General features: G+C 39.1%; 2 protein-coding genes and 1 pseudogene across 2 annotated transcripts; all 3 read right to left on the reverse strand.

The window, feature by feature from the left end:
* Positions 1 to 11,743: 11,743 nt before the first annotated feature.
* LOC107178939 (zinc finger protein 345-like) lies at positions 11,744 to 13,629 on the reverse strand. The gene is given in 3 exon segments (XM_042970016.1): positions 11,744 to 11,943; positions 11,946 to 12,668; positions 12,813 to 13,629. Coding segments are annotated over 3 exon segments (1,740 nt in total).
* Positions 13,630 to 17,914: 4,285 nt separating this feature from the next.
* LOC122234245 lies at positions 17,915 to 18,736 on the reverse strand (annotated as a pseudogene).
* A 17,468-nt stretch (positions 18,737 to 36,204) lies between these two features.
* On the reverse strand, positions 36,205 to 55,929 carry LOC102950616 (zinc finger protein 430-like). The gene is made up of 5 exons (XM_015536390.2): positions 55,820 to 55,929; positions 51,003 to 51,129; positions 50,404 to 50,503; position 50,066; positions 36,205 to 38,327 (listed from the first exon to the last, which is right to left on the reverse strand). Exons 1-5 carry the CDS (start codon positions 55,832 to 55,834, stop codon positions 37,257 to 37,259), a joined length of 1,314 nt encoding a protein of 437 aa, XP_015391876.2. The 5' UTR covers positions 55,835 to 55,929; the 3' UTR covers positions 36,205 to 37,256.
* Between the last annotated feature and the right edge of the window lie 16,160 nt (positions 55,930 to 72,089).

A 72,089-nucleotide genomic window follows, 5' to 3' on the forward strand; every position in this document is an offset into this window, starting at 1 on the left:
AACGGATAAAGGACCTGAATGTGAGACAGGCAACCATCAAAACCCTAGAGGAGAAAGCAGGAAAAGACCTCTATGACCTCAGCCGTAGCAATCTCTTACTCGACACATCCCCAAAGGCAAGGGAATTAAAAGTAAAAGTGAATTACTGGGACCTTATGAAGATAAAAAGCTTCTGCACAGCAAAGGAAACAACCAACAAAACTAAAAGGCAACTGACAGAATGGGAAAAGATATTTGCAAATGACATATCGGACAAAGGGCTAGTATCCAAAATCTATAAAGAGCTCACCAACTCCACACCCGAAAAACAAAGAACCCAGTGAAGAAATGGGCAGAAAACACGAATAGACACTTCTCTAAAGAAGACATCCGGGGGGCGCCTGGGTGGCTCAGTCGGTTAAGCGGCTGACTTCGGCTCAGGTCATGATCTTGCGGTCCGTGAGTTAGAGCCCCGCGTCGGGCTCTGTGCTGACAGCTCAGAGCCTGGAGCCTCTTTCGGATTCTGTGTCTCCCTCTCTCTCTGACCCTCCCCCGTTCATGCTCTGTCTCTCTCTGTCTCCAAAATAAATGTTAAAAAAAATTTAAAAAAAAAAAAAAAAAAAAAAGACATCCGGATGGCCAACAGGCACATGAAAAGATGTTCAACGTCGCTCCTTATCAGGGAAATACAAATCAAAATCACACTCAGATATCACCTCACGCCAGTCAGAGTGGCCAAAATGAACAAATCAGGAGACTATAGATGCTGGAGAGGATGTGGAGAAATGGGAACCCTCTTGCACTGTTGGTGGGAATGCAAACTGGTGCAGCCACTCTGGAAAGCAGTGTGGAGGTTCCTCAGAAAATTAAAAATAGACTTACCCTATGACCCAGCAATAACACTGCTAGGAATTTACCCAAGGGGTACAGGAGTACTGATGCATAGGGGCACTTGTACCCCAATGTTTATAGCAGCACTCTCAACAATAGCCAAATTATGGAAAGAGCCTAAATGTCCATCAACTGATGAATGGATAAAGAAATTGTGGTTTGGGGCACCTGGGTGGCTCAGTCGGTTAAACGGCCGACTTCGGCTTAGGTCATAATCTCACGGTCAGTGAGTTCAAGCCCCACGTCGGGCTCTGTTCTGACAGCTCGGAGCCTGGAGCCTGTTTCAGGCTATTCCCTCTCGCTGACCCTCCCCTGCTCATGTTCTGTCTCTCTCTGTCTCAAAAATAAATACAACGTTAAAAAAAAAATTTAAAAAAAAAAGAAATTGTTGTTTATATACACAATGGAATACTACATGGCAATGAGAAAGAATGAAATATGGCCTTTTGTAGCAACGTGGATGGAACTGGAGAGTGTGATGCTAAGTGAAATAAGCCATACAGAGAAAGACAGATACCATATGGTTTCACTCTTATGTGGATCCTGAGAAACTTAACGGAGACCCATGGGGGAGGGGAAGGAAAAAAAAAAAAAAGAGGTTAGAGTGGGAGAGAGCCAAAGCATAAGAGACTGTTAAAAACTGAGAACAAACTGAGGGTTGATGGGGGGTGGGAGGGAGGGAAGGGTGGGTAATGGGTATTGAGGAGGGCACCTTTTGGGATGAGCACTGGGTGTTGTATGGAAACCAATTTGACAATAAATTTCATATATTAAAAAAAAAAAAGCAGTTTTTAATAAAGCATGTAGTCTCCTGGGCAGGAAGACCTACACAGTCATTTTGAGAGGACATTCATTTTATACTTTTAATCTGGGGAGTAAAGACAAAGTTTCTAAAGGAATTTTCATACATTAAAGAAAATGAATAGGATCTTGCAAGTCTGGCTATTGTCAAGGCAAAGGGTCTCTTTACCTCTAAAAAAGCATTAAATTAAGGCATTTCGGAATTCCTAGAGGAATGTCATTCTCTGCAAGTCTCAAGAATGTATCAATTGTGCTTCAAGTTGAAGGAAAGTTAACTAGAGAAAGCATGAGTGGGGAATAGAAGAGAGAGAGGAGAGAGGAAAAATACCAAGCAAGGTCCACAATGTAAGCCCAGAAGCCCAACGGGGCTGAAACTCATGAACCACAAGGTCATGACCTGAACCAAAGTTGGCAATTAGCCAGTTGAGATACCCAGGTGCCCTGATTTTCACTTAGTTCAGACTCCATGTGATTCCATACAGTATTTTTTTTTTCTGTGCAATTCTTATTTAATTCAACAAAATATCCTCCAGTTTCTATGAGCTACACCCAGGCTTCTCTATGATGGACCACTTTGGCAGGAAGATTAGAGTTAATAAGCAATCAAAATTAAGCGGTTTCATGAAAAATGTTTACTTTTCCCCACTCTCTAAAAATAATATACATAGAAAAGCTGCCCAGGATGAGAACAATCACCATACATGACCACATTAGGATAGAAGCTAGGTATGGTCGACAGGGAGGAACCCACTAAGGACTATGTGAACAAAGGTTTCTGTCCTGTTGTCTCAGAGTGGCCCACAAAATAATTGCTTACCAAATATGTACTTTTTCATCTTCCTGTGAATTACATTCTTTCTCTTGGAGGCCCCAGACTTCTGATTCTTCCCTCCTCCTCCTCCACTGTCTTCTCCTCCTTGTCTCCTCTTCAAAGACATATATACCTTCCTTTTCCTTTCTTTGCAATTTTCTTGTGTTTGTGGAGTCTCCATACATATACTATTAAATTTGATTTTCTCCTGTTTACCTCATGCTACTTGATTCTTGGTCAACAGTGAGAACTTCCCATGAGGTTCCAATTCATGCTTTTGTATATTCTTCCAAACCATATTTAGCTCTTTTATGCAATCCATGTTTTGAAAGAAAAGTAAACAGAAAGGCAGGACACAGCATCTATATTCTGGGGGAAATATGGGACACCTATTTTCAAGTCCTAAAGTATGATGATTAACTCACATACATGTTCCTGAGGTACCCACCACAGCACCATGTGACCTGTGTGTGTGCACAGAGTAAAAGCTCAGCAAACACTGCCTTAATGATGTATCTATGTTACGTTCCAAATACAGGCTTTCTCAGACTAGAACTGTTCCAAATACTGTAATGGGTACATACATCTAACTCACTGATCTCTGTTCTCTAGCTTATGGCTTGACTAATAGTGGCTTCCTTGAGATTTCAACAGACCACTGATGCTGGGGAAAGAAGGAACCTGATGTTACTAGAAGATCAAGCTTGACTGTGGTAGACAGTGGCCTTTTCTGATGCCAGCAAGTCTTAGGATCTTATCGAGAATCATTCAGGACTGTAGCACTGTATCCCCTACCTATCAATGCTGAGTAGTTCTGTGATTCCCCCCTTAAAACTCCCTGCTTGCTATGAGACTTTGTAGATTTTCTACAACTCCTGTTTCCAAGAACTAAAACAATTCAAATATTATGGCTTTCTAATAAATCTCATCAGGTCCCTACCTCTGAACATATTCTCGTGCGTCTAGGCCCTTTGAGGATCATCTCCAATATCTACTGTAACATGTGACATTTTAAAGTTATGCCCACAATGATTACATCATCCAATATGCCTGCCTCCATAACTGTCACTGATCAAGGGGTGGGGAGTCACGGTAATCATTATCATGCTTCTCAGTAACACACGGAAATTCAATTAAGTCATAAAGATTAAATAGCATTTCCTGAATCCTCAGAAACTCACCATATTTGCCAATTCCTTATTTCCATGACATTTATTCATCAGATGATGCCACCAAGAGCTGCCTGTGACTTCGGAGTTTCAAAAGGGAGCCACCTCGAGTTCCCACCTTACACTGGAAAGAGATCTTTACATTTTCTAACTTTCTATCCCTTTCCTACAACATTAAATAATATAAGATAGGTTAACATTGGTATTGGGATAACACTTGGTACACATCATTAAAGACAATTATGTTTTAGTAATGAAAATGTATTAAGTTCACACATAGACTAAGTTATGCATTTCAAATCCACTCTATAAACATTGTTCAAAGTCTAGAATACACGCCTTCAGAAAGTATTTGTTGATAAAATGACTGGGAATAGACACTTCCATAATTTCCCAGCCTGAGGTCATTCTTTAAACATGTGTATGTGTAATTGTATGCATTGTGGTAGAGTTGGTTATGCTCTAATATCTCGGAAGACTTCATCATTTCAACCACACCAACTGACATTCTCTAACTATTGCTGTGATGAAGATATACCAGTGCTTCACTGCACTGCCACCTCTTGTTTCCTTAAAGACCAGTTGGGAAATTATTTTCTCCATAATATTCAAGAAGATTTTTATTTTGGGGCACCGGGGTGCCTCAGTCAGTTGGGCGACTGACTACAGCTCAGGTCATAATCTCGTGGTGCGTTCGAGCCCCATGTCAGGCTCTGTCCTGAGAGCTCAGAGCCTGGAACCTACTTCTGATTCTGTGTCTCCCTATCTCTCTGCCCCTTCCTTGCTTGCTCTCTGTCTCTCTCTCTTTCAAAAAAAAAAAATAAATAAACAATAAAAAATTTCTTTAAAGATTTTAGTTTTAATATGGGGAAAAGAATCATGTTCTCAACACCTGTGTCATGAGGACATCACTGTCTTCTCCAAAAACAGCATCTCCATGGAAATTTTCTTTATATATTGTGTATTGTGTTGCCTTCATCTTCCATGGGAAATGACACACGAGTCACACCAAATGAAGAAGGGCATGTTGTATCTTTGATGCATCAACATCAGCCACATAATTTTCTGAAACCACTCACAATAAATGAATTTTGGAAGTAATTTGAGAGTAGAAATATATTAGTATTTGCTAGTCACAAGGGTCAGATAGGGTTGAGGTGGGAAAAAAAACAAAGCACACACTGAAATTAATGATGCCATGCAAAAATTGATCCATTTAGAGTTAGCTGGAGGAAGATGGCGGCGTAAGAGGACGCTGGGCTCACCGCATCCTGCTGATCACTTAGATTCCACCCACACCTGCCCAAATAACCCAGAAAACCACCAGAAGACTAGCAGAATGGATTCTATGGAGCCAAGCATAGACAAGAGGCCCACAGGAGGGTAGTAAGGGCGGAGAGGCAGTGCGTGCTACACGGACTGGCAGGAGGGAGCCAGGCCGGAGGGGCACCCCACTGGCAAAGCAGAGCCCCAGAGTCTAGCTGGCAAAAGCGGAGGGGCCAGACGGAGTGTGTATCGACAGCAAGCGGGAATTAACATCTGGAAGGTTATAAGTTAACAGCTCTGCTCGGAGAGCAGGAGGGCTGGAGGACAACAGGAAGGAGAGTTGTTGAGCCCCAGATGACAGACAGAGCTCAGCTTGGCGGGGAGGAAAGGTGCTCGCCAGCGCCATCTCCCTCTCCCATCCCCCAGCCAGAATCCCAAAGGGAACCAGTTCCTGTCAGGGAACTTGCTTGCACCGAGCAAACACCCAACGCTGTGCTTCTGCAGATCTATCCCTCTGGCAACAGGTCTGACTCCCTCCCGGTGCTGTAGGGCTCCTCCCAACTCGGGTCACCTAAGGAAAAGCGAGCTGAGCCTACCCCTCCCGCCCCTCTGCAACTTGCTGATCCACCCCAGCTAATACGCCAGATCCCCAGCACCACAAGCCTGGCAGTGTGCAAGTAGCCAAGATGGGCCACACCACCCCACAGTGAATCCCACTTTTAGGAGAGGGGAAGAGAAGGTACACACTAGTCTGACTGTGGCCCCAGCGGTGGGCTGGGGGCAGATATCAGGTCTGACTGCGGCCCCACCCACCAACTCCAGTTATACACCACAGCACAGGGGAAGTGCCCTGCAGGTCCTCACCACTCCAGGGACTATCCAAAATGCCAAACGGAAGAATTCCCCTCAGAAGAATCTCCAGGAAATAACAACAGCTAATGAACTGATCAAAAAGGATTTCAACAATATAAAAGAAAGTGAATTTAGAATAATAGTCATAAAATTAATCGCTGGGCTTGAAAACAGTATAGAGGACAGCAGAGAATGTATTGCTACAGAGATCAAGGGACTAAGGAACAGCCAGAAGTAGCTAAAAAATGCTATTAATGAGCTGCAAAATAAAATGGAGATGACCACAGCTCGGATTGGAGAGGGAGAGGAGAGAATAGGTGAAGTAGAAAATAAAATTATGGAAAAAGAAGTAGCTGAGAAAAAGAGAGATAAAAAATCCAGGAGTATGAGGGGAAAATTAGAGAACTAAGTAATGCACTAAAGAGAAATAATCTATGCATAATTCGTATTCCAGAGGAGGAAGAGAGAGGGAAAGTGCTGAAGGTGTACTTGAAGAAATAATAGCTGAGAACTTCCCTGATCTGGGGAAGGAAAAAGGCATTGAAATCCAAGAGGCACAAAGAACTCCCTTCAGACATAACTTGAATCGATCTTCTGCACGACATATCATAGTGAAACTGGCAAAATACAAGGATAAAGAGAAAATTCTGAAAGCAGCAAGGGATAAACGTGCTCTAACATATAAAGGGAAACCAATAAGACTCGTGATGGATCTCTCTTCTGAAACTTATCAGGCCAGAAAGGAATGGCAGGAAATCTTCAATGTGATGAACAGAAAAAAAAATGCAGCCGAGAATCCTTTATCCAGCAAGTCTGTCATTTAGAATGGAAGGAGAGTTAAAGGTCTTCCCAAATAAACAAAAATTGAATGAATTCATCACCACTAAACCAGCCCTACAAGAGATCCTAAGGGGAATCCTGTGAGACAAAGTACCAGAGACATCACTACAAGCATGAAACCTACAGACATCACAATGACTCTAAACCTGTATCTTTCTATAATAACACTGAACATAAATGGACTAAATGTGCCAACCAAAAGACATAGGGTATCAGAATGGATAAAAAAAAAAAAAAAAAAAGACCCATCTATTTGCTGTCTACAAGAGACTCATTTTAGATCTGAGGACACCTTCAGATTGAAAGTGAGGGGATAGAGAACTATTTATCATGCCACTGGAAGTCAAAAGAAAGCTGGAGTAGCCATACTTATATCAGACAAACTAGACTTTAAATTAAAGGCTGTAACAAGAGATGAAGAAGGGCATTATATAATAATTACAGGGTCTATCCATCAGAAGAGCTAACAGGCATAAATGTCTATGCGCCGAATACGGGAGCCCGCAAATATATAAAAAAATTACTCACAAACATAAGCAACCTTATTGATAAGAATGTGGTAATTGCAGGGGACTTTAATACTCCAGTTACAACAATGGATCTATCAACTAGACACAGGATCAATAAAGAAACAAGGGCCCTGAATGATACATTGGATCAGATGGACTTGACAGATATATTTAGAACTCTGCATCCCAAAGCAACAGAATATACTTTCTTCTCAAGTGCACATGGAACATTCTCCAAGATGGATCACATACTGGGTCACAAAACAGCCCTTCATAAGTATACAAGAAATGAGATCATACCATGCATACTTTCAGACCACAAAGCTATGAAGCTTAAAATCAACCACAGGAAAAAGTCTGGAAAACGTCCAAAAGCATGGAGGTTAAAGAACACCCTACTAAAGAATGAATGGGTCAACCAGGCAATTAGAGAAGAAATTTAAAAATATATGGAAACAAACGAAAATGAAAATACAACAATCCAAACGCTTTGGGATGCAGTGAAGGCAGTCCTGAGAGGAAATACATTGCAATCCAGGTCTATCTCGAGCAACAAGAAAAATCCCAAATACAAAATCTAACAGCACACCTAAAGGAACTAGAAGCAGAACAGCAAATACACCCCTAGCCCAGAAGAAGAAGAGAAATAATAAAGACGAGAGCAGATATAAACAATATAGAATCTAAAAAAACAGTAGAGCAGATCAACGAATCCAAGAGTTGGTGTTTTGAAAAAAATAAACAAAATTGATAAATCTCTAACCAGGTTTCTCAAAAAGAAAAGAGAAAGGACCCAAATGAGTAAAATCACCAATGAAAATGGAATTATTACAACCAATCCCTCAGAGATACAAACAATTATCAGGGAATACTATGAAAAATTATATGCAACAAACTGGACAACCTGGAAGAAATGGACAAATTCCTAAACACCCATACTCTTCCAGAACTCAATCAGGAGGAAACAGAAAGCTTAAACAGACCCATAACCAGCGAAGAAATTGAATCAGTCATCAAAAATCTCCCCACAAATAAGAGTCCAGGACCAGATGGCTTCCCAGGGGAGTTCTACCAGACGTTTAAAGCAGAGATAGTACCTATCCTTCTCAAGCTATTCCAAAATTAGAAAGGGAAGGAAAACTTCCAGACTCATTCTATGAAGCCAGTATTACTTTGATTCCTAAACCAGATAGAGACCCAGTAAAAAAAGACAACTATAGGCCAATATCCTTGATGAATACGGATGCAAAAATTCTCAATAAGATACTAGCAAATCGAATTCAACAGCATATAAAAAGAATTATTCACCATGATCAAGTGGGATTCATTCCTGGGCAGCAGGGCTGGTTCAGCATTTGCAAATCAATCAACGTGATACATCACATTAATAAAAGAAAAGATAAGAACCAAATGATTTTGTCAATCGATGCAGAAAAAGCATTTGACAAAATTCAGCAACTTTCTTAATAAACACCCTCGAGAAAGTCGGGATAGAAGGAACATACTTAAAGATCATAAAAGCCATTTATGAAAAGCCCACAGCTAACATCATCCTCAATGGGGAAAAACTGAGAGCTTTTTCCCTGAGATCAGGAACACAACAGGGATGTCCACTCTCACCGCTGTTGTTTAACATAGGGTTGGAAGTTCTAGCATCAGCAATCAGACAACAAAAGGAAATCAAAGCCATCAAAATTGGCAAAGATGAAGTTAAACTTTCGCTTTTTGCAGACGACATGATATTATACATGGAAAATCTGATAGACTCCACCAAAAGTCTGCTAGAACTGATACATGAATTCAGCAAAGTTGCAGGATCCAAAATCAATGTACAGAAATCAGTTGCATTCTTATACACCAATAATGAAGCAACAGAAAGACAAATAAAGAAACTGATCCCATTCACAATTGCACCAAGAAGCATAAAATACCTAGGAATAAATCTAACCAAAGATGTAAAAGATCTGTATGCTGAAAACTATAGAAACCTTATGAAGGAAATTAAAGAAGATATAAAGAAATGGAAAAACATTCCGTGCTCATGAGTTGGAAGAATAAATATTGTTAAAATGTCAATACTACCCAAAGCTATCTACACATTCAATGCAATCCCAATCAAAATTGCACCAACATTCTTCTCGAAGCTAGAACAAGCAATCCTAAAATTCATATGGAACCACAAAAGGCCCCGAATAGCCAAAGTAATTTGGAAGAAGAAGACCAAAGCAGGAGGCATCACAGTCCCAGACTTTAACCTCTACTACAAAGCTGTATTCATCAAGACAGCATGGTATTGGCACAAAAACAGACACAAAGATCAATGGAATAGAACAGAAACCCCAGAACTAGACCCACAAACGTATGGCCAACTCATCTTTGACAAAGCAGGAAAGAATATCCAATGGAAAAAAGACAGTCTCTTTAACAAATGGTGCTGGGAGAACTGGACAGCAACATGCAGAAGGTTGAAACTAGACCACTTTCTCACACCATTCACAAAAATAAACTCAAAACGGATAAAGGACCTGAATGTGAGACAGGCAACCATCAAAACCCTAGAGGAGAAAGCAGGAAAAGACTTCTCTGACCTCAGCTGTAGCAATTTCTTACTTGACACATCCCCAAAGGCAAGGGAATTAAAAGCAAAAATAAACTATTGGGACCTCATGAAGATAAAAAGCTTCTGCACAGCAAAGGAAACAATCAACAAAAGTAAAAGGCAACCAACGGAATGGGAAAAGATATTTGCAAATGACATATCGGACAAAGGGCTAGTATCCAAAATCTATAAAGAGCTCACCAAACTCCACACCAAAAAACAAATAACCCAGTGAAGAAATGGGCAGAAAACATGAATAGACACTTCTCTAAAGAAGACATATGGATGACCAACAGGCACATGAAAAGACACTCAACGTCGTTTCTCATCAGGGAAATACAAATCAAAACCACACTCAGATATCACCTCACGCCAGTCAGAATGGCCAAAATGAACAAATCAGGAGACTATAGATGCTGGCAAGGATGTGGAGAAACGGGAACCCTCTTGCACTGTTGGTGGGAATGCAAATTGGTGCAGCCACTCTGGAAAACAGTGTGGAGGTTCCTCAAAAAATTAAAAATAGACCTACCCTATGACCCAGTAATAGCACTGCTAGGAATTTACCCAAGGGATACAGGACTACTGATGCATAGGGGCACTTGTACCCTAATGTTTATAGCGGCACTCTCAACAATAGCCAAAGTGTGGAAAGAGCCTCAATGTCCATCAACTGATGAATGGATAAAGAAAGTGTGGTTTATATACACAATGGAGTACTACGTGGCAATGAGAAAGAATAAAATATGGCCCTTTGTAGCAACATGGATGGAACTGGAGAGTGTGATGCTAAGTGAAATAAGCCACACAGAGAAAGACAGATACCATATGTTTTCACTCTTATGTGGATCCTGAGAAACTTAACAGAAACCCATGGGGGAGGGGGAGGAAAAAAAAGAGGTTAGAGTGGGAGAGAGCCAAAGCATAAGAAACTCTTAAAAACTGAGAACAAACTGAGGGTTGATGGGGGGTGGGAGGGAGGGGAGGGTGGGTGATGGGTATTGAAAGAGGGCATCTTTTAGGATGAACACTGGGTGTTGTATGGAAACCAATTTGACAATAAATTTCATATATTGAAAAAAATAATAATTGATCCATTTAATCTTTTGAAGCATAACAGCCTATACATTAAGCTTAACTTTGTATTATTCCTTATTATCAGTATTTTGATGTATGTCTAAATAGAGAGACTGATGTAGTACTTTCTCCTGTGAATTCTGTGACATTTATTGACATTGGATGCTCAATTAAATATTTCTCTAAATATTTATAACTTTCAAGTTACCTTCTTTTATGCACTGTCTGGTGTTGGCTAAAGTGTTCATTTACTATGTAGGCCTTTCCTCATTCATTAGGTCTGTAGGATTTAATCTCATGTGTACTTTGGGATATCAATTAAGGATTCAAGTCCACTTAAAAGCATGGCAACTTTCTCTACATGTTAGTTTCTCTCCTGAAAGATACCTATAATCTTGAGCAAGTTGTGAGTTCCAGCTTTGGTTGGACACATTCTTTAACTCTGTAATGTTTCTTCTCAGTATAAAGTCTGAGATATTGAGAAGGTTTCAGTAGTTACAAAAGTTTTACCACATTCTTCACATTTAAAGTTTTTCTCCAGTATGAATTCTGTGATACAGAATGAAGCTTCACCTCTTATTTGTAAGCTTACCAAATTCTTATATTTGCAAAATCCTCCCCAGTATACCTTCTCTGGTCAGGAGTCAGGGTTTAGCATTGCTTAAACACCTGGCCACATGCTTTAGTGTTCAGTGGTTATATTCCAGTGTAAATTTTCCAATGTAAAGTAAGGGGTGAGCAGTCCACAAAACATTTTTCAAATTCCTTAAATTTGGAAGATGTACTCCAGTATGAATTCTGTGATAATTACTAAAGTTTGAAGAGTGATTAAAGACCTTATTACATTCTTTATATTGTTAAGGTTTCTGTCAAGTATGAATTCTGTGATGTTGAGTAAGTTGTAAGGTTCGGGTAAAGACCTGGTCACATTCTTTACATTTGTAAAGTTTCAATCAGTATGAATTCTGTGATGTTTAATAAGGTGTGACTGTCGGCTAAAAGCCTTGCTACATTCTTTACATTGGTGAAATTTCTCTTCAGTATGGATTCTGTGATGTCGAGTAAGCTGTGGATAGTTCTTAAAGGTCTTGCCACATTCTTTACATTGGTAAGTTTTCTCTCCAGTATGAATTCTGATATGTTGAGTAGGTCTGAGTGCCATTTAAAGGCCTTGCCACATTCTTTACATTGGTAAGGTTTCTCTCCAGTATGAATTCTGTGATGTTGGTTAAGGTGTGAGAGCTGTTTAAAGGCCTTGCCATATTCTTCACATTGGTAAGGTTTCTCTCCAGTATGGATTCTGTGATGTCTAGTAAGGACTGAGGGCTGGTTAAAGGCCTTGCCACATTCTTTACATTGGTAAGGTTTCTCTCCAGTATGGATTCTGTGATGTTCAGTAAGCTTTGAGTGATGGATAAAGGCCTTGACACATTCTTGACATTTGTAAGGCTTCTCTCCAGTATGCATTCTGTGATGTTGAATAAGGGATGATTGCTGGCTAAAGACCTTGCCACATTCTTGACATTTGTAAGGTTTCTTTCCAGTATGGATTCTGTGATGTCCAGTAATATCTGAGGTGCAGGTAAACGCCGTGCCACACTCTTTACATTGGTAAGGTTTTTCTCCAGTATGAATTCTGTGATGTTGATTAAGGTATGAGTGCCACTTAAAGGCCTTGCCACATTCTTTACATTGGTAAGGTTTCTCTCCGGTGTGGATTCTGTGATGTTCCTTAAGGTATGAGTGCCATTTAAAGGCCTTGCCACACTCTTTACATTGGTAAGGTTTCTCTCCGGTATGGATTCTGGAATGTCGATTAAAGCCTGAGGGCCAAAAAAAGGTCTTGCCACAGTCTTTACATTGGTAAGGTCTCCCTCTAGTATGAATTCTGTGATGTTGAATAAGGCTTGAGGGCCAGTTAAAGGATTTGCCACATTGTTGACATTCCAAAGATTTCTCTCCAGCATGAATTCTGTGGTGTTTAGTAAGAGGTGAGTCTTGGGTAAAGGCCATCCCACCTTTTTTAAGTTTGTAATATTTCTCTCCAGTATGGATTTTCCTGTGTCCATTTAGCGATGACCCATACTTAAAAGTTTTACCACAGTCTTCACATTTGTAAGGTCTCTCTCCAGTATGCACTAGGTGATTTTGAATTAGTGTTGAGTGCCAGTTGAAGGCTTTGCCACATTCCTTACAAATGTAACCTTTCTGTCCAGCATGGATTGTCTTATTGATATTAAGTCTTGATGACTCACTAAACACGTTCCCAGGTTCATTGCATGTGTACGGGTTTTTTCCCACATGACTCCTCAGATGATCACCAACATTGGAGGACTGGTTAAGAATTTTCCCACACTCAGTATATTCAGAAGGATTCTCTCCCAAATGTATTCTCTTCTGTCTAATAAGGTTTGAGCTTTGATAAAAGACTTCCCTACATGTAGTACAGTCACAACGGTTCCCTGGCAAAGGAGTCCGTAGATATTTATTAACATTTGACTCCTGGTTCAATATTTTCTCAGATTCACTGCAATGAGCAATTCTGTTTTCATTGAAAATGCTGTGGTTTTGTTGTAAGGTCGACTGCTCAGGGAAGGACCCCTCAAATGGATACCACTTACCATTTTTGTCTTCCTTTTTCAATCTCTGACTTTCAGAAATATTTGACTGAAAGGTTAATGCAATCCTATTGTCAAAATGGTGCAAAGAAGTATTTTCAGCATGGACTAGGTCACTTTCCAGATTCTCCAAATTTTTGTCCTGCAAATATGTCTGTTTGACCACTTGATTTGAGCCTTTGACTGTAGAAACACACTGCCTTGCAGAAGTAGCCATCTTAGAAAGGGTGGTTTTCCAAAACGTTTTATATCCTTCACCGTTTCGGGCAGTGAGACTCGTATAATGGGCAGTTGTCTATGTTTGCATATGTGCTCCATGAGATCTTTGTTGCCTTTGTCTCTCCCCAACACTGTTCCACTCTATCACTAAGCGTCCATTCTCATGGGCACAATGTTTACATCTATCCACTAACACTCTTTGGAAAGAAGTTTCTCTGCACATTTTTGGAAGGGGGCTCTGGGTATCATTTGAAGATACAGCTGATAGGTAATGGATAAAGGTAAAATCATCTCACTTTCTGCTGTCAGATAAATACAATCAATATTTCTTATACACAAAACTGAAATCAGAGAACTTTCACTTCAAGAAAAATGAATCATTAGTCTTTCTACAACACTCAGATTGTATTTGAATTTAATCCCAAATATGTTTTTATAAACTTACTGTTGGCATATTTTACAACATTGATGGTGTTTGTTTATTTAGAAATGAAAAGTTTTGGCATGCCTGGGTGGCTCAGAGTGTTGCACATCTGACTCTTGGTTTCAGCTGAGGTCATTGTCTCACCGTTTATGAGTTCCAGCCCCACATTCCGCTCTGCACTGACAGTGTGGAGCCTGCTTGGAATTCTCTTGTCTATCTTTTCCCTTCCTCCACTCTCTCTCTCTCTGTTTCTCAAAATACATGAAAAAAAAAACTTAAGAAAATGAAAGTTTTCAGCTTGCTTGATTCTAAAGAAATGATTACACCCTTAAATTCTGTGTAATAATGTCTTTTAAGTGCTTAATTCATAAGGGTTTTCATTAGAACTTTCCATGGTTGATATTAATTAATATACTTTACAGTTTTATTATCCATGAAGACATGCCGATAATTCAAAATGTTTGCTTTTTTCATGGGTACACAATCAGAGTTTAGTATTATAGCTACAGGGGCATCTAGGTGGCTCAGTAGGTCCAGTGTCCAACTTCAGCTCAGGCCATGGTTTCATGGTCCATGAGTGGGAGTCCCCTGTCGGGCTCTGTGCTGAGAGCTCACAGCCTGGAGCCTGCTTCAGATTCAGTGTCTCCCTCTCTTTCTGCCCCTCCCATGTTTGCACTCTGTCTCTCTCTCTCTCTCTCTCTCTCTCAAAAATAAATAAATAAACATTAAAATTTTAAAGAAAGGAAACAATTTATAATCATAGTGACAAAGGGGATCCTGGGTGGTGGCTTAATTGGTTAAGAGTCCAACTATTGATTTTGGCTCAGGTCATGATCTCACATTTTAGGAGTCAAATCCTGCATTGGGCTCTGCAGTGACAGGGGAGAGCATGCTTGGGATTCTCTCTCTCTCTCTCTCTCTCTCTCTCTCTCTCTCTCTCTCTCTCTGTTTCTCTGTTCCTCCCCTCCTTGTGCTCTCTCTTCAAATAAAAAATAAAATTATAGATTTCCTTTAAATAATTCACCTTTTTTTATGTAGAAGTTTTTGGCTTATATTTTGTCTTATTCTGGTTTTGCAATTCCATAGTAACGTGCTTCCTTTTGTATGGGACTTCCCACAGCTTTATTTTTCAACCTCAGCTTTAGGTGTGGTTTTGTTTTTTACCTGTGTATTTTGTTATGGGGTGACAATTTTCAACTCATTACATTTTCAGAAAATATCAGTGTAACTCATATATGAATCAGCTTTATGCCCTCTGCCAACAAAATTATCTAAGTATTTGCGTGTAGAAATATTACACATGCTTACTTTGTGAATCATCCTGTGTATTTCTTTCCTGGGTTAGTGGTCAGTGAATGTTGTTTCATGTCTACGTGAGTTGTCATAATAATAGAATTAATTTCATTATCTATTTATTGGTGTACATATTTATTGTGTACATATTTTCATTGTGGTTTCCTTAGAGATTACTTAAAATATCTTAAAGGTATACCAAACCATTATATGTGCTGCTGGCAGAGAGCTTGACACAGGACTTGAACTCACAAACTGTGAGACCATGATGTAAGCCAAAATCAAGGGCCAGACACGTAACCAACTGAGCCACCCTGATGCACCTATGTAGCTATAATATTAAACTGTGACCGTGTACTCATAAAAGAAAAGGAACATTTTGAATTATTGGCATGTCTTCATGGACAGTAAAATTGTAATGTATATTCACTAAAATCAAAAGCTCTAATGAAAATTCTTATGAATGAAGCAGTTAAAAGGCATGAAAAAGTGTATTATGTTAATAGATATCTCCATTTACACAGAATTTAAGGGTATAATCCATCCATAGAATCAAACATACAAAAATCTTTGCCTTCTTTTAAGTTTTATTAAAGTATATTGAGAGAGAGAGAGAGAGAGAGAGTAGGAGGGACAGAGAGAGAGGGAGAAAATCCCAAGCAGGCTCCATGCTGTCAGGGCAGAGCTGGATACAGGGCTAGAACTCACAAACTATGAAGTTGTCATGAACTGAACTGAAATCAAGAGTCAGATGCTCAACCCTCTGAGCCACACAGGTGTCCCAAAAACTTTCATTTCTAAATAAACAAACACCATCAGCATTGTAAATAGGCCAACAAGCACTTTATTTAAAAAACAAACAAACAAAAAACAACCTTTTTATATTGAATTCAGATACATTCTGAGGAAAGTAGAAAAGACTGATTCATGTTTCCTGAAGCAAAATTACATTTATAATCAAAACTTTTTTTCTAAATATAAGAAATTCACTAATCATCTATCTCATTTCTTATGAAGCACACATCCATCCATGTCATATCAGAACTTTTAATCTAGGAGTACCTAGGTGGCTCAGTCAGTTAAGCATAAGACTTCGGCTTAGGTCATGATCTCCCAATTTGTGGGTTCAAGCCCCATGTCAGGCTCTGTGTGGACAGCTCAGAGTCTGGAGCCTGCTTCAGATTCTGTGTCTCCCTCTCTCTCTGCCCTCCCCTACTCAGTCTCTCTTTCAAAAATAAACATTAAAGGGACGCTTGGGTGGCTCAGTCGGTTAAGCGGCCAACTTCAGCTCAGGTCATGATCTCGCAGTCCGAGAGTTCGAGCCCCGCGTAGGGCTCTGTGCTGACTGCTCAGAGCCTGGAGCCTGTTTCAGATTCTGTGTCTCCCTCTCTCTCTCTGACTCTCCCCTATTCATGCTCTGTCTCTCTCTGTCTCAAAAATAAATAAACGTTAAAAAAAAATTTTTTTAAATAAACATTAAAAAAAATTTAAAAAATTTTTGATCCAATAAATCATAAAGTAATCTCAAATATAACTACTCAGAAAGTGAAAACATATATGGCAAAGTCACAGGAACTTCATATTATACAAGACAAAATTATGAAATGATTCAATTATTAAGAAATAATGTAACAATTGAGATTTATTATAGGTTGTGAGTTTTAAATTCTAAATGTCCTATCTCCCCTATGGCATTAATTCATGTAGGAATTCCAGGAAAATAATAGGTGCTTGAAATTATTTCACCATTAAGGAATGGAACACATAGAATAGAAATCTCTTATTTTAGTTAATACCAAACAACTGAACTTTTTTTGTTTTGTTTTTTTTGTTTTGTTTTTTTTTTTTTGAGAGAGAGATAAAGACCAAGTAGGGGAGGAACAGAGAGAGAGAGGGAGACCGAATTCCAAGCTTGCTCTGTGCTGTCATCACAGAGGCCTATGCTGGCCCCAAACTCACTGTCTGTGAGATCATGACTTCAGCTGAAGTCAGATGCTTAACCAATTGATCCAACAATGCGCCCTCAAAACTGAACTTTTGAGTAAAATAAAGGGTTAGATTTTCTCATTTTAGGGAGGTGCTTTATTATCTGATGAAATGAGTGGGTGTCAATTTAGTACGATTAAGATTAAAGCATCCATAATATCGGAAAACAGATAACATGTGATATCTGTCCCCATTGTTTCCAGGATTTCTGCACCAACCGCCAATATGTCCATCAGTACTCCAACACACTTCTCACACAAGGCAAATACTCAGAAATGTATTAACATAGACTTCCTCAGAAATACAGAGATTTCCCGGACCCTCAAAGCAATGGACAACCAATCAATCAGATTACGGAGCCCCTCACTGTGGATGTGAAGGACCTACAGTGGAACTGAAGGACAATCCTTAGAGAATGTAAGAGCATGATGTGTTGGAAAGCAGAAGTCCACTGTGAGAGGAAGAGACATAACACCAGCCTTTTAAAACTAATTTCAATTCAAGGAGGTCTTCTCAAACCACGTTTTAAGGTCAGTCTTCATCCTTCACATTTGGACCTCACCTTTGTCATCTGTTTCATTCATTCCCACCTACCTGGGTGTGTAGCTACTGTCTCCTTTCTCTTCCATTCCCAGAACTCCTTCTTAAGTTCCAAAAAGAGGACCAGGTCCGGCTTTGTCACAAGACCTGGATGCTAGAAAAAAGGAATAGGAGTATTGCTGGAGATTCTACCTTTCAATCCAGTATTGGACTCAGCAGAGAGGACATTGTGCAATTCTGGAAAATGCCCAATAGCCCCTTTAGAACACCCAGGATGGTTTCCAAGGTTCACATCTTGATCTCTACTTCCCAGTATTACACTACCATAATGAGTAGGGATTGGTATTGAAGATGGAAATACCATTTTATGGCACTCAATGTTTAGAATTGTCATTAATCTAAAAAATGATGATGTTAGTCTAAGGAAGGGAAAACTAACTTTGAAAGAAACATCATGAAGATATTTCTTTACATCTACAAACTCATAATTATTTCCCTTATGTAGGGATTTGAATCCCAGTCATGCAAAGAGGAAGATTCCAAGAGACAGTCTTCAAAGGAAGGAACAAAACCTGAGTGTGGTTTGGGAAATCTGGAGGGTGTTATCCTCACCCAAGAAGAGGAGGTGTCCATAGGTCTCTAACATAACATCCTTGTACACTTCTCGCTGACTCTGGTTCAGGCATCCCTACTCCTCCAGAGAGAATACTACAGCCACATCCCTGAAGGTCAGCAGTCCCTGCAATAAATACCACAGTTACCAAGTGGACACATGAGGAGTTCAAATGGTCCCTAAGATGCAAGAGGCAGTTCATGTCACAAGCAGCAACCCACGATCTGACATTCCACTGCTTACCTGCATTTGCTCACTGACCTTATCCCTCAGTTTACTTAACCTCTTCTTTCCACCTTACCTTTTACTTCAGGCAAAACACCCCATTGGCATACTGTCCTGTGGTGGAAACAGAAAGTATCCAACAAAGGTAATGACTGCCCTGAGGAAGAGCTTCCATTGTCTCAATTTGACCTTAACCCCTGGCTCACATCTATGCAGATGAACATTAGAGTAAGCATGAAGTGAGAACAGTTACCTATATCTCATTATATATATTTTTAAGTTTATTCCCTGAGAGAGAGAGAGCACAAGTATGGGTGGGGCAGAGAGAAGAAATCCCACCAGGCTCCATGCTCAGCATGGAGCTTGACTTGGGGCTTGATCTTAAGACTATGAGATCATGACTTGAGCCTAAATCAAAAGTCAGAAGCTCAATGGACTGGGACACCCAGGAGCTCCCTTTTACCTCATTATAATACTAAAATCTCCACCCAAGGAGGAGTATAAACCTCATTTACTATGTAGCATACAGTGAATGTATAGAACTGTTTTCTTAAGGCTCATGTGCAACCTTATCCCCAGCCTCCTTTGATAAATATCCATCCTAACCCTAAATAAAAGGAAAGCATTCCAGGGTGCATGGGTGGCTCTGTTGCTGAAGCATCCAACTATTGGTTTCAGCTCAGGTCATGATCTCACAGTTTCTGAGTTCAAACCCTGCATCAGACTCTGTGTTGACAGCACAGAGCCTGCTTGGAATTCTCTCTCTCCCTCTCTCTCTGCCCCTCCTCCACTCAGTCTGTCTCTGAAAATAAATTTAAACAAAATTTTTTTTAATTTTTTTTAACGTTTATTTATTTTTTTTGAGACAGAGAGAGACAGAGCATGAACAGGGGAGGGTCAGAGAGAGAGGGAGACAGAGAATCTGAAACAGGCTCCAGGCTCTGAGCCATCAGCACAGAGCCCGACACGGGGCTCGAACTCACGGACCTGAGCCGAAGTCAGACACTTAACCAACCAAGCCACCCAGGTGCCCCAACAAAATTTTTTTTTAAAAAAAGGAAATTATTCTCCTTTCCTCTGTGTCTCTGCTTTGGAAATTATTCCCTGTGATCTCCTTATTTCCTGTAAATCAATTTTCCTTTGTCTGACATCCCCACTTGGTATAGTTTTTTTTGTGATTCACCAAGGACTGTATTACTGTTTGTTCAGTTATATTAGGAGAACTGGTTCCTGCTTAGATGAGTTTCTTGCTTTCTGCAGTAAGAGAATTTGTAACACAGTATTATGCTGTAATACATTCTTTAACTTTGAGGTATGAACCATTATAAATATTGTGTTTATTCAAGAGAATTTGTAAAATGAAGGCATCAACACAGGCATACACATTTTGGAATCCTGTATTTCCATCATACAGTACATGTGGTGTCTATTTCTTAATGGGAAGTTTTGGTGAGTTACAAATGTATTCTAATGTATGCTAATTCACATTAGCATCTTCTAATGTGAATTATAATTTCACAACAGTGCATTTGAGATCTTGTTAAAATGAGGGTACTGTTCAGGAGTTCTAGCATGGGGTAGGTGTCTGCATTTCTAACAAGGCATTAGTCTATGGGCCAAGGGATACATATTCCAATAATGAAGTAGAACTCAAATTCAAGAACTCTTGGAGGACTTGGAATTGAGTGGGTTTTACAGCAATTACAAGTTCTACTAGAATAGCAAGAAAGGGGACAAGGCTTTTCAAGCATTTCCTGGTTAGTAGAGAGCATTAAACAGTTTCTCATAAATTCATGGAAAATAAATAATAATAATCTAAGACAAGATGGGGCGCCTGGGTGGCGCAGTCGGTTGAGCGTCCGACTTCAGCCAGGTCACGATCTCGCGGTCCGTGAGTTCGAGCCCCGCGTCAGGCTCTGGGCTGATGGCTCGGAGCCTGGAGCCTGTTTCCGATTCTGTGTCTCCCTCTCTCTCTGCCCCTCCCCCGTTCATGCTCTGTCTCTCTCTCTGTCCCAAAAATAAATAAAAAACGTTGAAAAAAAAATTAAAAAAAAAAAATAATAATAATCTAAGACAAGAAACACATTATTCTTCTATTTTTGGTGAATATTTGTTAAGCACCCAGTACATGGTATGGATCAGATTTTAATCTAGGTTAACTGACCTAGAGTTGATCTAAAATGACACACAGGTCAATATACACAAGGACCCTAAATCAATGTTCATAACAGGTGTTAAACCCTGAGAAAACTGATGGAAAGAAGATATGCACACAAAATTCATCTATATTTATACATTCCATGCACACATCCATACATTTTGAAAGTAGTTATAACATTAAACGTGGTAGAATAGAATATTATCAGGGTGACTGAAAAAGTTTTCAAGAGCAGTACCTGGATGGCTTAGTACCTTAGGTTTCCACCTCTTGATTTCAGTTCATGTCATGATCTCAGGGTTCCTGAGTTCAAGCCTCACCTCAGGCTCTGTGCTGACAGTGTGGCTTGCCTGGAATTCTGTCTCTCCCTTTCTTTCTCTGCCCCTCCTTGTCTCTCTCAAAACTTAAAAAAAAAAAAAAAAAAAAAAAAAAAGCCAAACAAACAAAAAACATTTCAATGACCTGAAACTTCTCAATCTAGTCGTAGGTGATAATGCTTAAGTCTTTTACTCACATTATCAACACAAACACATAGAATGATATGAATATAACAGTTTTTCTTTCTGAGTCTACTATGACGGATACAAACAAACATGTTCACCTTCACCACAGAAGGCTGACCTAGAGCCTGCACAGTTTGGATGATCATCAAATACAGACTGGTTCCTGCATTCAATTTTTCTTTTTCCATGTTTATTTATATTGTGAGAGAGAGCATGGGCAAACATGGTGTAAAAAGGGGAGAGGCAGAGAGAGGGAGAGACTCCAAGCCTGCTCCTGGCTGTGACTGAGCCACGCAGGTGCCTCTGGATGCTGGATTTTTTAAAGGGTCACATGAGTGCTAGTGTGTCTCATCAATTGTTAATATTGAACTGAATAAGCATCAGAGAAATCTTGCAGAAGTAGTTTTACAAGTAGAAATTTAAAGAAAGTTTTGTGATTGAACACTGTGCACTTACCCTCCCCCATGAACATACAAGCTCCACGCAGCCAAAATACATTTCTTTCTGCCCATGGGTCCTGCCCCTGTCCTATTTCAGTAAATCCCGTCTTGTACCATACAGTACCTCAAAAATAGTATCTTGACCGTAGTACTCAATGATCCCGTAATATAATTGTCCTTGGAAACCTTTTTTTATATTTTATTTTGTTTTAGATTTTTAATTTATTTATTCTTTATTGAAAGAGAGAGAGGGCACAAGTAAGGGAGGGTGAAAAGAGAGAGGGGGAGAGAGAAAGAGAGTTGTGGGACTCAAACTCATGAACTGTGAGTTGAATCAGATACTTAATCAAGTGAGCCACCCAGGCACCTCGAAAGGCTTTTTTTCAATATAATGTCTATTTATTTTGAGAAAGAAAGAGTGCAGGTGCAGGGGAGTGACAGACACAGAGAGAGAATCCCAAGAGGGCTCCCGCTGTCAGCATGTGGCCTAACATGGGGTTCTATCTCATGAACCTCGAGATCATGATCTGCACGGAAATCAAGAGTGGAGACTTCATCGACTGAGCCACCCAGGCGCCCCTCATTGAAAGCTTTTGTTTCAATCATCACTTGTGCTCTATGGTATTTCGGGATTTTAAGACACTCAAACATATTAATTATGTCATTCTTTTCTTTCTGAAAACACAAACAAGTAAATAGAAGAGTATGTCTGTGTCATGACTATGCAGTGAAATAAAAACCTACGGGATGAAGGTCTGATTGATTTAGAACCTCTACTCCCATAAGTCCTTACATCTACTACACAAGTCGAGGGACTTCATTGCTCAGTAGAAACTGATGTGAGGTGGGCCAGGAGTAAATAAATGCTCAAGAAACTATTCTTGAGACCTTTTTGGTGAACGAGGCTGATCTTATTAAAGCACAGGGACGGGACATGTGGGAAGAATGAGCTGCAGTGTGATTGTGAGGAGACATTCATTATATACTTTAAGTTGGGGGGGGGTTGGAATAAAGATTCTGAAGGGATTTCATAGGTTAAAGAGGACTCACAGGATCCGGGAAGTCTGGCTATTGTCAAGGGAAGCTTGCTTTTCCCTTCTAGAAAAGCATTAACATTAAAGCAGTTGTAAATTCCTTGAGGAATATTTTCCTCTGCCAATCTTAAGTACTTCTCAGTGGGTTGTAAGTTGTAAGACAATTTAATTTTACCTACATTTCTTTTGCCTTTGTTTTCTTCATCAGAAACTGCAAGGTAGGGGTGCCTGGGTCCTCAGTCGGTTAAGTGTTTGACTCTTGACTTCAGCTCAGGTCAAGGTCTCATGGTTTTGTGAGTTTGAGCCCTGAGTCATGCTCTGCACAGACCCTGTGGAGCCTGCTTGGGATTCATGGTTTCTCCACAACTCCAATCCTCCTGCTCTCTCTGGGTCTCTCAAAATATATAAACTTAAAAAAAAAACAAAAACAAAAACAAAAAAAAACAAAAAAAAACAAGGAAAGAGAAACTAAAAGAAAGTTTCCATTTTAAATGTGATGGTGTCTTGGGGCACCTGGGGGCTCACTCGGTTGAGCCTGACTTCAGCACAGGTCATGATCTCACAACTCTGTGAGTTCGAGCCCCACACTGGGCTCTGTGCTGATGGCTTGGGGCCTGGAGCCTGCTTCAAGTTCTATGTCTCCCTCTCTCTCTGCCCCTCCCCCACTCACATTCTGTCTCTGTCTCTCTCAAAAATATATAAACATTAAAAAAAAATTAAATATGATGGTGTCTCGAAGTCACTCAGGGAATCTGCCTAAAATCATTACAACTGATAAGAAGGAATAATATGAACATTATAGGGAGGAAATCTGTCACAGAGCACAAAGTTAAGTAAAAGAAGGTAATAATGGCTAGAAGGAAACAAATTGTTATCAGTGCCTAAGGCACACCTCAGGACACAGGATCACCATGTGTTCTTGTGACCCCAAACAGTAAATCAGAATATAAACAATTTTGAAGATACAATGGATTTATACAGCCTTCAGTCACATATAGTCTCCATGTCCTGTAATATCTAGACTATTTTACAGTATGTTTTCCACATCCTAATGACCAGGAACATTCCAGATTATTCTGTGCCTCATATCTATCTGATGTATTTTGCATTTTCATAATCGTACTCTACCCGGAGCAGAGAAACCATCCAGATCAGACCTAAATGGGAACGGTTTTCCTTGAGTGCTGTCCCAGGACCAGACCCCATCAGCAACAGGAAACCTGGACTCAACACTCTCCTCTCTGGATATGTCACAAAGGGAATATTTTCATTACTTGCAGGAATTTAATTCAAAGTGACAACTGTTGATGTCCTACTGGAAACCAGGTTGGAGAGAAGGGAGCAAAGTCTCTGGGATATAGGGGAGGAGTGTTCTAAAGACATACCTAGAATATCATTATTTTTTTTTAACGTTTATTTATTTTTGAGACAGAGAGAGACAGAGCATGAACGGGGGGGGGGGGGGGGGGGGGTCAGAGAGAGAGGGAGACACAGAATCTGAAACAGGCTCCAGGCTCTGAGCAGTCAGCACAGAGCCCGACACGGGGCTCGAACTCACGGACTGCGAGATCATGCCCTGAGCCGAAGTAGGACGCTTAACCGACTGAGCCACCCAGGCGCCCCTAGAATATCATTTCTGAGAAGCTTAAAACGTAGGTGAAAACTTAAAGCAGAACCATCAGAACTAAAAAACAAACAAACAAAAAAAAAAACATTGCCTTTTTTTTTTTTTAAACTTCTCTTAGAGAGAGAGGATCAATGTAAATGAATGTAAATGGAAGACAGGGACACAGGGACAGAGAGGAAATCTTAAGTAGGCTCGAAACTCAGAAGGAACCCCGACTCAGGGCTGGATCACAGGTCCCTGGGATCATGAGCCCAAATCAAGAGTCTGATGCTCAAATGGCTGAAACACCCAGGTGCCCTGCAATTTCTACACGCCCGGAATTCAGGAGAAAAAGATCACAGGTCCTCCGGCCTGGGGCGCAAGGCTTACCTGAGAACTGGCCATTTTTTCCTTCACCTCCTCTTCAAGATTTCTTTCTCAGAAGATCTTTGTGGAGAAAACACAGCACAAGTAGGAGAAAATGTCGGTAAAGACACCAACACTGCCTCTTCACCTCCTGTAACCTGATCGCCTGCAGGCAGGGCTTTGAAATGCAAAAAAGGCCCAAGTTCCTAGTCCTTTGTGTCTGGAGCTATTCAGAAACTGTCAGCTCCCACTTGGAGACCAATCACTGAGTTTCCCTTCTCTGCTTTCAGTGGCCCTCCCCTCCCACATGAGCCCACAAATTCTGTTTGAGCATAGAAAAATGTTCCTACGCAGACCTGACACACCCCAACTCCTGTACAGGAGACCCTATTACCTCCCCTTGAGGAAAAGCCTGCACTCAACTATCATAAATTATTGGGAAGCCTTCCTTCTCAACCCTGGGCCTCACTTAGAATTATAATAGGAGGGGCACCTGTGTAGCTCAGTAGGTCCAGGGTCCGACCTCAGCTCAGGTCATGATCTCACGGTCTGTGAGTTTGAACCCCATGTCTGCCGCTGTGCTGACAGCTCAGCGCCTGAAGCCTGCCTCAGATTCTGTGCCTCCCTCTCTCTCTGCCCCAACCCACTCGCATTCTGTCTCTGTCTCTCTCAAAAATAAGTAAACATTAAAAAAAAAAAAGAATTATAATAGGAAAAGATAGAATTCAGAAGGCAGAAAGGGAAAGATTAGGACCTGAGGTCCCTGGGTGGGGAAAAACACTTTTTTTTCCAAAACACTGGAACAATGCTGGGAGTGTCTGACCACAGCAAACCCCCTCAGGTGTAAGGTTCCTCTTAAACATGTAACACATATCACCGACTTCCCTTCAGGTTCCCCTCAGGAATTTGACAGAAGACCCAACTTAGTGGTAGAACATAAAACGTATGACCCACAAGGAACTGTGGGGCCTCACCATCCCGAGTACAATGGGAATGAGACAATCAGGAATGGAAAACCCAACACCTAGAGTTAGCAAGCCAATACGAGTAGGTGGTGAAAAGGAAATAGGGGAAAGGGAAGGTGGGAGAGACCCAATCCTCACAAAACAAAGATCCTTGCCTATTGTCTCGGGTTTTCACCCTCCGACACCCCTCTGTGTACAGCGAGCTTTCCTACCACTCTCCCTTAGACACTAATCACCTCTGCCTGTGGCTCATTTTGTGCCCACCTCTTCTTTCTTTGAAGCAGGAAGACCAGGAATCCCTGGTGTTGAGGTCAAAAATCCTGCACCTGAATCCCCTGGAGCACTTCCCTGAAACCACACTGTGGTTTCCACCCACTCAGTTGAGAGAATGTGAGGGGGAGGGCAGCAGCAATGATCCTTCTTGAAACTCCACAGGTGATCCTACTGGGAAGCATTTGGGGAGGAGATCAGCAAAGCACAGTCACCCAGGCTAGGGATGTTGTCCAGATTAAAATCCATGCCTTCTCCACTGACCAGAGTTTGTGGAGATTTACACATTCTCCCTCTTTCTGCTACACAGAGGGAGACACCCTTCCAAATGGAACTTACCCTGATACATGCAAATGTCTGTTACAAAGGAAACCTGTCCTGGGTTTCAGAGCTTTTCCTTGGTCTGTTTCAAATAATCCTTCTGGCAAAGAGACATAATTAGACTCGATGAGCTGCTGTCCTTCAGGAGGAAAGTTTATTTCCCTAAGTCACTGCCAGGTAGTTTTCCAAATGCAATATATATATTTTAATGTTTATTTATTTCTGAGAGAGAGGCACAGAGCATGAGCAGAGGAGGCACAGAGAGAGAGGGAGACATGGAATCTGAAGCAGGTTCCAGGCTCTGAGCTGTCAGCACCCAGCCCAACACATGGATCCAACCCTCCAAACCATGAAACCATGACCTGAGCCAAAGTCAGACACTTAACTGGGCCACCAAGGCGCCCCAGAAATTCATGTTTATTGAGAGGTATCATGATTCATGCACTGATAATGAATACGCGACAATCTAATTGTTTTATGGTAGCCTAGTACAATCAATACAATGGCTTCAAGGTAGACCAGCCTGTACACAAATGAGTGGCTCCTCATAAAATTGTTACAAATCTGACCTTTCTGTCCAGTGTAGGTTGTCTTATCCATTTTCAGTCTTGATGATTGACTAAGCATGTTCCCAGGTTAATGACATGTGTATGGGGTTTTTTTCCCACATGAATCCTCTGATGATCACCATCATTGGAGGATAGGTTAGGGATTTTCCCACATTCATTATATTTGTAATGATTCTCTCCTAAATATATACTCTTCTGTATACTAAGGTTGGAGCTTTGATAAAACACTTCCCTACATTTATTACAGTCATAATGGTTCTCTGGAAGATGAGTCTTCAGATGTTTATTAACGTTTGAACGCTGCTTAAATATTGCTTAAATGCTGCTTAAATGCAGACTGCATTGAGGAATCCTGTTTTCATTGAAAGTGTTGTGGTTTTGTTTTAAGGTTGACTGCTCAGTGAAGACCTCTCAACGGGATACCACCTACCACTTTTTTTCATTTTTAAATCTCTGATTTTCAGAAATATTTGATTGAAAAGTGAATGCAATCCTATTGTCAAAAGGGTACAAATAAGTATTTTCAGCATAGACTAGGTCACCTTCCAGGTTTTCCAAATTTTTGTTCTGCATATATGTATGTTTGACCATTTGATTTGAGTCTTTGCTTATAGAAACACACCACTTTGCAGTAGTGCAGTTAGAAAGGGGGGTTCTAAAATGTTTATATCCTTCACCATTTTGTGCAGTGAGACTCTTATTATGGGTAATTGTCTCCCTTTGGATATGTCCTTCATGATAGCTTTGATGCCCTTCACCCTCCCCAACACTGTTCCAGTCTCTCATTAAGCATACTTTCTCAAGGTCACTATGTTTATGTCTACCTACTGACAGTCTTTGGAAACAAGTTTCTATGCACATCTTTGGGAGGAGGCTCTGGGTGCCATTTGAAGATACAGCTGAAAGGTAATGAATAAAAGTAAAATCAATCCACTACTGTCAGATGAATACAGTTAAAATTTCTGATACACAAAACTAAAATCAGAGACTTTCAACTTAAGGACAAATGAATCATTAGTTTTTATACTTCACTCAGAATGTATCTGAATTTCATCTCTCAGTTTTTGGTTTTTTTTAATATATAGTGATTGTTGGCACATTTTACAACTTTGATGGTATTTGTTTATTAAGAAATGAAATGCTCAGGGCATTGAGCATCAGACTCTTGATTTCAGCTCAGGTCACCATCTCATGATTTGTGAGTTGAAGCCCCATGCCTGGCTCTGCAGTGACAGAGTGGAGCCTACTTGGGATTCCCTCCCTTTCTCTCTGCCCCTCTGCCTCTCTCTCTCTCTCTCTCTCTCTCTCTCAACATACACTTTTAATACAAACTTAAAAATAATGAAATGAAAACTTTTTGTCTGCTGGATTCTAAAGGATGGGTGATACCCTTAAATTCTGTGGAATAGGACAGAACTATTAACATAGTTCATTTCTTAAGGTCTTTTAAGTGCTTAATTCATAAAAGTTTTCATGAGAGCTTTCCATGGGAGATTTTAATGAATATTCTTTACACCTTTATTGTCCATGAACACATGCCAATAATTCAAAATGTTCCTTTCTTCATGGGTACACAGTCACACTTTAAAATTATAGATACACAGGGTCACTTGGGTGTCTCAGTTGCTTCACCATCCAACTCCTGATTTCAACTCAGGTCATGATCTCATGGTTGGGATTCTCTCTCTCTCCTTCTCTCCCTGATCCTCCCCTCCTTGTGCTCTGTCTCTTTCAAAATCAGTAAACCTTAAAATAAAATTATAGTAGGTATCCTTTAAATAATTCATCTTTCTTATGTAGAATTTTTTGGGTTATATTTTCTCTTATTCTGGTTTGCAATTCCATAATAATATGCTTCCTTTTGTATAGAAATTTCCACAGCATTATTTAGGTGTGGTTTTGTTTTTACCTGTATGTTTTGTTATAGAGTGACAATTTTCAACTCGTTACATTTTTGGACAATGTGAGTGTAACTCAAATATGAATTGGTTTTGTTCCCTTTGTCATTAAAAGTATCTATGTGTTTGTCTGTAGAAATATTACCCATGTGTCCTTTGTGACTCACCTTGTGTATTTCTTCCCTTGGTTAGTGGTCAGTGAATGTTGTATTATGTCTACGGGAATTGTTAGAATAATAGAATCCATGACATCATCTATTTATTGGTGAATGTATTATCAGTAGGTATTTTCATTGTGGTTCCCTTAGAGATTACTTAAAACATCTTAAAGGCATAACAACTATTATATGTGTCACTAGCCCCACGTCAGTCTGAGCCATTGTAGTTGGATGACATTCCACTGAAGCTGATCCACAGCTGGCAGAATACTCAGTCCTGCTTGAGCTCCATGATGTGTTCTACTCTGAGGATTGTGCAAAGTACTGATTAGTTGAGGAGCAGTTCACCAGTCATAGGCAGTGAGTATTTCTGCCTCAAACAGTGCACCTAGTTTTTAGGCTAGATGCCCCTCTCTTCATGCACAGCTCACGTAGCATTTTTTCCCCATCTGGTGGGGAGCAGAAAGAGGATGTCTGTCCATTGTAGAGACTGACACCATGAAGTTGGGAACCAGGCTGTGCTCACATTTAACACTGGCACAAGTGACAATAACGATGCATTTTGGGGTAGCTGTTGTTTTGTGTTCTGCTATACCATGAAAAGGCCAATGTGTACTTTGTAGAAAGGAAGATGCATATTTTCTAGTATGTATACAGTGAGTGTATAGATGCCCATGTCAGATGAAATGGCTCATATACCCTATGGTGCACTCTGGCTTCTCCGTTTCTTCCCTGTGGTATTGTCCACCTGCAGCCATGTGTTCACAGTTGCTCTCTCATGGCCACAGATGTGTGCCCCTCCATCAGCTATCAGACTGTGTTCCATGCAGCAAGGAGGGAGTATAAATCAGATGGGACTTCAGGAATTTATTTTGCAACCACTCCTGTTTCATTCAGGGAAGGCCATCCTTTTCAAGGCCCCTCTCTCTTCATCTCATGGACCTGAACATTGGCAAACCACAACTCTAACTAAGAATGTATCTGTAAGACAGGTGGATACGTGAGATGGTTGGGAATGGGCAGTGTAACCTGAAGTGCTTCAAGGCATCTGACACTAAGGACATCATGCCTTGCACTGGAATCAGATGTTATGAAAAATCCCCTGAAATTTAGAGTATGCCTACCCAGATTCACAAGAATTTATCATGTATGCAAATGGGGTGCTAATTCTCTATACCTGAGTACAAACAACTAATTAAGAGTGTAATTATTTATTGTGTTATAGGAAAAGTCATGAAATGCAGATTCAGAGTAAGAATGTTGCCATATTCAACTCCATTATAAAATATAACATCTATTAACATGTGGCCATATGTGTTTCATATCTTACTTGATGAAATATTTGAATAAATTCAAATTCATGTAAATTTGTATTATTTGATGAAAGAATCTGAGGACAAGTGTATTTTTGGGTGATTCCAGCATACTCAATGAGGAACATGAGACATGGAAGATGTGAAAACTGAACCAGACTATGTTAGAGTCAGACTTATTTATGAATAAAGCAAATGTGTATGTTGTGTGTGTGTGTGTGTGTATCACACCGCTAACATCACCACAAACACAGAAGGTTTCTAAGACTTTAAATTTTTTAACGTTTATTCATTTTTTGATAGAGAGAGACAGAGCATGAGTGGGGGAGGGGCAGAGAGAGAGAGGGAGACACAGAATCCAAAGGAGGCTCCTGGCTCTGAACTGACAGCACAGACCTGATGTGTGCTCAAACGCACGGACTGTCAGATCATGACTGAACCAAAGTCGGATGCCCAACCGACTGAGCCACCCAGGTGCCCCTAAGAGTGACCTTTAATGTGTATAACTCAGGGATGACCTTTGATTTAGTTACTGCAGAGACTGTCAAATTTATTTTGAATCAGATTTACCTGAAGCACTTATAAAATATCAGATTTCTAGGTCTCTTCCCATGTTACCATTTCAATACTTCTGGGCTGTAACTCCCCAATTTTCCTTTCTCACACGTTCTCAGGTGATGCCTAAGGGCCATGTTTTGGAGCCTACTTGGAGAATAAACATCTGGGGGCATATTTATGGTTGTCCTCTTCAATAAAAATATTATTTTATTTTTGGTGGTGCCTGAATGGTTCAGTTGGTTAAGCATTCGACTTCGGCTCAGGTCATGATCTCGTGGTTTGTGAGTATAAGCTCCTCATCAGGCTCTGCACTGAGCATGGAGCCTGCTTCAGATCCTCTGTCTCCTAGTCTTTCCACCCCTCTCCAGCTTCTACTTGCTCTTTCTCTCTCAAAAATAAACAAATATTAAAAAAAAAAAAGATATTAGCCCATGAAGAATGTAGTCAGATACACAGATGACCATGAAATTGTTGTAGGTGGATGTGGTCTTGGTTTCTAGATGGGAAAGTAGGCTCATGTGTAGTCTGGGCTTCTCCTGTGTTTTAACCTGGAAAGGTTGACCAGTGTACCTTGTCCTCAGTAGTCAAATAAATAGTGACTCTGTTACCTCACATCAGTAGAAAAGCAATCAGATTTGTCCAAGTGCATAAAATCGTAAGGGTTAAAATCTTTACAATAAAGCATTAATAACAGTGAACCATGCATTTTAAAGGTTATAGAATGACTTTAGACTTTGGTGAACAGTGTAGTTTGGATTTCATTTTTCATGGAGTACATAGCCCACAACTTATGTTTCCCTGCTGTTTTCACTGTTTTTGAATATAAATATTGAACCATGGAAAATGGCAGCTGTGTATTGAGAGTGGAAATGATCTTCCCTGGTCCAGATTTTCACTGGAAACCTGCAGGATTTCTTTTTTTTTTTTTTTAATGTTTATTTTTGAGACAGAGAGAGACAGAGCATGAATGGGGGAGGGTCAGAGAGAGAGAGGGAGACACAAAATCTGAAACAGGCTCCAGGCTCTGCACTGTCAGCACAGAGTCCGACATGGGGCTGGAACTCACAGACCGTGAGATCATGACCTGAGCCAAAGTCGGACACTCATTCGACTGAGACACCCAGGCGCCCCAGAAACCTGCAGGATTTCTAATGTCGTCATTTTCCTTTACTGTAGTGGAACCAGGCAAGGTTGACAGGTTTTTCTTCTGTGGGACCTGGGACACCAAACGATTTATATGCACATGAAAACTTGGAAGCACAGAAGTGCTTACCAGCCTGGGTTTACAATAAACATCCCTTAGCTAGTTTTAAGAACCAGCATCACCTGTGCCCCCTGCCAAGTCTGTCTATTGGTTAGGGTGAGAGCATCGGTGCTGCTTTAACTACAAGCTCCAGGTGATTCTCAGGTGAGGCCAGGGTGAAGCAGGAGGATTCGCAGCCATATTTGGGAGGGCCGTATCTGCCAGCCTTTCACTAAAAGAGATGTTGATAGTCATTCAACTCTGTAAGCATATAGACAAGAAACTGTTGGAAAAAGGACGTTTTCTTTACAATTACCGTGGTATATGATGCATTTTTGTTTTTGTGAAATCGATTCTACTGGTGTCAAAATACCACCCTCGTGTAGCATTAAGAAAAGCAAGTTGAGAATAAGTTTGATGTGACAATATTTATAGAAACATTGAACCCAGGACAAGGTATTTTAGCACCTGTGTGTTAGTCAATTTCAAGTGCAATTTCACATACACTCTGAATTTGCATAAGAGGGAGGATCCACCTCTACTTGAAAAATAGTTATCTCTGAAGGTCTAGCTATTTTTGACTGACAGGAATTACTGTTACTTTTTAAATATTTTATAAGCATATACTTTATAATTTTCCTATTATAATTCATGATATGCCTGATGTAGTTGTTTTCTATCACTACCATAACCAGTCATCATAATTTTATGGGCAAATATTCACACAATTGTGTTGTTAATAAGTGTGGAATTTCAGTGGACTTGGCTTTACTTTCTGTTCAGGGTCTTGTGAGGTTAAAAATCAAGGTTTCATGAGGCAAATATATTCTAGGTCACCACCCTCATTCCCTTATCCTTATGCATGCACAACCACTAGTCTGCTTAAGTTTTTTTTTCCTACTTTTATTCAGAAAGAAGTTGTACACCTTAGGTTAATATAATGTGTCACTTAAGGATTTGATACATGTATATATTGCAAAGTATTTACCATAAATCTAGTTAACATCCATCACCTCACAGAAATTTCTTGGGTGTGATAAGTTTTAGGAGTTACTCCCTTTAGCATCTTCAAATAGGCAATCAGTATTGTGAAAGCCAGCATATACCTTATATATGCACCCCATTATCTACTTTTCTGATAGGGGCCACAAATGTTTTTCAAGTCTTGGCTTTTATGAATGTTACATTTTGTTGAGTATTTACACACTTGAGATTTTTGTTTTGTACTTCTAATTGGCTTCTGGTTTTATGTCATTGTGTTTGAAAAAGATACTTCATGAATTTTTTTTTTAAATTTTGTTCCTTTGGAGATGAACAGCACAAGAGTGAGCATACAAGCAGGGGAGGGACAGAAAGGAAGGGAGGGAGAGAGAATCCCAAGCAAGCTCCACACTGTGATTGTGGAGTCTGATGGGGGACTTAAACCCAAGAACTGTGAGATTGTGACCGGAGCCAAAGTCAAGACTTGGACACTTTTGAGCCACCCAGGCACCCTGCTTCATAGGATTTCAATCTTAAATTTATTAAGATTGATTTTGTGACCCAGCATATAACATATACTAGAGAATGTTCCATATGTACATGAGAAGAACGTGTTTCTTTTACCTGTTGGATGGAATGTTGTAAGACACCTACTTAATGGCATTGAAGTCTGATATTATTGATTTTCTGTCTGGACAATCTACTCATTATGGAAAGGTTCACTATTGAAATCCCCTGCTAATATATCTTGTCTTTTTCTCTATTCTTGTCTGTTAATAGTTGCTTTATATTTAGGTGCTTTTCTGTGGGGTGGACAAATATTTACCAAAGTTCTATCCTTGTGTTGAATTGACTTTTATTTTCTATTATGTCTTATCTTAAAAAAAATTTTTTTATGTTTATTTTTGAGAACAAGAGAGACAAAGCTTGAGTGGGTAGGGTCTAAGAGACAGGGAGACACAGAATCTGCAGCAGGCTTCAGGCTCTGAGCTGTCAGCACAGAACCCGATGTGGGGCTCGAACTCACAGACCACGAGATCATGACCTGAGCGGAAGTAGGCAGCTTACCTGACTAAGCCACCCAAGTGCCCCTCTATTTATTCTTTTTTTAGGGAAAGCTTGTTATATTGCTTTAAAAAACTATAAAAGATATATATATATATATATATATATATATGTATATATACATATATATTTAACAAACAAAACTAGTTTTTAAAAATAAATAACTCTAATGTATCAAACTTTGACCACATCAACACAACTATCTGATGCACAAAAAGATTATTAAGTAGTTCAGGCAATAAACACAATTAAATGTCTTGTCAATGCAGACACTACATGAATATACAAATCTATTGGTTTAATGTAACACAGACAAATTCTAAATACATGTGAGGATGAAAGGATTCATGAAAGGATTCATGTTTTCTATTTGGTGAATACATATATAATGTATAAAACCTTTAGTAACAAGTACTGCAGTTCTACAAAGTGTAAGCAAAGTAGAATCTCAGGTTTTTATCTATCATTTCAGAAAGAACCCAACATGAAATAAAACCACTATCACAAGTATTGCAAAGGTGATCCATAAAAAGTGATGATTGGCAATTTCATACAAAGAAAAAATCCTCAGAGATGAATGTTAGGAATTTTAGAGTGATATTGTGGTAACCTGCCTGAAAGGACCAATAACTTATTTGAGGGCTTAAAACATCAGATAACAATGTAAATTAATTGACATATGAGAGGGAAAAAATGCAGTGTATTACAGCAAGAAGTTAGCAAATGGAATACTGTGGAAAAGATTTATTAGCCTCTACAAGTTGGTTTTGAGAAACCATTGGCCACTTGTTACAGTAAAATTCCCAGATTTTCATTGCAACAGTTATTTTCCCCACACTCATCAAAACCTGGAAGCAATAGGTGTTTCTCAAAGCGTCATTCAGGGTTCTTTTTTCCCCCCAAACCATCAAATCTCAGGAATAGGATTTTGAATATCAACTAGCCATTTAGGAAACTCCTAAGATACAGATGTTCATAAACATTACACAGGCTACAGTTCAGGTACCTATACAAACACCACCAAGAGTAGTGGAAAAATGTGTGGGTTTTCAAATTGTTAAACACTATATGAGTTACATGAACATACTCTTGTTGGTGTCCCTCCCCCACTCCCCCAAGAAAAATGGGTGAACACCTTATTGCCATTCTGCAAACACCACATAACTAAAAACGCTGCATGAGGTGACCCCTCTATTTTGTAAGGACATGCACCGTGACTTCTTACAGTCTTGGGCTTAAAGTCTGTTTTGTCTGATGTAAGCATGGCTACTCCACATTCTTTTGTTTTCCATTGGCATGGAAGATCTTTTTCCACACCTGCGCTTTCAGCCTGAGTGTGTTCCTACAGCTCCTACAGTTCCTACGAGTCTCTTGAAGGCAGCACGAATCCTTAGTTTGTGTACTTCTTTCCTTTCAGCCAATGTATCTTTTGGTTGGAGAATTTAGTCCCTTTATATTTAAAATAAGTATTGACACAGGTATGGATGGAGTTATTCTTGTCATTGTTTTCCATGTTTTTAGCTGTTGTAGAATTACTTGCCCCTTTCTTATCCGTTTGGTCTTTTTCTTTTTGATTTGTTGATTTTCTAGTGGTGTACTTTGATTCCTTTCTCTTTATGTTTTGTGTATCTACTACAGGTTTTGCTTTGTGGTTACCAGGAGGCTTTAAGGAGACATCTTATAAAAATTTATTTTGTTAACACCTTAATTTTGCATACTAAAACTCTTTGAGACCTGAGGTAATTCTTACAAGATGTCAATGTACAATCCTATGCCATGTTAGGGAAGAGTTAGTTACTCTCTTTCTGATATCTGTGAAGGTTTCTTCCTTTCAACCACATCAACTGGTATTCTCTACTTCTAACTACATCTGTTAAGAACTTGTCTCAGTATGTGCCTGGACTGCACAAAACCAATAACTATAACACTTTTTTTTATAACATTCAGAAACGTTTTTAGTTTTAATAAATGTTCAAGAATGACATTCTGAACACTCATTTTGTAATAACTTACATCAGTGTTAGAAACATAATGACCTCTCCAGTTAGGTTTGTTCATAGATTGTACATCATATTGTCCTTCAGCTTCCATGGAAAATCAGGTATGCAGGAGTCCCACCTAAGAGGGAAGGGCATCTGATATCTTTGATGCAGGAAGAATCAGCCACATACTTTCAACACCCACTGGGAATCAGTGAATTTTCTGAACTGATTTGGGAGCACAAATACATTAATACTTGTAGTCAACATCTTAAAAAGGGCCAAGGTAAAACAAAAGCATATTGAAATTACTTATTCCTATGCAAAACACCGCCCCTTCTCTATTTTCAGGCATACCCGCATATTCGTTATCTAAGTGTTCAACTTTGTTTTATCCCACATGGTTAAGTATTTTCGTGGAGAATAAGGTCTGAATAGAGTGACCAATGTACTCCTTTCTAGTGTGAATTCTGTGACGTTTATTGACAGTTGATGTTCAGGTAATTAGATGACTAAGTATTTATATCTTTCAGGTTACTTTCCTCTCCGTATGGTTTGTTTTCTAAAGTGTATATTCAAAAAGGTCTTTCCTTATACATACATTATCCCCGAGTATGCATTTGGGGATACTGGGTCATGACTGAATTCCAGCTAAAGATCAGCCACTCTCTTTACATTTTACAGTTTCACTCCTGTATAATAACTGTGATGTTGAGGTAGTTGTGAGTTCCAGCTAGAGGTTTCCCACATTCATTACATTTGTAATGTCTCTCCACAACAGGAACTCTGATGATGAGTAAGGCTTGAGCAGTCTGAAACACTTTTTTGCCACATTTGTTATCATTTTTCTCTGGAGTATGAATTCTGTGATGTTGAATGAGGTTTGAGTACTGATTAAAAGGCTTGCCAAATTCTTTGTATTGGTAAAATCATCTCCAGTATATATTCTCTGATGAAGAATCCAGGTTTAAGCATTGCTTTAATATCTTGCCACATTCCCAATGGGTATCATTACTCTTCAGTATGAATTATCTGATATGGAATAAGAGTTGAGGAGTCCTTAAAATTCTGTCACAATCTTAACATTTAGAAGCTTTGCTCTAGTCTGAATTCTATGTTAATAAGTCAAGGTTGAACAGTGGTAAAACATTTTCCCACATTGTTCATATTGGTAAGGTTTCTCTCCAGTATGAGTTTTGTAATGTCTACTACGGGATGAGTGGTGGTTAAAGGTCTTGCCACATTCTTTACATTGGTAAGGTTTCTCTCCTCTATGAATTCTGTGATGTCTCTTAAGGGCTGATGGCCAGTTAAAGGCTTTGCCACATTCTGTACATGGGTAAGGTTTCTGTCCAGTATGAATTCCTTGATGTTCTCTAAGGGATGAGTGCTGGCTAAAGGTCTTGCCACATTCTTTACATTGGTAAGGTTTCTCTCCACTATGAATTCTGTGATGTCTTTTAAGGGCCGATTGCCAGTTAAAGGCTTTGCCGCATTCTTTACATTGGTAAGGTTTCTGTCCAGTATGAATTCCTTGATGTTCTCTAAGGGTTGAATGCTGGTTAAAGGTCTTGCCACATTCTTGACATTTGTGAGGTTTCTCTCCACTATGCATTCTGTGATGTACATTAAGATATGCCTGGCGGTAAAAGGCCTTGCCACATTCTTGACATTTGTAAGGTTTCACTCCAATATGAATTCTGTGATGTTGTGTATAGTTTGAGATGTAGCTAAAAGCCTTGCCACATTCTTTACATTCATAAGGTTTCTGTCCACTATGAATTCTGTGATGTACATTAAGATGTGCCTGGCGGGAAAAGGCCTTGCCACATTCTTTACATTGGTAAGGTTTCTCTCCACTATGAATTCTTTGATGTGTCTTAAGGGCTGAGTGCCAGTTAAAGGCTTTACCACATTCTTTACATTTGTAAGGTTTCACTCCAGTATGAATTCCGCGATGTTGTGTAAAGGTTGAGAAGTACCTAAAGGCCTTGCCACATTCATTACATTGGTAAAGTTTCTCTCCAGTATGAATTCTGTGATGGTTGGTAAGGCTTGAGAGGTGGGTAAAGGCCTTGCCACACTCTTTACATTGGTAATGTTTCTCTCCAGTATGAATTCTGTGATGTACCCTAAGGGATGCGGGCCAGTTAAAGGTCTTGCCACATTCTTTGCATTGGTAAGGTTTCTCTCCAGTATGAATTCTGTGATGTGGAATAAAGTCTGAGGACCTGTTAAAGGACTTGCCACATTGTTGGCATTTGTAAGGTTTCTCCTCAGTACGAATTTTTTGATGTTCAGACGGCTGTGAATGAATAAAAGCCTTACCACATTCCTTACGCTTGTAAGGTGTCTCTCGAGTATGAATTCTTTGATGTCTTGTAAGGGATGAGTGCCGGTTAAAGGCTTTGCCACATTCATTACATTGGTAAGGTTTCACTCCACTATGAATTCTGTGATGTTCTGTAAAGGTTGAGAGCTGTTTAAAGACATGGCCACATTCCTTACATTGGAAAGGTTTCTCTCCAATATGAGTTAACTTATGTTGAGTAAGGGTTGAGCAGAATTTAAAGGTCTTGCCACATTCTTCACATTTGTAAGTTTTCTGTCCAGTATGTATTTGTTGGTGGTCAAAGGCTTTTCCACATTCGTTACCTATATAACTTTCCTCTCCAGTACCAGTTGTCTTATGTGTGCTTAGTCTTGATGAATGAGTAAACATGTTCCCAGGATTATTACATCTGTAATGGTTTCTTCCCACATGAACCCTCTGATCAACAACATTGGAAGACTGGTTAAGAATTTTCTCACATTCAATGTATTTATAAAGATTCTCTCCCTTAGGGATACTCCTGTGTATAATAAGGTTGGTGCTTTGATAAAAGGCTTCCCCATATTTATTACATTCATCATCGTTCTCTGGAAAAGGAGTCCCCAGATATCTTTGGTGCCCTTCACTCTCCCTACCCTTGTTCCAGTCTGTCAGTAAGTGTACATTCTCAGGTGAACTATGTTTATATCTACTCATTGACACTTTCTGGGAAAAAGCTTCAATGCATGACTTTGGCAGGAATGTCTGGGTGCCAGGTGAAAATACAGCTGAAAGAGATCAAATAACAAAAGTAAAATCATTCCAGATACTACTCTCAGATAAATGTACTCACAACTTCTAATATAGAACCTTAAAATCAATCAGAGAACATCAGGAATATAGCTGAAAGAAATCACCAGGACTTCATTCTTCCATGGACACATAAACTTGCACACAAGGAACTGACCACATAGCTTAATAGAGAATTGTGTAGCACATCTTGATGTAGCAGAAATCATTCTCTTACATCTCAGAAATTCAGGAAATGTACAATATGTGCTCAAAATTAGCAGAAGAAAGGATAACTAAAACAAAAATGAAAAATATGTAGCAAAAATAGGAAAAATCAACAATAGGAAAAGGTGGTGTTCAGAAAGCCCCCCAAAATCAACAGAGCTATATCTAATCATCAAAATGACAGAGAAAGCTGACTAAAATCAGAAGTAATGAAGTGAAGGCAGATACAGTACAACTGATCCCATAGAAATAAAAATAAATAGGCCCACAATAGATAATTATATGGCAAGAAGTCAATACCAAAGAATGGTTATGAATTTCAAAAAGATAAAACTTACCTGGACTCCACCATGAAGAAATCTATCATCTATGTACCTATACATCCATCCATCTATGTATCTATGTATGAATCTCCCTATCAATCAATCTGGGGTCTTTAACACACCATACAGATTTTGGGTAACTGGGAAAAGAAAGGTGCATTTTGGCACACTGTTCAAGTTCATTTGGACAGTAGAGCAAGAGCATAGGCATGTACCACAATGGCATTTTGACACCCTCCCTTACAGCCTTGAGAATTGTACAAGTACTCTTGTGGTCAGAAAGCAACTCCTGCCCAACATTTTAGAGGAAAGATCATTCTCCTCCTTTCCACATCCCCAAGAAATGATTGTTAAAACAATTGTGCCTCTGATTTTGAAGAACCAGACATACATAGACCTATTGAAACACACAAAATGGTCTTTGCCTTTAAGGAGCGCCTGAGTGACTCAGTAGGTTAGCATCAGACTCTTGATTTTGGCTTTCATGATCTCATGGTTTGTGACTCCAGTCCCTTCTCAGGCTCTATGCTGTCCATACAGGGCCTGCCTGGGATTCTCTCCTTTCCAAAAACAAATAAATACTAAAAACAACAACAGGGGTGCCTGAGTCGTTCAGTCATTTGAGCATCTGACTCTGGCTCAGTTCATGGTCTCGTGGTTAGCAAGTTCAAGCCCCACATTCAGTTCTACAGGAGTAGAAGGAAATACCAAGGAAAAATCAGAAATAAATAAAATAGTTGGGGTACCTGGGTATCTCAGTCCATTAAGCGTCTAACTCCTGATTTCAGCTCAGGTCATGATCCCAGGGTTGTGGGATCAAGTCCCAGGTAGGGCTCCACTCTCAGTGAGGAGTCTAAGATTCTGTCTCTCTTATTCTGCCCCTTGCCCCAGCTTGCATGCTCGCTCTCTCTAAATAAATAAATAAATAAGTAAAACCAAAAAATTAAAATTAGAAATAAAAGAGACCAGAATAAAGAATAACATGGAAAATAATGCCCAGGTTTTTCAAAACAAACAGAAATGGAAATTCTTCAACTACATTAACTAAGAAAAAACGAGAGAGAACTCAAACACCAAATGGAGAAATGGAACAGAAACCTCACAACAGATAACCACAGAAATATATAGTGTGATAACAGATCACTATCAAATATGATATACTAACAAGTTAGACAAAATTGAAAAAAATGTAATTTTAAACAATGCACAATTTACCAAGATTGAAAAATGAATCTTGGGCTCAAGAAATAAGGAATCTTCTTAGATCATCACAAATATACAAGTTGAATTTGGAATAAAAAACCTCCCAGCATAGGAAAGCCCACAGCCTCTTGCCTTCATTGGTCAATTCTAACAAACATTAAAAAGAAAACCAAATTTAGGGACTCTTCATCAAAATCTTAAAAATAGAATAGAAGGAACCCATTCAAAATAACCCTAGGAGGCCAGCATTGCCCTGGTACCAAAGCAGGATAATTACCACACAAGAATAAAATATCTGGTTTGTCCAACCCAAGTATTGCTACTCTGGCTTTCTTTTGACCTTCATCTGCGTGAGAAAGGTTTCTCTACCACCCACACTTTCTATCTGTAAGTGTCTTCAGGTCTACATGGAGTCTCTTGTAGGCAGCATATAGATGGGCCTGGGGTTTATTTTTTGTTGTTTTTGTTTGGTTGCTTTATTCCATCCAGAGACCCTATGTGTTTTGATTGGAAGGTATAGTACATTTTCATTTAAAGTATTCATTGATACATATTTATTGCCATTTTATTAATTGTTTTCTCGTTTCTATATACTTTCTGGATCCTTTTTCTTTGTCACTTTTGGTGTCTTCTTTGCACTTAAAGATTCCCCTTTGACATTTCCTGCAGGGCTAGTTCAGTGGTGAGGAATTCCTTGAGATTTTGCTTGTCTGGGAAACTCTGTCTCTCCTTCCCTTCTGAATGACAGCCTTGCTGGATAGAGAATTCCTGGCTGCCTATTTCTCCCAGTCAGCACGTGGAATAGATGATGCCACTCCCTTCTGGCTTGCCAAGTTTCTGTTGAAAAATCACCAGGTAACCTTATGGTTCTCCCTGATAAGTGAAAGATGTCTTCCTGCTTTGAAGAGTTTTTCTTTATGACCGTATTTTGTAAATTTAATCTAATATATCTTGGTGTGGGCCTGCTTTTGTTGATTTTGACAGGAGTTCTCTGTGCCTTCTGGATCTTACTGTTTCCTTAGCCAAAGTAGGGAAGTTTCAGTGTGCCCACCCTTCATGCCGTTAAAAATCTGTGTATTACTTTTACTCCCCAACACTATATTTTAATAGCTTACTATTGACAAGGATTTTGATCAAGAACAATCAATTAATGTATATTTTATGTTATATGTGTTATATATGCCATTCCTACAATAAAGTAATTTCAAGAAAGGAAAATGTTAAGAAACTCAGAAGAGAAAATATATTTCTGTACAATATACAAACCTGACTATAAATGTACCCACATAGTCCAAACCCATGTTGTTCAATGGTCGATTATACTTTGTGTTACTGTTTACCAGCAACCTTAATGAAGGTGGGGCAGGCTAATGTTGGTGTAGGGGAACAGTTCATTCATTAACACAGAGTTAACACATTAAAATCCATTCAGTGTTCTTATTCAAAATATATTAAATTCAAATGCCTTCTAACCAAACCAGTGCAAAACCACTATATGATCCTTGGTCAAAACACCCCTTTCAATCATTCAAGAACCATTCTGTTCCTCTGATCTGTGAGTTGTGCTTTCCATTCTGTTCAAACTGAGGCTCATTATTGAATAAATGTGGATTTATAACAATTTTACACCCTTTTATGGAAGAGTTAGCTATCCTTGCCTACGATGCGTGAAAATCTCTATTTCAACTGCCTAATATTCTTGACTTCTATCGATTGCTATTATGAAGATGCATGCAAATTTTAAATCAACAGCCACCATAATCTCCTCACAAAAAAACTGTCATATCTATTTAAAATTCAGAATGTTCCTCTATCTTACTTTAATGCAAATAATGATGCCTTGAATGATCACTTCATGGTTACTTACATCACAGTTATACGTCAACCACAAACAGCATGTGAATGTAGACTTTCTTCATACATTGTACATGACAGTGTTCTTTATCTTCCATGGAAAAGCTGGTATTAGAGAATTCCCCATCATACAACAGCCGTGTATGTCTGAGAGACAGAAACAATCAAATCCTTTTGCATGCACACAAGCTTATAATATTTTCCACACACACCCCCCCCCTCAACAAATCACAATCATGGTCAAAAGAAAAAGGAGACAGTAAAATTATTCCTCTCCAGACAGATATCCATCTTCCCTTGATTCTTTCACGCATATTAACAAACACAGTTGACCATTGAAGAAAATGGGTTTTAATAGGGTGGGTCCACTTATACACAAATTTATATATATACTGTAAATGTGTTTTCTCTTCATTATGATTTCCTTAATATTCTTTCCTCATGCTTGCTTTATTATAAAAACACTGCCTATAATACAGACCACATATTAATAATGGGGTATTGACTATGTTCTAGATGAGGCTTCTGGTCAACAATAGGCTATTTCCATGGGAAAGTGCCTATGTTTTTAAATTGGGGGGCTCACAAGTTACAAGCAGATGTTCACTTGTGGAGGGGTTGGCATCCCATAGCACCTCCATTGTCCAAGGCTAAATAAACAACCTGAGTGTTTTAATTTTGGATTTTTCTCTATAATAAATACTCTGATTTAGAATCATGTCTCAAAAGTGGTATTGACTTCTTTCTGCTGAGAATTCTCTCAATTTAGATTTCACATTCCATTACATAGCTTGCCAATTGTTCACAACTGTAATTTTTTTTTATCTTTATAAAGAATTTTTTTTAATATATATGAAAAGCAAACATTTTTCATCATTCATTACATTTCTGGGGTTTATATCCAGTGTAGTTTTTCTGATGTTTTATAAATTCAGTTCTAGGTAGACGTTGTCAACATTCTTGACATCTGTAAAGTATCTCCTCAGGACGATCTCATGTTGAAGGTTTTGATGACGATTAAATGCTTTGTCAAATTTTTTTACATTGGTAATATTTCTTTCAGTATGCACTCTCTGATGGTCACAAAGTTTGAAGTTCTGCCTAAAGCCTTTGCCAAAACATTTTCAGCCTTCTCCCCAGTATATATCGCACCTCATGTTGACAAGTTTTGAGTGGTACTGAAAACCTTTGCCATATTGTTATATTTGTAAGGTTTCTTCCCATTATGAAATCTCTGCTGTTGAGCAAGTTTTGAAGACTAATTAAAAGCTTTACTAGAGTTGCTGCATTTTAAGTCTTCTCTCCAGTAAGGATACAGTGATGTACAATAGGATTTGAGGTTTCATAAGACACATTCCCACATTTATTACTTTTATACTGGATATCTGGAAACGGAGTTCTCTGAAATTGATGATTTGACCCTTGCTTCATGTTTCTTCCCAGATTCTTTACACTGGTAAGTTGTAATTCCATACTAAACACCTTGGTAATTATGGAAGATAGAGTTCTCATTAAAGGCCTTCTGAAGTTCACCACACATAAAAACTAGTTCCATATTAGGTACTATGTGATAACATTGAACAGTGATGTTTGCATACAGACTGTCTGGTTTTTATCAAATTTAGAGACTTTGGAAAAAGAGGGATTATACCTGGTGGAAGAATAATGAACCCTCTGAAAAGACATCTCAACACAATCACATTTCGAGTTTTTATCTTCCTTTTTAAATGTCTAAATTTAGAAGTATTTCAGTGAATCACTGAACGATTAATCCAATCTTATATCTGAAATAATTCCAATGAGTAGTTTTGGCATGCATTGGTTTATTTTCCAGAATTTCCAAAAGTCCTTCCAGAGAACATGTAGGATTAAAAATGAATTTTGGAGGGGCACCTGGATCGCTCAGTAGGTTGGATATCTGACCTCAGCCCATGTCACTATCTCATGCTTCATGAGTTCAAGCCCCATATCAGGCTCTGTGCTGACAGCTCAGAGCCTTGAGCCTGCTACTGATTATGTGTCTCCATCTCTCTGTCTCTACTTCTCCCATGCTTACACTCTATCTCTCCAAAATGAGTAAAATATTTTTAAAAATTTACAAAAATGGATTTTGGTCTTTGGGTTCAAATATAACTGACTTAAGGTGGGGTTTTCCCCCAAGTATTTTATACACTTGATCTCTTCTGGCAGTACGGGTTCCATTAAGGGCAATTATCCCGCTTTGGTGATATCCATCGTAACCTCATTTCTGCCCGTCTCTACCCTCTTCATCCAAGTCATCACTAAGTGTAAATACTAAGAGCCACAGCTTCCATTTGTTCCTACATCACCCTTTAAAAAGAATATTCTTTACCTGACTTTGCCAATAGGCCTATAGTGTTATGGAAAGACACAAGTAAAAGATACATGATCAGTTCTCCCACTTATTACACTCACATGCATATATGTTAAATGCTAATATGCAAAATTAATACCCATCACAGGACATCGGCAGTGGAGAAATAGGGAGCATTGGGACGGTGCTCCTCCATGGAGACAAAAATGGACTAAATTACCTTGTGAATGCTCCAGAACGCAATTAGGAGAACCCAGCCCATGCATGCAAGTAGAAATGAAGGAAAGAAACATCAAAGAAACAAAGTTTGTGACACTGGCCCACAACAGCTACTCACCGTTCCTGACACTCCTTGCCAACACTGTGTGAAAACAGTTACCTCTCATCAGGAGACAAACACAGGAGTGACCTCTATGTTCAGTGATCTGGGTTCTTTGCAGGTGCCTGAGGGGCTTATTTCTGTCATGAAGGACATGGGAGCAGAGGGAATGAGAGCACCCTCTGGATGCACTATGATGGCTGCTCAGACAACAGGTGAGCTTTTGTTTACACACTGGAGAGACTCCAGAGCTGAGGACAACAGAGGAAGGCATCATGGGCTCTAAAGAAGTAACTATACTTTCGTAAACTAGGAAATTACAAAATTCAGACATTACAAATTGGTTATTTGTGTTCTCCTGTACAAACAAGTTCATAATCCTGAACCCCGAGGCTGTTTTCTTAAATTCACCAATCTCAACAAAAGATCACAAGGTCATAAAGAAATAGAACTAGTTCCAATCACAGGAATGAAATGTATCTCCGAAACTGACCCTAAATTAATAAGGTAGTGTTAATGGTGAGACAAAGAATTAAAGAAAAAAAAGTCATAAAAATGTCCATGTAGGATGGGGCGCCTGGGTGGCTTGTTCGGTTAAGCGTCCGACTTCGGCTCAGGTCATGATCTCATGGTTCGTGAGTTCAAGCCCCGCGTCAGGCTCTGTGCTGACAGCTCGGAGCCTGGAGCCTGTTTCCGATTCTGTGTCTCCCTCTCTCTCTCTGACCCTCCCCCGTTCATGCTCTCTCTCTGTCTCAAAAATAAATAAACGTTTAAAAAAAAAATTTTTTTTAATGTCCATGTAGGAAAAAGAGAAAGCGGATAGGTAATTAAATGATAGCAGAAAAACTATCCATGACCAAAATGTAAACCCAAAGAGACAAACTGTAAAAATCACTGAGAAATTAGGACCTGAAGTGTAGAACCACTGAATTTGAACATACACGAAGGGGAGAGCAACAGACTTTATGAAGCAGAAGAGAGAATCAGACAATCTAAAGACCCCTTGTTTTAAATTATCTAAGAGGACCAAAAAAAAAAAAAAATGTGGAAAATGACAAAGTCTAGGGACACATGGGACACCTACAAGTGAACCAATATACACATTAAGGGGACCCCATAAAGAAAGGAGAGTGAAAGGGGGCAGAGAGTTTCCATAAAGAACTAAAGGCTTGTAGGTCCCATGTATGTGGAAAGGAGACAAATTAACAAGCTCAGCAAATTCACAGTAGGATAAATATCAATGGTGGGAGATGGGTATTAAGGAAAGCACTTGTTATGATGAACACTGTGTGTTATATGTAAGTGATGAACTGCTAAATTATACTGAAATCAATATTGCACTGTATGTTAACTATTATTTAAATAAAAAGTCAAGAAAAAAAAGATAAGACATGAACACAGTGACACGTTGTAATTAACCTATCAAAAATGACCAGTGAAAGAATTTTGAAAAGCATGACAAAAGCAACTCATCTTGTATAAGAGCTCCTACAAGATTGTTACTGGGATTCTCAGTAGACCTTATAGAAAGAAAAGCATGGAACAATATATTCAAATACTGAAAGATCAAAAAATATCCACCAAGTGGGAATGCAAGCTGGTGCAGCTACTCTGGAAAACAGTATGGAGGTTCCTCAAAAAACTAAAAATAGAACTACCCTACCACCCAGCATTTGCACTACTAGGCATTTATCCACGGGATACAGCTGTGCTGTTCCAAAGGGGTACATGCACCCCCATGTTTATAGCAGCACTATCAACAATAACCAAAGTATGGAAAGAACCCAAATGTCCATCGATGGATGGATGGATAAAGAAGATGTTGTATACATATACAATAGAGTATTCCTTGGCAATCTAAAAGAAAGATATCTTGCCATTTGCAACTATGTGGATGGAACTGGAGGGTATTATGCTAAGTGAAATTAGAGAAAGACAAAAATCATACGACTTCACTCCTATGAGGACTTTAAGAGACAAAACAGATGAATATAGAAGAAGGGAAACAAAAATAATATAAAAACAGGGAGGGGGACAAAACAGAAGAGACTCATAAGTATGGAGAACAAACTGAGGGTTACCGGAGAGGTTTTGGGAGGGGGGATGGGCTAAATGGGTAAGGGGCACTAAGGGATCTACTCCTGAAATCATTGTTGCACTATATGGTAACTAATTTGGATGTAAATTACGAACAAAAAATTATATTTAAAAAAATCCACCAAGAATACCCTACTTGGCACAACTGTTTTCCATGAATGTAGAAATGCACACTTTCCCAAGGAAAAACCTCTCTAAGTTTATCAGCAGACCTGTCCTATAGGAAATGTTAAAGTTCTTCTAGGGGTGCCTAGGTGGCTTGGTTGGTTAAGCGTTCAACTTCTGTTCAAGTCATGATCTCATGGTTTATGAATTGCCAAACCAGAGTAAAACAAAATATACCTCAAAAAATTCTACATAAATAAAAGATGAATTATTTAAAGGAAGCCTATATATAGAGATATAGAAGCATATATATGTATATATGTATTTTTTCAACCTCCTTTACTTTGAGAGAGAGAAAGCTAAAGCAGAGGAGGAACAGAGAAAGAGGGAGAAAGAAAGAATCCCAAGAAGGCTCCACAGTGTCAGCACAGAGCCCAATGCAGGCCTCAGACTCCCAGACCACGAGATCATGACCAGAATCTAGGCATCCCTATGTAGCTATAATTTTCAACTGTGACTGTGTACCCATGAAAAAGAAACATGTTGAGTTGTTGGCATGTCTTCATGGGCAGTAAAATTGTAAAGAATATTCATTAAAATCAACCATGGAAAGCTCTAATGAAAACTTTTATGCATTAAGCACTTAAGACATTAAAAAATGTATTCTGTTAATAGATCCCTAATATATTAATAATAGTTAATAATTTAAGGGCATAATCCATTCTTTATTTTTTAATTTTTTTTAATGTTTATTTACCTTTGAGAGAGAGAGACAGAGCGCAAGCAGGGAAGAGGCGGAAAGAGGAGATGCAGAATTCGAAGCAGGCTCCCTCCAGGCTCTGAGCTGTCATCATAGAGCCTGATGCGGGGTGCTCAAACTCATGAACCACAAGATCATGACCTAAGCTAAAGTCTGAAGCTTAAACAGTGAGCCACCCAGGTGCCCCTATAATCCATTCTTTAGAATCAAGCAAACAAAAACTTTCATTTCTTTTTATGTTTTTTTAAAAGTTTATTTTGAGAGAGAGAAAAAGGGAGGAGGAAGAGGGGCAGAGAGAGAGGGAGAGAATCCCAAGCAGGATCCACAGTGTGGGTGCAGAACTGGACTTAGGGCTTGAACTCACAAACAATGAGATCATAACCTGAGCTGAAACCAAGAGTCAGAAGCTCAACCTTCTGAGCGACCCAAGTGCCCCAAAAGCTTTCATTTCTGAATAAACATCATAAAAATTGTAAAATATGCCAACAATCACTTTATTATAAAAATCTTTGGTATTAAATTCAGATATTCTGAGGAAAATAGAAAAACCAATGATTAATTTTTCCTGGAGTAAAATTATATTTATAATTAAAACTTTTTTCTAAATATAGGAATTTTACTAGTTATATACCTTCTTATAAAGCACATGCCCATGTTATATCAGAACTTAAAAAAAAAAACATAAAGGAATCTGATATGTGAGTAATCAGAAAGTGAAAACATATGCCAAGGTCACAGGAACTTCATACTGTACAAGACAAAATCATAAGAATATTCAATTATTAAGAAATACGGTAACAATTGAGACTTTATTTTAGGCTCTGAGTTTTAATTTTTAAATATTCTAGCTCCCCTATGGCATTAATTTACGTAGACTTCTAGGAAAATAATAGATGCTTTAAATTATTTCACCATTGAGGATGCAACACATTGAGTGGAAATTTCTTAGTTTAGTTAATACAAAGAAAATGAACCTTAAAACTTTTATTTATTTATTTGAAGGAAGGGCAAAGAGCAAGTAAGGGACGGGCAGAGAGAGAGAGAGACAGAGGGATGGAGGGAGGGAAAGAGGGAGACAGAAACCAAATGGTTTCTATGCTGTCAACCCAGAGCCCTATGAGAGGCTTCAACTAAGAAACCCTGAGATATGAGTTAAACCAAAATCAAGAGTCAAATTCTAAGCCATGCAGGCATCCTGAACTTTTTTTTTTTTAATATTTTGCCTTTGAGAAAAAGAGAGCACACGGGAGAGGGGAAGAGTCAGAGGATCCCAAATGGGCTCTTCACTGACAGCAGAGAACCTGGTGCAGGGTTCAAACTCACAAACTGAGATCATGGCTTGAGTTCAACCCAGACGCTTAACCAACTGAGCCAACCAGGCAACCCAAGAAATGAACTTTTGAGGTGAAACAAAGGACGAGATTTTCTCACTTTAGGGAGTTGCTTTGTTACCTGATGAAATCACTGGATCTCTATTTTGTATGATTAAGTTTAAAGCCTCTGTAATACTGAAAGGATAAACCAGAAAACTTGTAATGTCTCACTCCAGCCTTCCTGGGATTTCTGCACCAAATCCCAAGATGCCCACCACTACCCTGACACACTTCACACAAGAAGCAAAACAGAACTCAGAAATGGATTGGCGTACAGTTCCTCAGAAAGGCAGACATTTCCCCAAGACCTCAAAGCAAATGGAGAACCAATCAGATTATGGAGGACCTCACTGTGGATGTGAAGAACCTTCAGTGAAAGTGAAGGAGAATCCTTAGAGAGTGTAAAGCATGATATGTTGGAAAGCAGATGTCCGATGTGAGAGGAAGAGCCCTGAAACTGGCCTTTTCAACCTAATTTCCATTCAAGCAGAGCTGCTCAACCGCATTTTAAGGTCCAGTTCCTCCTTCACAACTGGACCTCACCTCTGTCATCCGCTTCATTCCCACCTACCTGGGTGTGTAGCTACTGTCTCCTTTCTCTCCATGGCCCAGACATCCTTCTTGTGTTCCAAAAAGATGACCAGGTCTGGCTTTGACACAACAAGACCTGTTTATTAGAAAAAAAGAATACGAGTGTGGTTGGAGATTCTAACTTCTGATCCACTATTGTGCTTAGTAGAGCAGAGAGGACATGGTAGAATGCTAGAAAATGAGTCCCCAAATGCTGTGGCCCAACACCCCCTTTAGAACACACAGGATGAACTTTCCATGTTCAGATATTGACCTCCACTTCTGAGTACTACCACGACATTAATGAGTAGAAATTGGTATTTAAGATGTCAGAAATACCCTTTTATGCCACTCAATGCTTAGAATTGCCATTCATCTACAGAAATGATAATGTTATCCTAAGGAAGGGAAAGATAAAGCTGAAAATGAAACATCATGAAGATTTTTCTCTATATCTACAAACCCCTACTTCTTTCCCTGACTGCAGGGATCTGAATCCCAGCCATGCAATAGAGGAAAATTTCAAGATTCAGTCTTCAAAGGAAGGAACAAACCCCTGAGTGTGATTTGGGAAATCTGGAAGGAGTTATCCTCACCCAAGAAAAGGAGGTGTCCGTAGTTCTCTAACATCACATCCCTGTATAGTTCGCATTGACTGTAGTTCAGGTATATTAACTCTTCCTGAGAGAATTCTATGGCCACATCCTCGAATGTCAGCAGTCCCTGAAATAAATAACACAGTTACCAAGTGGCCATAGGCAGATTTCATAATGCTAAGTCAAATGAAAGAGGGAGCTAATGTCAGCAGCGGGACCATAAGACCTGACCTTTACTGCTTATGTGCTTGTACCCACTCACCTTAGTCCCATATTTTAACCTCTTCTTTCCACCTTACCTTTTACTTCAGGCAAAACACCCCATGGGCATACTGTCCTGTGGTGGAAACAGAAAGCATCCAACAAAAGGTAATGACTGCCCTGAGGAAGAGTTTGGATTGGCTCAGTTTGAGATTAACTCCTGACTCACACCTAAGCACATGGATAATAGAGTAAACCACGGCAGTGAGTACAGTTACCTTCACCTCATTTATACATATACATATATACGTATACATATATGTATACATATATATACATATATGTAGTTACCTTCACCTCATTTATACATATACATATATACGTATACATATGTGTATACATATATATACATATATGTACAGTTACCTTCACCTCATTTATACATATACATATATACGTATACATATACGTATATACATATATGTATACATATATATACGTATATATGTATATATAAACTTTTTTTTTTTAATGTTATGTCTTTGAGAAGGAGAGCACACACAAGAGGGGGTGGGACAGAAAGTGAGAGAGACAGAATCCCAACCAGGGTCCATGCTCAGAGTGGAGCCTGATCTCAGGACTTTCATCCTGACCTGAGCCTAAATTAAGAGTAGGATGCTCAATGGACTCAGCCACCCAGGAGCTCCCTTTTACCTCATTATAATACTAAAATCTCACCCAAGGAGGAGCACAAACCTCATTTCCTATGAAATATGCAGAGTATGTACACAACTGTTCTCTTAAGGCTTATGTGCAACCTTATACTCCACTTGACATAATTAGTTCAGTTAGATCAGGAGAACTGGTTCTGGCTTAGGTGAGGTTCCTGCTTGATGAGGTAAGATTATTTGTCACCCAGTATTATGCTCTAGTATATTCTTTACCTTGGAGGTAAGAACCTTTATAAATACTGTGTTTATTCAAGAGAATTTGTAAAATGAAGGCATCAACACAGGCATATACATTTTGAATATTGTATTTACATCATATGGTACATGTGCTATCTATTTCTTAAATGGAAAGTTTTGGGGAGTGACAAATGTATTTAGCATATTGTAATGTGAATTAGAATTTCACAACAGGACCTTGGGGATCTTGTTAAAATGCAGATACTGTTCAGGAGTTCTAGGATGAGGTAGTTGTCTGCATTTCTACAAAGCATTAGTCTATGGGCCAGGAGATACATATTTCAATAACGAGGAAGTAGAACTCAAAGACAAGAACTCTTGGAGGACTTGGAACTGAATGGGATTTATAGCAATTACAGGTTCTTCTAGAATAGCAAGAAACGTGACAGCAAGCCTTTCGAGGCATTTCCTGGTTAGTAGATAGCATCTAACAGTTTCATAAATTCATGGAAAATAAATAATAACAATCTAAGAGAAGAAACACATTATTCTTCTATTTTTAGCAAATGTTTTGTCAGTCATCCAGTACCTGGTAGGGATCATATTTTAATACAGGTCATCTGACCTAGAGTTGACCCAAAATAACACACTGGTCAATATGGAGAAGGGACCCTAAAGCAATGTTCATAACAGGTGTCAAACCTGAGAAGAATGATGGAAAGAATAAGGTATGCACACAAAATTGATCTATCTTTATACATCATGCTCATATCCATAAATATTAAGGCATTACATTCTTGTATAGGCATTAAATATGATAAAGTAAGAAAGTGTAATGGTGACTAAGAAACATTTTCAATGAGGGACGCCTGGGTGGCTCAGTTGGTTAAGTGCCCAACTCTTGATTCTGGCTCAGGTCATGATTTCATGGTTCCTGAGTTCCAGCCTCCACCTCAGGCTCTGTGTTGACAGTGTGGAGCCTGCTTGGGATTCTCTCTCTCAAAAAAAAAAAGAAAAAAAAATTTTTTCAATGACATAAAACTCATAAAACTAGTTGTAGATGATGACGCTTAGGTCTTTTACTCACACTATCAACACAAACACACATTATGATATATATAATGTTATTATTTCTGAGTCTAGTATGATGAGGGATACAATCAGAAAAATTTCCACCTTTTGCACATAAAGCTAACATATAATCCTATAATTTTGATATGCATCAAATAAATGCTGGTTCCTACATTCTTTTTTTTTTTTTAATGTTTATTTATATTGTGAGAGAGAGTGTGGGTAAGCAAAGTGTGAAATGGGGAGAGGCAGAGAGAGGGAGAGAACCCAAGCTGTGACTCCAGGCTGTGACTGAACAACCCAGGTACCACTGGTTGCTACATTTTTACAGGGTCTCGTGACTGCCAGTACATCTCACCACTGCTTAATATGGAACTGAATGATGAGCACCAGAGAAATCTTGCAGAAGCAGTTTTACAAGTAGAAATTTAAAGAAACATTTGTGATTGAACACTCTGTGCACCTACCCTCCCCTGGAACATATAAGCTTCATGCAACCAAAGTACAGTTCTTTCTGCCCACGGGTCCTGTCCCTGTGCTACTTCAATAAACTATCTGGCACCAGAGAGTATCTCAAGAATTGTCTTGACCATAGTACTCCATGATCTCCTAACATAGTATTTCTTTGAAAGCTTTTTTATTTTTTATTGAGAGAGAGAGAGAGGGTGGAGAGAGAAGAAGAGAGAGAATACCAGGAGGGGTGGGGGGGGGAGGGGGAGAGGTAGAGAGAGAGAGAGAGAGTGAGAGACAGAGAGACAGAGAGAGAGAGAAATATGGAGAGGCCTGACTCCTGTTCACCTCATGCAGGGCTCCAGCTCAGGATCGGTGAGATTATGACCTGAGCTCAAGTCAGATGCTTAATCGACTGAGCCACACAGGTGCCCCTCATTGAAAGCTTTTGTTTCATTCATCATTTGTGCTCTGTTTTATTTCGGGATTTTAAGATATGCTGACCTGTTAATTATGTGATTCTTCTTTTTCTGAAAATACATAGAAGTAAATAGAGTATGTGTCATGACTTTAAGTTGGGGGGGGGAGTAGAAATAAAAGAAGTTTCTAAAGCGATTTTCATATGTTAAAGAAGACTCACAGGATACTGGAAGTCTGACTATTGTAAAGTTAAGCTAGCTTTTTGCCTCTAGAAAAGCATTAACATTAAAGCAGTTGTGAATTCCTGGAGGAATATCTCCCTCTGCCAGTCTCAAGTATTTCTCCATGGGTTTTAAGTTGTAAGAAAATTTAATTTCATCTACATTTCATTTGGCTTTGTTCTGCTCATCAGAAACTACAAGGAAGGGGTGCCTTGATGCCTCAATCAGTTAAGCTTCTGACTTTTGAATTTGGCTCAGGTCAAGATCTCTTGGTTTTTGAGCTCGAGCCCCATGTCCCACTCAGTGCTGACCCTGTGGTGCCTCCTTGGGATTTGCAATCTCTACAACTCTCTCTCTATCGCTCTCAAAATAAATAAACTTAACTTAACTTAAATAAACCTGCTCTCGCTCTATCGCTCTCAAAATAAATAAACTTTAAAAAGAAAAGAAAAAAACTACAAGGTAGAAAAATATATATGCAAGGAAAGAGAAACTAGGAGAAAGAAGTTTCCAGTTTAAATGCGATGGTGTCTGGAAATTGCTCAGGGAATAGGCCTAAAATCATTATAACTGATAAGAAGGAAAATATGAACATTATTGGGGGGAAATCTGGCAGAGAGCCAAAGCCAAGGAATAGAAGGTAACATCAGCTGCAAGTACACCATTCATGTCAGTGCCTAAGGCACACCTCAGGACACACGGTCACCAGTGTGTTCTTGTGACCCCAAACAGTAAATCACAATATAAACAACTTTGAGGATACGGTGGATTTATACAGCCTTCAATTACATATAGTTCCAGGTCTTGTAATATCTAGAATATCTTAAAGTACCTTTTCCACATCCTGAAGAGCAGGAGCATTCCAGTTATTCTGTGCCTCATATCTGTCTGGTGTATTTGTGCATTTTCATAATCCTACTCTACCCGGGGCAGAGAAAGCATTCAGATAAGACCTACATGGGAATGGTTTTCCTTGATTGCTATCCCAGGACCAGACCCCATCAGCAACAGGAAATTTGGCCTCAACACCTTCCCCTCTGGATCTGTCACAAAGGGAATATTTTCAATACTTGCAGGAATTTAATTCAAAGTGACAACTGCTGTTGCCATACTGATAGCCATGTTGGACAGAAGAGAGAGAGGTCTCTGGGATATAGGGGAGGAGTGTTCTAAAGACATAACCTAGAGTATCATTTCTGAAAGGTTAGTAATTCGGTGAAAACACAAAGCAAACCGTCAGAACTGATAAAAAAAAAAAATCATTGGCATTTAAAAAAATTTTTTATTTAGAGGGAGAGAGAGAGAGAACATGCATGCAAATGGGGGACAGGGACACAGGGAGAGAGAGGAAATCTTAAGTAGGCTCTAAGCTTGCCAGGAACCCCAACTCAGGGCTGGATCACAGGTCCCTGGGATCATGACCTGAGCCCAAATCAAGAGTCTGATGCTCAAATGGCTGAAACACCCAGGTGCCCTGCAATTTCTACACGCCCGGAATTCAGGAGAAAAAGATCACAGGTCCTCCGGCCTGGGGCGCAAGGCTTACCTGAGAACTGGCCATTTTTTCCTTCACCTCCTCTTCAAGATTTCTTTCTCAGAAGATCTTTGTGGAGAAAACACAGCACAAGTAGGAGAAAATGTCGGTAAAGACACCAACACTGCCTCTTCACCTCCTGTAACCTGATCGCCTGCAGGCAGGGCTTTGAAATGCAAAAAAGGCCCAAGTTCCTAGTCCTTTGTGTCAGGAGCTATTCAGAAACTGTCAGCTCCCACTTGGAGACCAATCACTGAGTTTCCCTTCTCTGCTTTCAGGGGGCCTCCCCTCCCACAGAAGCCCACAAATTCTGCTTGAGCATAGAAACAGTGTGCTACAGGACTTGACCCTCCCCAACTCCTGTACAGGAGACCCTTGAGCCAAAGCCTGCACTCAACTCTGATAAATTAATGGGAAACCTTCCTGATCACCTCTGGGCCTCACTTAGAATTATAATAGGAAAAGATAGGATTCAGTAGGCAGAAAGGGAAAGATTAGGGCCTGAGGTCCCTGAGTGGGGAAAAAACACTTTTTCGAACAATGCAGGGAGTGTCTGACTGCAGCAAACCCCCTCTGGAGTAAGGTTGCTCTTAAGGATGTAACAGACACGACCTACTCCCTCTCAGGTTCCCCTCAGGAATCTGACTAAAGACAAATACTCTTCTATATGATAAGGTTGAAACTTTGATAAAAGACTTCCCTACATTTATTACAGTCATAATGGTTCTCTGGCAAATGAGTCCTCAGATGTTAATTAATGTTTGAACCCTGGTTAAATATTTTCTCAGATTCACTGTTCTGAGCAATTCTGTTTTCATTAAAAATGCTGTGGTTATGTTGTAAGATTGACTGCTCAGTGAAGATCCCTCAAAGGGATACTACTTATTTTTTTATTTTTAAAATTTCTGATTTTCAGAAATGTTCGAAAGGTCAATGTAATCCTATTGATAAAATGGTATAAGTATTTTCAGCATGGACCAGGTCACTTTCTAGATTTCCTAACTTTTGTTCTGCAGATATGTATGTTTGACCATTTGATTTGAGCCTTTGATTATAGAAACATGCCACTTTGCAGAAGTAGTGGACGTAGAAAGGGGAGTTTTCCAAAACGTTTTATATCCTTCAGCATTTTGGGCAGTGAGATTCTTATTATGGGCAGTTGTCACCTTTTGGGTATGTCCTTCATGATATCTTTGATGCACTTGTCTCTCCCCAACACTATTCCAGTCTATCATCAAGTATACATTCTCAAGAGCACTATGGTTATGTCTACCCACTGACACTCTGGAAAGAAGTTTCTATGCATATCTTTGGAAGGAGGCTCTGGGTGCCATTTGAAGATAAAGCTAAAAGATAACAAATAAAAGTAAAATCATTCCACTTTCTACTATCAGAAGAATGCAATTAAAATTCACAAAACTAAAATCAGAGAACTTCAACTCCTGGATAAATGAATCATTAGTTTTTCTACTTTCCTGAAAATGTACCTGAATTTAACCCAAAAGACTTTTTGGTAAAGTGATTATTGGCATATTTTACAACTTTGATGGTGTTTGTTTATTAGAAATGAAAGGTTTAGGAGCACCTTGGTGGGTCAGAGGTTTGAGCATCTGACTCTTGATTTTAGTTCAAGACATCATCTCGTGGTTTATGAGTTCCAGCCCCGCTCTACACTGACAGTGTGCAGCCAGCTTGGAATTCTCTACCCCTCCTCTCTCTCTCTCTCTCTCTCTCTCTCTCTCTCTCTCTCTCTCAAAATAAACTTAAAAACAAAACAAAAAATGATGAAAGGTTTTTGTTTTCTTAAAGAATGGATTAAGCCCTTAAATTCTGTGTAATAGGGATTTATTAACATAATACATTTATTTTTTTTAAGGTGCTTCATTCATACAAGTTTTTCTTAGAGTTTCCCATGGTTGATTTTATGAATATTGTTTACAACTTTACTGTCCTTGAAGACATGCCAGTAATTCAAAATGTTTCTTTTTTCATGGGTACACAGGCAGAGTTGAAAATGATAGCTACGGGGGCTCCTGGGTGGCTCAGTCGGCTAAGTGTCTAACTTTGGCTTAGGTTATCATCTCGCAGTAAGTTGAGTTTGAACCCTGTGTCAATTTCTGTGCTGACAGCTCAGAGCCTGGAGCCTGCTTTGGATTCTTTGTCCTCCCCCTCTCTCTGCCCCTACCCCACTCATTCTCTTTCTCACTCTCTCAAAAGTAAATACGTGTTAAAAAAATTTTTTTATGAATACCATAGATATTACAGGACATGATAAGTATATGTGATATAACTTTCTATAAATCTACTCTATCCTCATAATCAGAGTTGTATCTGATTTTTTCTTTTGGGACCACAAGAACATACCAGTAATACAGATGTTTTGGTGTGATTAAGTACTGATATCCATTTGTTTCCTTACAGCTGATGTTAACTTCTAGTATTTGGCTTGCTATCTTTGCCAGATTTCTCCCCTAGTATACAGTTCATATTTTGCCTCTCATCATTTGTAAGACTTTTAGGGGAATTAACTAAATGATGTGCAGAAACTGGAAACTTGTCAGTTTCTCTTGCCATAGTTTTGGTGAGAAAAACAAAGGCAAAAGAACTGTAGATAACATTAACTTTCCCTCAATTTGCAGCACCTTGATAAATACTTGAGACTGGCAGAGTATGACATTCCTCTAGGAATTCCCAAGTGCCTTAATTTAATGCTTTGTTAGAGGCAAAGGGTCGCTTTACCTTCACAATAGCCAGACCTGCAAGATCTAACTTGGTCTTCGTTAACATATGAAAATCCCTTTGGAAACTAACTTTATCTTTACTCCCCAAATTAAAAGTATATAATCAATGCCCTCTCAAAATGACAGTCTACCCAGGAGTCCACATGCTTTAGTAAAACCAGTTTTTGGCACCAAAAACATCTCAAGAATACTTCTTGACTCTTGGTTCCCAGCCCACATCACATCAGTGTCCACTGGACAAGGAAGGACTCACCTTTCTGTTGTAAGGATATTGACTTGTGGGAATAGAGATTCTAAATCACACCTCCACCCAGGATGTTTTTAATTCACTCCACATCAGGTCACAGAAATACCCTTCTATTTACTTCTTTATATTTTCAGAAAATGAAAACAAGAATCACATAATGACGTGTTTGGGGGCCTTAAAACCCTGAAACAGAGTCATAACTAGAAACTACCCCAGGTGAGATTGTCACTCAAAGAAAATTAGATTTACAGCCAATAAGGAGATCACAGGGAATAACTTCCAAAGCAGAGACCCACAGAGGCAGGGGAAATGGTTTCCTTTTATTTAGGGCTGGGGTGGAAATTTAGAAAGACAGGCATTGTCATCTTTGTTTCAGAGTTTTATTTATTTTGATAGAGCAAGTGTACACATGAGCAGAGGACGGGCAGAGAAAGGGAGAGGGAGAAACCCCACCAGGCTCCATTCTGTCAGCTCAGACACCCACAGGGAACTGGATCCTGGGAACCCTGAGATCATGGCCAAAGCTGAAATCAAGAGTCAGATCCTCACTGACTGAGCCACCCAGGTGCTCTGAGGTCTGTTGTCTTAGGTAGATTTGGGCTTAAGGTCACACGTACACCTTAAGAGAACAGTTCTATACATAACTTGTATGTTTGGTAAATTGAGGTGGCGGTTTTAGTATTATAATGAGGTAAAAGTAACTGGTGGTCACTCTGTGGTTTTCCTTGGGTCATCTGGAGAGGTAGAAGTCAGGGGTTAAGCTCAAATTGAGCAGGCTCAAACTCTTCCTCAGGGCAGTCATTACCTTTTGTTGAATGCTTTCTGTTTCTACCACAGGATGCTATGCCCATGGGGTGTTTTGCCTCAAGTAAAAGATAAGGTGGAAAGAAGAGGGTAAGTAAAATGAGGGACTAAGGTCTGTGGGCACAAGCAGGTAAGCAATGAAGGTCTGGTCTTGGGTTCCAGCTGGTGACATTAACTCCCTCTGAAACAGGCTGCTGTCGAAAAAAATGACCAGACACTGAGTAGAAGTGAGGCAAGATTTTATTCATGACCGGGCCAAACCTGATCTCTTGATCTTAAGGAGAAAAATGCAGAGAATGGCCCCGAACAAAGGTAGCAGTGAGCTTATATGGATTTTAGCAAGTCAGAATACGTCATTATTTGTTTAACCACTTACAATTTACAGCATTTCATGGTAGCCAATTATATTGTGACACACAGACGTTAGTTTTGGTGGGAACCTATCAATTTAAAGTTCTTTGTCCTAAGAGGGTTTAAAATGACCAGTCATAGTTAGACACCTAAGATACCATGGGGCAGTGAGTTCGTGACTTTTTACATATTGGTCTTGCCTAGGCCAGATCTTGGTAGAAGGTGTAGGGGAGCGTTTTGCAACCTAAGTTATCTATTTAGCAAGCAGGCGAGGTCACAGAAGTGAGATAGGGCGGTTAGTAATTTTTGATAACCCTAAAAGGGAACTACATGTGCTTTTATGTCAATTATTCATGAAAGGTGAGTTTAAGCCAAACTTATATACAATAAGCTTTCTGATATCTTGTAAGTTGACCTATTACACCTCTTTCATCTTAGGTACCATTATGACCCCTGCCTATGTCCACTTGGTAACTGTGTTATTTATTGCAGGGACCACTGATATTCAGGGATGTGGCCATAGAATTATCTCAGGAGGAGTGGGAATGCCTGAACCACAGTCAGCAGGAACTGTACAGGGATGTGATGTCAGAGAACTATGGAAACCTCCTCTTGGGTGAGCATAACTCCTTCCAGACTTCCCAAACATCACTCGAGGGTTTTGTTCCTTTATTTGAACACAGTTTCTTGGAAGATTCCTTTTTATGAGAATGGAATTCATATCCTTGCAGTAAAGGGAAAGTTACTTATTTGTGTGTAGAGAGAAAATTCTTCCTGGTGTTTCCTTTTCAGCTTTTGCTTCCCCTTCCTTAAGGTAGCATCATTTCTGTAGATTAATGGCAGTTCTAAACATTGAGTGACATAAAATGGTATTTCCCATGTCTTAAATACCAATTTCTACTCACTGATGTAGTAGTAGCAATGAAGTTTTGGGGTGATGGTGGGGTGGTCCAGAGCCGACAACCTAGAAAGAATTCTTGAAGATGTCTTTGGTGCAAAAAGGTGATTTTATTAAAGCATGGGGACAGCACCCATGGGCAGAATAGTTACACTGGCGTTGTGACAGGTAACTCATTATATACCTTCAGGTTCGAAGGGCTTCAGGGATAGAGTAAGTCTCTAAGCAATTTTGAAAGCAAGTTTTCCAGGACTTTGAGGGGCTAGCTGTTGCTAGAGAAGCACCATTTGTTACTGTTTAGTAAAACCTCAGTCATGAGACCCTTTGGATGTATATTGGGAGGCTATAAGCTTGGCGTATGATTGCCAGCATATATCTTGGGGCAGTTGAGATAAAGGAAGTATACTTACAGGATACTTGAGGTTGGATTAATGTTAAGCTAAGATTCTCTTTTGCCCCCAGCAAAGTGTCATTATTGAGGCAGCTGATGCCTTAGAGGAAGGTCACTCTGCCTGTTTCAAGGACTTGGGAATGGACTATAGGCAGTAAGGGAATTTAATTTTTCATTTGCCTTAGTTTCCCACATCACCACCATAGCAAGCACTTAAACCTTCTTACATCTTGATGAGGGTGATATGAGGGCTCCAGGAAACAGTCTCTAAATTTCCAGAAATTAAGCTATGGATAAGATTGCCTTTTTCTTGCAGTTTATTAAATGATCTGTAATCTAAAGGAGGTTCCTTTCCTGCATGACTGTGATCTCTATCAGTTGCTTTCTTTCCTTTCCCTTGTTCTTGGACAACCAGAAGCATCTGAGGAATATCACACATATACCACCTGGGGTTGGGGTGTTGTTAGCCTATATTTTGCCCTTAGCTTGCTCCACACTCCCTTATCAGTAGTATTCAAAAGTGAAGGTCAAGATCTGAACATGGGAAATTCCTCCTGCATGTTCCACAGGGGTTGTTGGGCTACAGCATTTGGGAAATCATTTTCCAGAATTCTACAATGTCCTTTCTTCTCTACTGAACACAATAGTGGATTGAAAGATAGAATCTCCATCAACACTCATATTCCTTTAAAAAAAAAAGTTTATTTATTTTGAGATAAAGAACGCAAGCAGGGAAGAGCGGGGGAAGAGGTAGAGAGAGAATCCCAAACAGGCTCCTCACTGTCAGTACAGAGCTCAACTTGGTCTGGATCTCATGAACCATGAGATCATGACCTGAGCCAAGATCAAGAGTCAGGTGCTAAACCGACTGAGTACCTCTGGTGCCCTAAATATTCCTTTTTTTTCTATAAACAGGTCTCATTGTGCCAAAACAAGGCCTGGTCATCTTTTTGGAACAAAAGTTCAAGCATTGGCATGTGAAGCAAAAGGAACATTAGCCACTCACCCAGGCAGGTGGGAAGGAATAAAGCAGATGATAGTGGTGAGGTCCAAATGTGAAGGAGGAAGATACACCTTAAGATGTCATTCGAGTAGTTCTCTTTGAATGGAAATTAGTCTAAGAAGCCTAGTTTTATTCCTCTCCCTCTCACAGAGGGACATCTGCTGTCTGATATTATCAACCTCTCATATTCTCTAAGGATTCTCTTTCAGCTGCAGTGATGGTCCATCACATCCACAATGAGGGACCAGGAGATTCCCCTTGGAGTGTGAGGGCCTCCTTAATCTGAGAGCTTCTCAATTGCTTTTGAGGGCCCCTGAGGAAATCTCCATATTTCTGAGGATCTCTATGCTAACCCATTTATAATTTTTGTTTTGCTTTGTGTTGGCAGTGTGTCAGGGTAGTGGTGGCCATATTGGGTTTTGGCGCAGAAACCCCAGAAATAATTAAGACAGATATCACATGTTTTCTTCTTTATGATTTCCAATGTTATGGAGGCTTTAATCCTAATCATACAAATCTGGGACTCAGTAATTTCATTACAAAACACCTCCCTAAAATGAGAAAATCTAATCCTTTATTTGACTTCCAAAGTTCATTTTTCTTTGTATTAACTGAAGTTAGAAATTTCCACTCTCTGTGTTCCATTCCTCCATGAGGAAATAATTTAATGTATCTATTTGTATCCTAGAATTCCTACAGAAATTAATGCCAGGGGAGGTAGAACATTTAGAACTGGAAATATGCAGCCTATAATCAATTTTAAGTTGTTACTCTAGTCATTCATAAATGCATAATTTTATAATTTTGTATGATATGAAGTTGTTACTTTTCATATGTGTTTTCACTTTCTGATTGTGTATGAGATTCACCTCTGAATTTTTATTTTCTTAATTTTTTTAAGTTTATTTGAGGGAGAGCGAGCAGGAGTAGGGCAGACAGAGAGGTGGAGAGAGAGAATCCCAAGCAGGCTCCACCCTGTCAAAGCAGAGCCCAACATAGGGACATGGGGCTTGAACTCACAAAACATGAGATTATGACCTGAACTGAGACCAGGAGGCAGGTGCCTAACTGACTAAGCCACCCAGCTGCTCCTCATCTCTGAATTTTTAGAACAAAAATTCTGATATGATGTGGGCATGTTGTTATAAGAAGTGAGGTAATTAGTAAAATTCTCATATTTAAAAAAGTTTGTTTAGAAATGAAATTTTACTTTAGGAAAAAATTAATCATTTGGTTTTTCTGAAGGTAATCTGAAATATTTATTTTTCTGAATTTAATCCCAAATATCTATTTTTTTCTAAAGCAATTGCTGGTATATTTTACAATGTTTATGGTATTTCTTTATTTAGAAATTAAAGGTATTGTTTGTCTGCTTGGTACTAGGAATGGATTATAGCCCTACTTTCATTGTAACAGGAGAAATATATTTGAAACATACTACATTTTTAAATGTATTTTCAGTGCTTATTCATAAAATTTTTCATTAGAGTCTTTTATGGTTGATTTCAATGAATATTCTTTACTATTTTACTATCAGTGAAGACATGGAAATAAGTCAAAATGTTTGCTCTTCATGGATACACAGTTTAAAATTATATAGGTTTCCTTTTAAAAATTCATCTTTTTTATGTAGTATTTTTGGGGTTAAATTTTGTTATTCTGGTTTTGCAATCCCATAATAATATGCTTTCTTTTGTTCTTCAACAGCATTATTTTAAATTCCACATATGAGTGAAGTCATATTTGTCTTTAACTGACTTATTTCGCTTAGCATAATATATTCTAGTTCCATCCACGTTGCTGTAAATAACAAGATTTCATTCTTTTTGATCACCAAGTAATATTCCAGTGTGTGTGTGTGTGTGTGTGTGTGTACTCTTTATTCATTTATCAGTCGATGGACACTTGGTTTTTTCCATACTTTGGCTATTGTCTTTAGTGCTACTATAAACATTGGGGTACATGCACCCCTTCGAAACAGCACTCTTGTATCCTTTGGATAAATACCTAGTAGTGCAATTGCTGGGTCATAGGGTAGCTCTATTTTTAATTTTTGAGGAACCTCCATATTGTTTTCTAGAGTGGCTGCACCAGTTTGCATTCCCACCAGCAGTGCAAAAGCGTTCCTCTTTCTCTCCATCCCCAGCAACATCTGTTGTTGCATGGGTTATTAATTTTAGCCATTCTGACAGGTGTGAGGTGGTATCTCATTGTGGTTTTGATTTGTAGTTCTATGATGATGAGTGATGTTGAGCATTTTTTCCTTAGTCTATTAGCTATCTGGATGTCTTGTTTGGAAATTGTCAATGCAATTCTTTTGCCCATTTCTTCACTCGGTTGTTTTTTGGGTGTTGAGTTTGATACGTTCTTTATAGATTTTGGATACTAACCCTTTATCTGATATGTCATTTGCAAATATCTTTTCCCACTCTGTTGCCTTTTAGTTTTTCTGATTATTTTCTTTTCTCACTCTGTTGCCTTTTAGTTTTTCTGATTATTTTCTTTTCTGTGCAGAAGTTTTTATCTTAATAAGGTCCCAATAGTTGATTTTTTGCTTTTGTTTCCCCTGCCTCTGGAGACATGTCAAGTAAGAAGTTGCTGTGGCCGAGGTCAAAGAGGTTGTTCCCTGTTTTCTACTGTAATATTTTGATGGCTTCCTGTCTTACATTTAGATCTTGCATCCATTTTGAGTTTATTTTTTCTGTATGGTGTAAGAAAGTGGTCCAGGTTCATTCTTCTGCATGTCACTGTCCAGTTTTCCCAACACCATTTGCTGAAGTGACTGTCTCTTTTACGTTGGATATTCTTTCCTATTTTGTCAAAGATTATTTGGCAGTATGTTTGTGAATCCATTTCTGGGTTCTCTATTCTGTTCCATTGATCTGTGGGTCTGTTTTTGTGCCAGTACCATACTGTCTTGATGATTATAGCTTTGTAACACAGCTGTAGTCCAGAATTGTGATGTCTCCAGCTTTGGTTTTCTTTTTCAGGATTGCTTTGGCTATTCAGGGTCTTTTCTGGTTGCATACAAATTTTTGGATTGTTTCTATGCTCTAGGATTCATTCTAGCTCTATGAAGAATGCTGGTGTTATTTTGGTAGGGATTTCACTGAATATGTAGATTGCTTTGGGTAGTATTGACAGTTTAACAATATCTGTTCTTCCAATCCATGAGTATGGAATGTGTTTCCTTTTTGTGTGTGTCTTCTTCAATTCCTTTCATAAGCTTTCTATAGTTTCTAGTGCATTGATTTTTCACCTCTTTGGTTAGGTTTATTCTTAGATATTTTATTGTTTTTGGTGCAGTTGTAAATGGAATAGATTCCTTGATTTCTCTGTTTCTTCATTATTGATGTATAGAATTTCAACCAATTTCTGTGCATTGATTTTATATCCTGTGACTTTGCTGAATTCATGGATCAGTTCCAGTAGTTTTGGGGTGGAGTCTTTTGGGTTTTCCACATAGAATATCAGGACATCGGAGAATAGTGAAAATTTGACTTCCTCCTTGCTGATTTGGGTGACTTTTATTTCTTTGTTGTGTCTTATTGCTGAGGCTAGGACTTCCAATAATATGTTGAATAACAGTTCTGAGAGTGGACATCCCTGTCATGTTCCTGATCTTAGGAGTAAAGCTCTCAGATTCTCCCCATTGAGGATAACATTAGCGTGGGTCTTTCATATATGGCTTTCATGATCTTGAGGTATAATCCTTCTAACCCTACTTTTTTCAGGGTTTTTATCAAGAAAGGATGTTGCATTTTGTCAAATGCTTTCTCTGCATCTGTTGAAAGGATCATGTGGCTCTTTTTTCTTTTATTAGTGTGATATATTGCTTGATTTGTGGATATTGAACCAGCCCTACATTCTAGGAATACATCCCACTTGATCATGGTGAATAATTCTTTTAATGTATTGTTAGATCTGGTTGGCTAATATCTTGTTGAGAATTTTTGCATGCATGTTCATCAGGAAAATTGGTCTGTAGTTCTCCATTTTAGTGGGATCTTTGTCCGGTTTGGGAATCAAGGTAATGCTGGGCTAATAGAATGAGTTTGGAAGTTTTCCTTCCATTTCTGTTTTTTGAAAATCTTCAAAAGAATATGCATTAACTCTTCTTTAAATATTTGATAGAATTCCCCTGGAAAGGATCTGGCCCTGGACTCTTGTTTTTTGGGAGATTTTTTTATTACTAATTCGATTTCTTTACTGGTTATGGGTCTGTTCAAATTTTCTTTTTTTTTTTTTTATTATGAAATTTATTGTCAAGTTGGTTTCATACAACACTCAGTGCTCATCCCAATAGGTGCCCTCCTCAATACCCATCACCCACCCACCCCTCCCTCCCACCCCCCATAAACCCTCAGTTTGTTCTCAGTTTTTAGGAGTCTCTTATGCTTTGGCTCCCTCCCTCTCTAACCATTTTTTGGGTCTGTTCAAATTTTCTATTTCTTCCTGCTTCAGTCTTGGTAGTTCATATGTTTCTAGGAATTTGTTCATTTTTTCCAGATTGCCCAATTTCTTAGCATATAATTGCTTATAATATTCTCTTATTATTGTTTGTATGTTTGCAGTGTTGGTTGTGATCTCTCCTCTTTCATTCTTGATTTTATTTATTTGGGTCCTTTCTTTTTTCTTTTTGATCAACTGGCTAGGGGGTTATCAATTTTGTTAATTCTTTCAAAGAACCAGCTCCAGGTATCATTGATCTGTTTTACTGTTTTGCTTTTCTTAATTTCCATATTGTTGATTTCTGCTCTAATCTTTATTATTTCCCATCTTCTGCTGGTTTTGGGCGTTATTTGCTGTTGTTTTTCCAGCTCATTAAGGTGTAAGGTTAGGTTGTGTATCTGAGACATTTCTTTCTTCTTTAGGAAGGGTTGGATTGCTCTATACTTCCCTCTTAGGACCAACCATTCTGCATCCCAGAGGTTTTGGGCTGTTGTGTTTTCATTTTCATTGGTTTCTATCTACTTTTTAAATTACTCTTTAATTTCTTGGTTAAACCATTCATTCTTTAGTAGGATGTTCTTTAGTCTCCAAATATTTGTTATCTTTCCAAATTTTTCCTTGTGGTTGATTTTGAGTTTCATAGTGTTGTGATCTGACAATATGCAAGGTATGATCTCGAGCTTTTTGTGCTTGTGAGGGCTGATTTGTGTCCCATTTTATGATCTATTCTGGAGAATGTTCCATGTGCATTTGAGAAGAATCTGTATTCTGCTGCTTTAGGATGAAATGTTCTGAATATATCTGTTAAATCTATCCAAGGACCTTCCACAACATTAGGTAATTGTGGTTTCAATGTACTGTGAATTTTGTTATAGGCTGACAATTGTCATCTCAGTGCATTTTAAGACAGTGTGAATTTAACTCAAATATAAAACAGCTTTATGCCCTTTACCCATAAAATTATGTATGTATTTGCCTGTATAAATATCACCCATACATACTTTGATTGTGACTCATGTTGTTCATTTCTTTCCTTGGTTAGTGTTCTGTGAATGTTGTGTCATATCTAAGGGAGTTGTCATAATAATAGAATTTCATGATCTACTGGTAAATTTGTATTCCCTTTGCATGAGAAAAACACTTTTTGTGAATTGAAAGTAATTTTTAAATGTTTATTTTTGAGAGGGGGGGAGGGGCACAGAGAGAGGGAGATACAGAAGCTGAAGCAGGCTCCAGGTTCTGAGCTATCAGCACAGAGCCTGCTGTGGGCTTGAACCCATGAACAATAAGATCATGACCTGGGCTGGAGTTGCTTAACTGACTGAACCACCCAGGCACCCCTGAAGGTAATTTTTTTTTAAATTTTTTTAATGTTTATTTATTTTTAACAGAGAGACAGAGACAGAGCATGAGTGGGGGAAGGGGCAGAGAGAGAGGGAGACACCGAATCTGAAGCAGGCTCCAGGCTCCGATCTATCAGCACAGAGCCTGACTTGGGGCTCAAACTCACAGATCCTGAGATCATGACCTGAACCAAAATCGGACGCTCAACCAACTGAGCCTCCCAGGTGCCCCACCCCTGAAGGTATTTTTAAACATTTTATACCATGGTATCAAGTTTAGGTATCATATTTTATCCCTAATTGTGTCATTATACCCATGACATGCTTTGATATCATTCTCATTAACTTTTATGTCCTCCGTATGTATTTTCATTGTGGTTACCTTAGAGATTACTTAAAACATCTCAAGGTTATAATAAACCGTCATAAACTGACATTGTCCATTACATGCAAAATCCATACTTGTCGTCTCCAACCCTGTACCCAGCCACTATCACAAATTATTTTCTTTATGTTTTATACTTTATTACCTAGATAGGATTTTTATGCTTTTATTTGAAAAATAATTGCTAGCAGAAATGAAAGCGACATGAACTACCCAGTTACAACACTAAACATCTCTATAATTGTGTAAATGTTTAAATTAAGCAGAGAGCTACATGTTGTCATGTGGTTTCAGTTACTGTTTAGAATCTTTTTATTTCAACTAGAAGAACTTCCTTGAACATTTGTATAGGACAGGTCTACTGGTAAACTTGGGATGGGGCTGGTTTCACTTGGGAAAATCTTCATTTCTACATTCATGGAAAAGAATTTTCCTAGATAAAACATTCTTGGTGGATATATTTTTATCCTTCATTACTTGAATACATTGTCCCATGCACTTCTTCTTATAAGGTCTGCTGAGAATCCCACTAATATTCTTAAAGAAGCTCTCTTGTATAACATGAGCTGCTTTTGTCATGGTGTTTAACAATTATCACCTGTGATTTTTTTTTATTTTTTATTTTTTATTTTTTTTTAACGTTTATTTATTTTTGAGACAGAGAGAGGCAGAGCATGAACAGGGGAAGGTCAGAGAGAGAGGGAGACACAGAATCGGAAGCAGGCTCCAGGCTCTGAGCCATCAGCACAGAGCCCGACGCGGGGCTCGAACTCACAGACTGTGAGATGGTGACCTGAGCTGAAGTCGGCTGCTTAACCGACTGAGCCACCCAGGCGCCCCTATCACCTGTGATTTTTGATACGTTAATTATAATGTGTCACTGCGTTCAGGTCTTGATATGTATCCTCCTATGAATTTACCGAGCTTATTGAATTTCTTCTTTCCATATAGTTGGGAACTACAAACCTTTAGTTGTTTATGTAATCTCTTTCACTCTCCTCTCCTTATGGGGAGTGAGATTTGTTGGTGTCCCATGAGTCCCTATTCTTTTCCACGTTTTCCTTTGGTTTTCAGAGATATTTATAACAAGGAGTCTTGCTTGTCTGATTCTTTCTTCTGCTCGATCAAGTCCGTTGCTGTCCCATTAGTGCATTTTTAACTCAGTAATTGTACTCTTCACCTCCCAATTCTGGGTTGTTTGTTGTACCTTGTCTCTTTGGATTTTCATTTTGTTCATGCATAGTATTCTGATATTATTTAATTACCTACCTGTTTCCTCTTCTTTCTCCAAGAGCATCTTTAGGATATATTTTTTTTAAGATTTTATTTCTAATTCATCTCTTCACCCAGTATCAGAGCCCTGAAATCAATCATCACACCCTTCACTGACTGCACCAGCTAGGTGCCTCATTTATGATCATTTCTTGAAATCTTTGCCAGGCAATTATAAGTTCTTTATTACTTTAGGGCCAGTTTTAAAGATTTATTTTAGGGGTGCCTGGGTGGCTCAGTCGGTTAAGCATCTGACTTCAGCTCAGGTCATGATATCGTGGTCCGTGAGTTTGAGCTCCATGTCGGGCTCTGTGCTGACAGCTCAGAGCCTGGAACCTGTTTCAGATTCTGTGTCTCCCTCTCTCTGACCCTCTCCCATTCATGCTCTGTCTCTCTCTGTCTCAAAAAATAAATAAACATTAAAAAAAAGATTTTATTCTTTTATTCATCTGATTAGAATGTGTTTTTCTATTTCTCTTTATACTTTGTGATCTTTCCTTGAGATTTGGGAAGTTAAAAAAAAATCCTCTGGGCACAGGCTTATCAACTTGCTTTGTAGAGGAAAAGATAAATAACAGTAATTCAGTTACACATGTATTGGCCATTATCACATCTGAGGTTTTGAAATTTCCCAGTTTAAGAAAGTGTAGTTACGTGAGAGTGCATGATACCTTCAATCTCTCGGTCTTCACCTCTGTAGTTTCCATTGTTTGAAAAAATACTCATCTTCTGTCTGAGCACCCACCACAGTGCATTCAGAGAGTGCTGTCAGTCCCTTGGCTTTGCATGTCCTCCCAGACAGAAACAAGCCCTTCAGGCAGCTGCCAACAAGCCAGATCATTGAACATACAGGTCACTCCTTTGTTTCCCTCCTTAGAGGAGGTAAGAGTTTTCTCACAGTCTTGCCATGGAGTGCCAGAGAGGGTGAGCAGCTGTAGTGGGCAAGTTTCACAAACTTTCCTTGTCTCTTTGATGTGGTTCTTCTTCATTTGTACTTGTTTAGGTGTGCTGTGTTCTCCCAACTGGCTTCTGGAGCATTCCAAAAGGTCATTTGGTCCATTTTTAATTTCATGGAACAGCAAAGTACTGGTATTTCCTATTTCTCCATTCTGCTATGTCCTATGGATGGGTAAAATTTTCTACATTATCATTTTAATATATATAAATGTGGGTTTAATAAGTGAGATAACTTCTTTTCTATCTTGTAGTTGCATCTTCCCATAACATCCTAGGCTTGTTGGCAATGATTGGCAAAAAAGATTAATTCCTTAGACTTAATTTGGGAAGATCTGGAGGCTGTGGCCCTGAGTATTTATACTTCTTTTTTAAATCTATTTTTAAATTTACATCCAAATTAGTTAGCATATAGTGCAACAATGATTTCAGTAGATTCCTTAATTCCCCTTACCCATTAGCCCATCCCCCTCCCAAAACCCTTCTGGTAACCCTCAGTTTGTTCTCCATATTTATGAGTCTTTTCTGTTTTGTCCCCCTCCCTGTTTTTATATTATTTTTGTTTCCCTTCCCCTATGTTCATCTGTTTTGTCTCTTAAAGTCCTCATATGAGTGAAGTCATATGATATTTGTCTTTCTCTGACTAATTTCACTTAGCATAATACCATCCAGTTCCATCCACATAGTTGCAAATGGCAAGATTTCATTCTTTTTGATTGCCGACTAATACTCCATTGTATAAATATACCACTTCTTTTTTTTTTTTAATTTTTTTAACATTTATTTATTTTTGAGACAGAGAGAGAGCATGAACAGGGGAGGGTCAGAGAGAGGGAGACACAGAATCTGAAACAGGCTCCAGGCTCTGAGCTGTCAGCACAGAGCCCGATGCGGGGCTCGAACCCACAGACTGTGAGACCATGACCTGAGCCGAAGTCGGCCACCCAACTGACTGAGCCACCCAGGCGCCCCTGTATACCACTTCTTCTTTATCCATTCATCCATCTATAGACATTTGGGCTCTTTCTATACTTGGGCTATTGTCAATAGTGCTGCTGTAAACATGGGGGTGCATGTGTCCCTTCAAAACAGCACACCTGTATCCCTTGGATAAATACCTAGTAGTGCAATTGCTGGGTTGTAGGGTAGTTCTATTTTTAATTTTTTGAGGAACCTCCATACTGTTTTCCAGAGTGGCTGTACCAGTTTGCATTCACACCTGAGTATTTATACTTAATGAATGACAGCAGTAATTATGGGGGGTGGGTAGAGAAGGGTAGAAATGATATTATGATGGATATGACAAAACTGGCTGTATTACCATGATGAAATCCTTACTGACAAAAGAGGTCAAGGATATAAAAATTGGAGGCAAAACCCAACATTAAGTCAGTTATGTTTGCAGAATACTGTCTTTGAATGAAAGGACCCAAATCCATTA

Source organism: Panthera tigris, chromosome E2, assembly GCF_018350195.1.
Source record: "Panthera tigris isolate Pti1 chromosome E2, P.tigris_Pti1_mat1.1, whole genome shotgun sequence".
Lineage (NCBI taxonomy): Eukaryota > Metazoa > Chordata > Mammalia > Carnivora > Felidae > Panthera > Panthera tigris.

Bases quoted from the DNA above. Each gene is read 5' to 3' on its own strand.
- LOC102950616 (XM_015536390.2), bottom strand. The intron at 50,504-51,002 runs GTGAGGATAACT...TCTAATAAACAG, and splicing joins CGGACACCTCCTTTTCTTGG to GTCTTGTTGTGTCAAAGCCA.